Here is a 72089-nt window from a genome sequence, read left to right on the forward strand (position 1 = left end):
CTTGTTCATGTGATGGCGTATTTTCCTTTGTTTGCGTCTGGCCACTCTCAGATCATCAAACGACTTCGTTCGCCTATAACATCGCTCTGCACGACGACGAATCGCTTGGAGTTTCTCGAGTTCAATGTTAATATTACTTCGAGGTGAGCTCACCACAAGCGAACGCGTACTGGACTGCAGGGTACTCTTCATTGCGTCATCAAGGTTGAAGGGTGAACCGCCAACATAGTTTTCTGTGATTAACTTGTATTTTTGCCAATCGGCGCACTGTACGGCTCTGGGGTACTTGAGACTTGGAAAGCCGTCAATCTCCAGGTATGTAGGAAAGTGGTCACTACCCCTTGCTTCCAAATCCAAAAACCAGTGCGCTCTTCTGGCGAACAAGCGTGAGACGATAGTGAGCTCCAGGCAAGTACTATATGCCGATCCACGCAGATAAGTAGGGCTGCTGTCATTCACGAGGGTGAGTTCACATTCAGAAGCGAAAGACGCTTTCTACCTTTATTGTTGACTCTAAAGCTTCCCCATAAGTGGTGGTGGGCATTGAAGTCGCCAGTAATCACCCATGCCTGGAAAGTTTCATTCGAATTTCCGCACAAACACTCGCGCTCTAGACGACTTGACGGAAGAAAGAAGGCTCCGGTGAATGTGAATTCGGTCTTCTTGTTTTTTTTACTGTTAGGAAAACGTACTGATTTTCTTCGTCAGGGGGTACAAGGTGATGAACATGTGTTGCACCGTGTGAACACAACCACCTTAGTGCGCTCTTCATGGGTAGAATACATAAATCACTCATATCCAGACAGTCCTATGTGAGCGGAGAGGTTTGCTTCAAAAATCACAATTATTGAGAACTGGTTCGTGAATATATATTGCCGGAAGTCAGACATACACGCTCTAAGCCATCTGGCATTCTACTGAAGAACAGATGTGTTCTTGACCTCCCCTCGAAAGTATAACGTGTCGTGGGCTATAGTTTTAGCTAAGAGCTGCAAACACCAGACTCAAAGTGACCAGCACCTGCAGGGTGCTCTGCGCTGACAGGGTGTTGGTGTTGCTTAGGAACATGCACATTGCGCTCAAAAGGGTCTGCAACATGTTAATGACCTGGCAATCCTCAAGGGTCTTTGCATCAGTGGTTCGTGAGGGCATCCAGGTTAGCGGGATTCGATGCACCTCTGAATAAGGCTGTGTTCGTAAAAGGGCAGGCCACTCTCCACGAGGTGGGCGTGTTGACCCTGCTTTTGTTTTGGATGTATCCGTCCTTGCAGAGCTTGATTGTGAGTGGCCAGTTGCTTATGCGGCAGATGGCGTGTCTCTATCGGCAGATATCACGTTTCGTTATGATCTTCAGTGGTGATTCCGACGTCGCCTGACAGTAGCAGCAAGTTCTCTGAGTGTTGAATTGTCGCGCACCATGCATTTCAGCACCGCGCACTCATTTTGCACTCGCGGGCAATTTTTAGATGGCGTTTTATAAGCGCCGTGGCAGTTGCAGCATTTGAGCACGGTTGCGTGGCAGGTGTCTTCTGAAATAGGCTCGGCACACCGCAGGAACACAAAATCGCTGGTACATACTCTCTTTAAGTGTCCTATCTTGAAACGTCTGTAGCACTGTAGGGGCTTCGGTATGTATAGACTGACCTGGTGGCGAACGTGGCCAACTTTGACGCGAGGTGGAAGACTGTCTCTCTAAAAAATCTTTAGGGAACGTGACTGACTGACCCTAGCGATGCGCTTGATGAGAATGTCGTCTGTAGTTGACTTTATCAAGATAGGATAATCGTCAGCGCAAATGGAAAGATGGACGTCATAAATTACGCCAGACTGCCCTTACAGTCGGTGGGGATCACTGATTTAACTGTGAATCTGTCGATTTCCGTGATAATCTTTAGGCTTTGCAGTACACCACGGTGTAGAACATCAACCATCAAAACATTATTCTGTGAGTTGATCCTCACGTCCTAAATGTCGTTTGGAGCGAGTCCTTCGATATATGCATAAAGGACTTTCCTGTTAAGCCGCCGTAGGTTGGCTGAAAGGTCCACAGCCATGAAAAGTATAGTGAGTCGCCAACGCTGCGGGGTAGCCTGTGTGGTAGGTAAACTCGCCGTCGACTAAGTTTGTAGCAGTCTCCTTTTTGCGTTGCGGCTCATGATCACTGTGTAGTCGTCATCCGATGACTCGAAGCCGTCTGAGTAGAACTCCATTGCCTCTCTGTCTGTGCCGCTTCAGGTGGACCCACGGTTGCTAGCCACTGCCGCACGTGGCGGTTGTCCACCTCGAAGATCCTGAAAGGCTTCTTCATCCATTCTCACAAGGACGGAGTTGTAGCTCCCAGAATTTGTGGAAAAACGCGAGCTCAGGAAGAAAGTAATGCATGGGACAAGGCTGTACTTGTAAGTACCAGACTTGTTCTCCTACTTTTCCAGCCATGTATTTCGCACTACTTTCTTCTAGCCTTCCGGTTTAAAGCGTGCTGAAATCCCACACTTTACGTCTCATTCGTTACGCAAGTAACATTATATGACACTTGGTGCGTCACGGCTACCACTCAATTTTACATCCCTTGACGTTACTTATCACCCGATCGGGCATCTGTATAGTGACGACATTATTACGCCTCGAAAGCGGTTCACAGCAGTACCGTAACTTGGTATAGGAATACTTGGCTGTAACGCAGAATGTCCGAGTGAGATAACGGCTCATACCTTATTTTTTTGCCACCATTGCCATACTTCGCTGAAGGACAACGCAGCAAATGTTCAAAGACCTTTTTTCGACACGGTCTTTTTGAAGCGTTTGCATCGATATGAGAGCGGCAGAAGAAAGTCACCTCCTTGGTAGAAGCGTTATGCAAGCAACCGGCATCAGTTGAAAGAAAAAAATTTTGACAACGACATGAAGTTAAAATTGCCATCAGAAAAACAGTGCAATTGCGATGAAATGTGTCAGTCACATTGTGTTTCCTAGCTTCGTGTTCCAACTTCTGTACTTAACATGGCGACTTTTCTAAATTAGTTTTTTTCACATTAAGCTGAAGTTGATTACTATGCGTTTTTGATAACTGAGTGAAAATCTGCGCTGTCGAAAGTAGGAAGGCCGGGTCTTCATTTAGTAATACCATCCTAATAGCCTCGCGAGTTTTTCTAAACGGTGAACACAAGCAGTAAGCTTGACTTGTTTATTTAAGCGGTACGAGTAAAAAGGCACTTTGTTTACGCCGAATAATGACTCCCAAAGAAATTGGTAGCGTAAAAAGAGCTTCCAATCAGCTTTTCAGCCGTCATCGCGTGCATGCACACTCCTCTGGCAACTTGCACGGAACTCGACATGAAATAAAGGTATTGTGGGCGCACCGGGCCGTGTTTATGTATCAGCACTTCCAGCAATCTTTATAATTGAAATTTGCGCATCCACATACATTTTGGAAGTTATAATTTCTTTAAGCACTTATCGACCCTCTCTGATTCTCCCGTGTAGGGTATCCAACCAGCTGTCTTTGTGGTTAAACTCTCTGCCTTCTCCATTTTGTTGCTTCCTTCCTTTTTATCGGCCCTCGCCTTCAACGCACAATATATTCACACGCATACCCATTTTATGTACCCTACCGCTTGATGTATATTCGTAAGATGAACACAGTTGTGCACTGATTGATTGATTGATATGTCGGGTTTCATGTCCCAAAACTACTATATGATTATGAGAAACGCCGTAGTGCAGGTCTCCGAAAATTCGACCACCTGGGGTTCTTTGACGTTCACCCAAATCTCAGCACACGGGCCTACAACATTCCGTTTCCATCGGAAATGCAGCCACCACAGCCGGGATTAGATGCCACGACCTGCGGATCAGCAGCCAAATACCTTAGCCACTAGACCAGCGTGGTGGGACACAGTTGTGCACTCGAATATGCAAATAAACTGTAGAGTCCATAAATAATGTTTTAAAAGAGCAGAGCTGAGGTAGCTGGTAAATATTTTTTTAAAAGTGCAGGGATGAGCAAACTTTAACCCAAGTTTGAAGTCTCGACACGAAAGAGTAGGTAGAATGTTAATGTTAAGAAAGTAAGTAGTTCATTGTGGCATACGATGCATCCATTTTTTGTTCCTGCATCTGTATTATGCTAAGTGTATTATGTGTTGCTTGTTTTTTATTCCTGTATTTCTTTTGTTAGCGCTCATGTGGTACATGACATGTTAGAGTTTTTGTTGCTTGTTTGTATCTGCAAAAAAAAAAAAAAAAAAAAAGTGCATCTGTGACGAACTACAGGTGCAGAGGCCTTTGTCAGGCGTATGAAACGCCTTTTGCTTCTGTATCCTTTTTCTTGCCTTTCAAGAAATAAAATAAATTACTACTACTAAACGTGGAGTACCAACTCAAGAGACGCTCAACGACGGAAAAGACTACTACCATGTCTTGTTTCGCTGCCATGAAGAGCGCTCCATGGTGATGTGTACTCGGCTCTAGAAAATGCTGATAGTACTGCGGGTATCAGTGATAAAATATTCTCAGACCACCGATGTTTGTAAATTTTACAAGAAATCACCTTTGAGAAACTCGCCTTTTGTCGTCCACATTAAGATGCAGTTTATACCACGTGGAGTTCCAATTAAAAATCGCGTTAACGCCTCAACTGAAACAATGAATGTAGTTGTCTTTTCGTTGCAAGTTGTATGATTTAAACAAATTTTCAAGGAATGAAATTATTTTTGCAGTGCCCCATCAACGGCCGTCTTCCAATTCGGTTATATTACAGCTTCTTCGTTGAAGTACCTCATTGCCGTCAACAGAGAACTTTTTAGTAGAACTTGTCCCACCTCTCAGCAGAGTCATGTCGATGCTTCAATTACGTCGTTACTACAAAACTCTTAATGGGCTACAACCGGGAACTTGGCGTCCAACTTCTCTAGGACGTTTCCTCTCGTCGCACGTATGACACACTCCTTCCCTAATTTTTAGGTGGCACTCAGGAAAGATAATTCACTGGAATTGTGCCATCTCGTGCTTACTTCTTCAGAAAGATTGAGTTCCAAAACTTACGCGCTGATTACATAGATTCCAGAGGGCCCACATTGTTATCGGCAGCGGAAGAACCGTAACTTATTTGTTAATTTAGATTGCCTAAGTGAAATTCGCCTCAGACTCGTGCTGGCGTTTAGGCACGTAAAGCCGACGAATCAACTTATTCGAGGGAAAGCCTCAGGTCAGTTTTAAAGGAGCTGTGCGCATCCAAATAACAGTGATGAAGGTCGCCCAGTGCTACTCTGGTAGGATTAAGTGTACTGCGACAGAGCGAAGGAAAGGCGTGCGCCTGTCGTAACACGGCGACTTTATACAGCAGGAATATATCGTTTGAAAGTTGTCAGGTTGACATGGCTAGAGCTTACCCGCTGACTGGCTCATGTGGGGATTTCCGGTCTATCTGTTTAACATATATTTGCATTCAAGTCGGTGTTTCTAGAAGTTTAGCGAATGTGCATGTTTCAAACTAAAAATAACTATGAAATAAGCACTGTGCGGCATTCGGATATTCTGTTAGTGACTTAGGAATTTTAATATTAGAAGTTTGAAGTGGGCACCGTAGATGTGCTTAAAGAGTCTCAGCTCCATTGAATTCTTAAAACGGATCTATAGAGTGAGCCACGTGGGAAATCTTAAAGCACCCAACAAGAAGAGGCACGCGCACATTGTTACTGCTTTTGAACATACTTCGCTTTGCAGCATAAATCTCACGCTCATGTAGTTTTTACAGCAACGTGTATTTCTATGAGCGAAAGTAATTAAGCGGCATTTAATAAAAATTATTCTCTATTCTCCTCGAGTCAGCGCTTCCTACTCTGTTCACATTCAACGGGTTGCTGGAGAATGCATTTCGAGGGAGCAGGAAGTGCAACCGCTCTTCGAGCCGACACCGATGTCGAGTGGCTGATTTCGTATTGGAATTAATTTATTGGGTTCAACAGTGTAGTGCTAATGAACTGCGTCTAGAATGAAGTTTGTGAGTGGGCCGCTCTGTTTTTCGAGCAATTACCCATTATAAGCATCACGTTCACTCTTAGTAAAGATTGATTTGAATTGCAGATTATGTTATCCTTATCTACATCTCAATACTTTACCAGTTTATTGTCAATAGTTTTGTTTCATTTAAAAACACCGGAATTTTAACTTGGGAGCCAATGCGTTCATTTCCATGACTAAATTTCACATCATTAGTACAAGAAAACACTGTCTGTAGACTTCAGTCAAGTGGAAAAATTTTGCCCAGCTTAGTTGTACGCCATGTGTAATTGTACTATACGGGACAAGTAAGACCAGGAAGAAAAAAACAAGGGTTTTTTTGAAGAACAATTTCGAAGAAATAATACACACAATGGAAATCATAGAACACAATTTTTATACTATTTGGCAATTGTAAATGCTGAACTAGTCAGGAACTTTATCTGTATGTAAATTTTTTTCGGTCCGAGCACTGAGTGCCGCAGCAAAGCCACAGTTTCATTTTTATAACTATAAAAACCCGCATGTTTGCATTAACACACTGAAAAACAGCAATTTGGTGAAACGGATTAGTATGCTTAGTCGTATTCCTTTTCTGGTATATGGTTTTCTTTCTAGCCTTTGCTTTCAGATGTCGAACAATTTCGGCTGGCAGCGAATGCCACAGTTATTAGAAACAAACGTAGGAAACTTCGTGGAGGCTCACTTAATTGACAGGGCACGCGTAAAATTATTTGCCTGTTTTGAAACGAACGCCACAGTTGTAAACTCAAGGAAAGTTATGTCGAGAATGCAGTGTAGTGCATATAAAAGTGAGAAATAAACTCGTTGCTATAAAATATGGGTGATCCAAAACTGAAGTGTGTTTACAAAACATATATTTCTTGTGGGACGTCCCTTGCCTGTCGATATGTGGGCAAATTGAAACAAAAGAGCTATAAACTTTTTCCCAGGCTTACATATAACCAGCCTCGTATTGAAGGTGACTTCACAAGAACACGTTTATGAGTAACCTCTGTTTATGAGTAGCGCTAGGTGCATAACCACACAACTATGTTAGAATCTGTTGTATATTCTGAATAAAGCTTGTGCATTCACCATTCGGAAGCGATGTTTGTGTTTTAGCACATGCGGCGCACCACATGAGACATATTTTGATTATAGCTAGCACTTGCCACTTGAGGGCACGTAGGCAGAGCAGGCTATTAAGGAGCACGCACTGGTGTGATTGCTGACGAGACCACATTGAAAGGCCTGGTTTCCTAGTGTGATATTCTCATCTCCTGAAATGCTTCCTCTTCACAATCTAAAGAATTCCTTCCTCTCTGCTCCTTATAATAAATGACACAATTGGTATGAGAACTAACAAGTCTCTCAAACAATGCCGCTAACCTTCTCAACATATTCTTATCTTCTAATCTCAGCGTATTTGGCAATATTTTATGAATACCAGTCTTTAAAGATCACCATAGCTTTTCGCTCAACCTAATATTGCCCGCTTTATTACCAACTGTCGACAAAACGTCATTTGGTATTATCAGAAGGTCAACTTTGACAACAATATTACTGAGCTAGCTGGCTTCCTTGATCTCTTTTTAAACCATTTTCATTATCGCACGGTGAAAGAGAACCAGACAGTGTTCTAAAGTATAATAAGTGAGCAGACCCATAAGGTTATTCCCTCTAGCGGAATATCCTGTAATGGTAAGAAGCCCTGATTCAACGCCGATTATAAAGGCTTTCTCACAAAAGCACCAAGAAAGCGAGTCTATCGAACTGCCCAAAAATTTGGTTTGGTTTTGAAATAGTATGCTTACAAGGTGATAAGCACTACCTACATAGAGGTGATAAGAGTTGCCAAAAGGACCTTTCACGTACACTCATTACCAAGAATGCCTGCAAAGGACCCTAAACATTTTTTGTTTTATAGGCCTTTCCGACGACAACTCCATAGAATTGATTCATTCCACTGGTCCGTTGATACCAGTTATTGTATGCCACAAGCCTCTTATTTCTTCTTTTACTAACAACTTTGTCGTATTTTATAAACGTACGTTTTCAAATATTGATTGTTACGATAAACCTACTTAGAGTATTACTATCACTGAACCACTTGAATTGAAATTGTAACTAAAGGTCTCAAGTTACCATTACGCACTGGCTCTGATTGAGTTTATGCAAGTTACTTGAAATGTACTGTTTGTTAATCATGTGTTCTACTTTCAGGAATCTTTCAAGAATCTATTGAAAAATGGTGGTTCCTTAAGATTCGCCTGTAAGACATCAATTCGATACTGCGTAGTGCGTACTGCTGCCTGTTACTGCATGCGTTTTATTTTGTTGTCTAACACGGAAAGATGAAATTGATGATTACTATTATGTAAATGAAGTTGAAAGCCGCTTGTGTCAGTGCAGCTTTCGCAAATGGCGGCATTCCATGTAATAGTTAGCATGGTTGAAATCATAACCTTTTATGAGTGTTAATTGTGTTCGAACCTCTAACGTATACATGGTCATAACTAACGTATGTGCTTGTTTTTTTGGGTGGCCAGCTTTAGAACACCATGTCCCTTTGATAATCACCCGTTGTTTAGATGCCCGACGGCAACTTGCGCTTGTACTAGGCATAATACTGCAGTACCACACGTTGCATTGTGAAACTTTATTGAGAACACCTGGGCTTGTACCGTATGAAAGCTATTTTCACTCCTTTTCCAAGAAGGAAAAGATATGTTCATGCATTTTCAAGCATACGCCTGCATGTATCGTAGAACGCAAGCTTGCCACGCAAATGGCATGGGTTCGGCCCTGACTGGGACTAGGACATTTGCAATATAATTCTATTGGCACTTTTTATAAATTTTAGGCCATAAACAAGATGCTGATTGTCCACTCACAAGGAGCAATGCCGATGCCTCCGCCAACGCTGACGCCAGAATATCTTCAAAACGAACTCTTCAACGCTATTGCACTAACACCCATTAGCTACCTGCTGACAGAGAAAGACAATAAACCATTTATTTGCGACCGAGGAAGGAATGTCGGTGAGTGGGATCCTTAGTCCTGGATCCCATTGGCATGGGCCGCTGTTCTTGCTCGTCTCACGATGGCCTCTTGGGTCTTCGGATTCGAGCTGAACAGAGCTGCCTCCCACACTACGGTGTTGTGCTGTGCTCTGGGCTGTAGAGGTGGATTGTGAGGGCAATCCCATACCATGGTGTACAGGGTGGCTCTTTTAGTGACGCAGAACCTGCACTGTGTGCATATCTTGGACAGAAGTTGTCACAGAGAACAGCCACTGCTTCGAGCTCTGTGAGTTTCCTAATTCTTTTGCCAAGTTTTTTCAATAATCGACACACCTCGAAGGGGCGTTCCCCCTTAGAATGGGGGATCAAAACCCCATCCAGCAACCGGGACCGGGCCGACCACATCATAGTGCGTCTGACGCAAGTTCTCACCCCGGCCCAAGCGGGGCCCACGATGACAATTCTGATGACTCCTCCGTTGAAGATATGGCTTCGGACAGCGACTACGTGGTCGTACCAAGCCGACGCCTGAAGAGGAAAATCAGCCGGACATCGCCCACTAGCCGGCAAGCACAGACAAAGGCGAGTAGCATGCGGTCGTACACCGTTTCGTATGTGCCGACATCGAAGACAGACATCTTGAACTCTCTAAATAGGCAGAGCCTGACAGAGTACTTTGAGCTCATCGCTCCAGGGAAAGTCGTAGAAATACGCATAAATACCCGAAAGAACATACTGTCCGTGGAGGTCACTACGAAGGCCTTAATGGACACGCTGAAAGCAATTGTTCGATTAGGAAATATTACGGTTCGCGCATTCTCCGCGTACGACGAAGAAACGACAACAGGAGTTATATACGATGTGGATGAGGAGATAGCAGACTCGAGTCTCGAGAAACTGCTGTAATCGTCGGCTCCCGTGCTTGGCTTCCACCGCTTTGGACGCACGCGATGTGTTAAAGTAGTGTTTCAGTCGAACACGTTACCCACACATGTAAAAGTTGGGTACGTGAGGCACTCGGTACGTCCTTACGAACCAAAACCTCTGCAATGTCATAAATGCATGAAATTTGGGCACGTTAGTGCAGTTTGCAAGGGTGCAGTAACCTGCAAGCATTGCGGTGGCCCTCATGATGGTGATAACTGCAACGCTGTGGCCAAATGCCCAAACTGCTCAGGTGCCCACGACGCAACATCAAAGGAATGTGCCAAAATGAGGAATGAAATTAGTATCCTGAAGAAGATGGTTCGAGACCACTCCACTCACAGAGAATCTGCAAGGGCTGTACGGCGCCGTAAACATCGTTCGCGACATCGACGCAAACGAAGCAGCAGTGCTCATAGCTTATCGAATTCGACACACAAAACCGTGCCCTCACCACCTCCTAGCCTACTTTTGTCGGCCAGAAAGGAGGATACAGATGCTCAAATGCCAATACAGTCCACGCAAGTGCAATGTAACCAGTCATTGGCTCTCCCCACGTCGGAAACTCAGTGGCCTTCACTACCGTCAAGAGCTACGGTAGCGCCATCACCACATAGTGCCCCTACCTCCAATGAAGAAAACAGGAAGATGGACAACACAGATGTCAAGGCTATGCTTAAAAGTTTGATGGGTTCGATGCGTAAGATTCTCAGCAGCCTAAACACTCCCGCTGCTAAGGTGGCTGTGCAGCTACTTGAGGTTTTGGAGCCTCTTCTACTGGTTCTTCAGTAAGTGAACATGGCACTGATGTTCGAAGAACGCATGCGCCAGTCGCTTGTTATGCAATGGAATGCTCGTGGCCTACGTGGCCGTCTGTCAGACTTCAGACAATGCGTTTTTAAATATAAATTTCCTGTTATCGTTATATGTGAACCGGATATGGTTTCACCTTTTCGTATATCTGGATATATCCAGATTTGGTCCCGGAGTGATCAACATACGAGCAAAGTTCTCGTTTGTATACGCCGTGATTTGACATTCTTGAGACATGAAGTCGCGTCGCATACCAGCAATGATTACGTGAGCCTGACTATAACACATAAAAAGCGAACATTCTCCGTAATAGGAGGATACATACACCCAAGCGCACAGATGGACTGCTTCCACCTGGGGACCATTCTTCAATCAGCACAAAGGCCACACATTGTGATCGGCGATTTCAATGCACATCATCCTCTCTGGGGTAGCACTACAACGAATTATCGCGGAAGGGATTTAGCCAATTTTATATACAATTATGGACTAAGCGTGCTCACCCAGGCAGCACGCCGCCGTTGGACCAATCTTGGACCAACATCGGCCAACATCGGCACCGACGTCGGGCCGACGTCGGAAGTGCAACTTCTTCCAATGTCGGGCCGACGTTCAAGCCAATGATGGGCCGACGTTTTGCCGATGTTTTAGCCAGTATGCAACCAACATTGGGCCGACGAAGGCCCATCGTATTGCCGACAAAGCTGCCAATGTTCGGCCAACATTGGGCCATATTTCAGCCAATCACATGCCATTTTTACGCCGATGTTCGCTGCACGACGAATATTGGCTACGGATGTACGGCCGACATTGGACCAATCCAGGGCCACATTGCAGCCAATGAAAGGCAGTTATTACACCGATGTTTCCTGCACGACGAATATTGGCTACTGATTGGCTTGCCATTATGTAACCATTATTAGTAGAGAATTTTTCTTACCGGAAGATTTAAACAATATGCCTCGATGACCCGCTCTTGTAGTTTTGCAGCCCTGTATACTTGGGGCAACAGAAAATTGAATGCTGAGAACTGAAAACAGTTACTCGATCTATTTCATCTTTTATACGTCATTCCCTTTGCTAACACTAGAAGTGTAGTTTATTTTTTTACCAATTTATTTTTTGCAATAGGGAGTGCTTTATTTGGTACTGGTATTTGGTACAGCAGATCGAAAAAAGTCGTTAGGAAGTAAATGCTGAAAGCGTATGTCCCCCAATTGCAATCCCCACATATGTCCCCCACATGATAATCGAGAATATTCATACAATTCAGAGCATTTTTTTGTAACTAAAACATGGTGATGGTGCTTCCGAATCAGCATAAGCTAGCCGAACAGTGCACCACCGACAGTCTGCAGACCATTTATTATTTGTTTTTTTTTATTTATTTGGTACAACAAAAAATGTATACATTGAAAATTATATATACACAACTAAAAAAGGCCCGCTCTACTGCAGGTCAGGTTGCGTTGGGGGCACAGTGGCAGTGGTGCTGTCAAGGCCCTGGCTGCTGTGGCTGGGCAGGAAGCCAGCTGCCGCGAGCAGCCGATAATCTGCACTCTGAGAGTAGGGATCATCGGGCTGCTCCACAACAAACGCTTCTCTGAAGCGCCGCTTCCTGCCCCCACAGCGATCACCAGACCCTGGCAGCCACCTCTTAATAAAGTTGAGGGCCTCCGCCTGGTCGCACCCTGCTTTTTGGCAGATGACATCTGCATACAAGAACAGAAATACCATAGTACACATGAAGCACTGCAGTACAGAGAATACACATGGGTACACACACATAAAACAATGAACAAGTTAAACCTGTCACTAATCTACAGAGCCTCAGGTTCACAAAGGCCCTTTTCCCTTTTCTGCCATGAAGGCTGTACAGCACTTGCACGTCATGTGCCAATACAGCCTTCATGGCATTCACACCAATTTCTCGGAGGCCACGTCCCCCAATCTGCAGGAGGTGCTTGCGCTGTAAAAAAATGCAAGAAGCGTAGATGGGGTAAACGCAACAGCACATCGAAATGTTTGCATGATAAAAATCTGCAAGAAGAGGACACTGAAAACAACAACTTGAATTTTCGGGCATCACAACATTTCATTGTTTTTTACGCTAACTTCAACTCACTTGACCTAAAATGGTTTCCACATCAGCCCTCTCACACTCAGTGTGAGAACCTTTCAGAGTCCTTCTCTGAATGCAGTTTTGCTGTTATGAAATCAAATACAACACTGTTATAACCCTTAATAAATATTGATTCTAGCTATGAAATAGTATAATTACTTTGTACAGTGCTCAAATTCCAATACACGTTTCTTTGAGGTTACAATGTCTTTGCCTAAATGTTGACCAGGAGTAGCTTCTACAGGTGAAAAACGATAAAGTATTTGGAATTCAAAAATAAGCTAGGACATGTTTTTAATCAATGCATTGTAAGCAGAGCACAACAAGATAAATGAACATGATCAAGGCGTACTAAGAGGCAACCTTAGAGCGACCAAATCTTGGTCATAGATGAAACTGATAGAAAAATAAAGGTCGCACTAGATGGTCGCACCATTTGCTGTTTATATTTTTCTGTGATAGCCAACAAAGAGCCATGTCGCTTTAGAAATCTCATCACAATAAACAAAGGTGCATTTTTCTTCACCCTGCGAAATGGGGTGCATGTTAGATTTTTAAAAAAGTAAGAAATCGGCTAACACAAGGCAGGGTGAACTGTAGCTCAAAGTAGAGAGAGCCGCAGCGGACACGAAATAGGGTCATAAATGAACAAAATTACTGAATGTCTGTTTTAAGCAGGCTATTGCTAGTCACTGCCCATCAAACACACGATGCCGCCTACATCGTCTGCTAGCTTAGGACAGTTCACTCGGACTTCACAGACTATAGTAAATACAGTCGAATCTCATTAATTCCAACACACTTAATTCGAACTGACGCTGTGGTCCTATCAAAGCTATACCGCGCTCCGAAAATGCTCTCAGCACCCCGCCCAATCCTGCGGTGGCACTTCAGACACCTCATCGCTGTGCTTAAAGAAGAAAATGAAGAAAAGGAAAGAAAAGACTGTGGTGGAATGTTTACCAAATGCCAATCTGCGACATTCCTGTGCCACGCTTCGGCTTTTTCCGTCCCTGCCACGTAGAGACCCTTCTCCTCTTAACACTGCGCACGAAGAGAAAGAGGGGAAAAAAAGCTGTCGCAGAGAGTGGGCTCTCTCTCATGCCGATCTGCAACGCGCCGGTGTCACGCTTCCCTGTTTTTAATTCCTGCTATGTAGAGACTCTTCTCCTTTCAACACCGCGCATGAAGAGAAAAAAAAAGCTGTTGCGGAGTGTTTCTCTCTCGAATGCCTATCTGCTTTTCTCCAGGTGAAGACGCTCCTCCTTTCTCATCATGTGCTGGCCACGCTCCGGCTGCAGCGCAGATGGTAACAGTGGAAACACAGTTGTCTTCAAAGAGTGTCAGCACTGGACATTGCCGCGCGCAACTTCTATTGCCAGGAGAATACTGAAGCCGAAGTACAAATGCTTTGCAAACTGCACGCAAAACTTGTTGACTCGTTGCAAGGCCAACGTGTACAGACATGTATTGACTACTTTAATTAATGACGGATGTCCTGTAATTTGTGAATAAAACTTCTCCATGCACATGCATCACTGCATGGTGAGCCCTCCGCTCAATAACCGTATTTACTCTATTCTACCGCGCCCTCGATTGTAATGCGCGCCCGGTTTCCACGACAAAAAAAAAACAAGACATCGGTTGCAACGCGCACCCTTTTTTCACGTTGGCCCGCTTGATCACACCACTCGGGAAAACGACAATTTTTGAGAGCGTCTTCCGTTTAAATATGAAGTACGGGGGAAGCTTATGCCTATCTGACGTGCAACGGAGCATTGCTGTCACTCTAGTTTTACCGTCGCCCGATGTCAGCACAGAAACTTGCTTCGCCCCTTTCTCCTAGACGGTTGTGGTGCCAGGCATGTTGAAGTAAAGAGGCGTGTGATCGGCATTCCCGATTTGCCCAAGCAGGTAGTCGTTGTTGTGCCGCAAGTTTAGGAGGAACCGCTGAAGACTCTGAAGCTTTTCTTCGTACTCCTCCGGCAACTTCCGGCATATGCCCGTTCGCCTTCGGAGGGAAAAGCCTTTTCTCTTCATAAAGTTCGTTAGCCAGCACCTGCTCGCTTTAAAATGGCTCTGCATTAGCCCTTTTTCTAAGGCTAACTGCATAGCCTGCACTTGGAGCAGTTCTGTCGTCACGGGCCGCTGTGCCGCTCACTGCTTAATCACATACTCACCGAGCAGCTCTTCAATTTGTGGAAACCGACCCTGCTGTGGTACACTGAAGCCTTTGCGTGAATCTTTGCTGTCGACAATATCCTGCTTTTGTTTCCGCCAGTCCCGCACGCACGTTTCGGGAACTTCGAATGACCGCGATGCGGCCCGACTTCTGTCCGTTTCGGCACACGCGATGACTTTTCTTTTAGAAGCGGCATTGTGGTGCACTCGTCGAATTTTTGGAGTCGGCCCTACCATGCCGTCGATGCTAATGTACTACAAGATGACGAACTCCTCAGCACACGTATGAAGTACCGCACATGGGAAACACATAGGCAGAAATGACCAACGCGCCATGCCGACGCACGTAGGGGGCGGCCATTTTGTAAGTGGCGATGGCAGTAGAATGACCATATTCATTTTTTTTTTCGTACTCGATTCTAACGCGCATGCGATTCATGAACTCTCTTAACCGGAAAAAAGGTGCGTGTTAGATTCAAGTAATTACGGTAACTTTCATTAATTTGAACTTCTTTTAATTTGAACAAATTTTCTGGCCTCTTTGAGTACGAATTATTCATATTCGACTGTAATACAGTGGCTCATGAGATTACCTGGCTAGCTTGTTTCATGAAACACAGTATCTTAAAGCAGTACTATATTTCTGCATGTTACATAGGCATATTAAAAATCAAGAAATACACACCAAAGCCGCAGCCACAGCTTCACTCTGCACAGCTGCCTCTGCTGCCTCCACGTCTCCAATTGTACCAGCAGGCAGCCGGGGAAGGTCAGAAGGGGGCTGTGCTGGCTGGGCGTGCTGAGGCACGGACAAGAGCCGTACCTCGAGCTTCAGCTGTCGCACCTCCTGCAGAACCTCTCTTTGTTGCTGCCGGATGCCAAGTTCGATCTGCAGGATCCGTAGCAACAGAGCTGAAACATACAAGAGTACATACTATATTTACTCGCACAATTTGCATCCTCACATAATTTGCTCACTAGTATAATTAGCCAGCCTGCTTTACTACAAGAAACTTTTTGCTCGCATACTTTGTCCTCCCCAACCAGCCCGAGCCACCTTGCCAGCACACACACAGACACATTTGACTTCATGATGCTCTGGTCAGGCACATCTCTTGTCGAGCAGGCGAGTGCAGTCTTACACAAAATGGGCTGAGTGCAAGGTTCCTTCTTCCATGAACTTTTATGCTTTCCCTAGAATATCGAACTTGAAAACCGTAACCTGTTTATGTGTAGTCCGAAATGCCTAAAGGTTTGCCTCCTATCTTCCCACCTCTCACTCGGCAAGAATGTATTACCGAGACACAGCACAGATGTTGAACGCGTGCAAGGACCTGTCACATCAACTAGATGAGGCAGGTTTTCGCACTCATTTTCTTTTTTTTTGGTTTCGACATCTGGCCATTGCGTTTTTACCGTTCCTTGTAATAGGCTACAATAATTATATACGAGGCAGATTGCTGTTATAAAGCTTACCGAAGAAAACTGAAACCGTGCTACTGCTAAGCACATCAGCGTGGAGTTCTTCGACATGCAATATTCAGTATGGGAGCCAGCAGAAGAGTGCGTTGAATAAGACTTAGCATAGAAGCTTGGGTGTGTTGGTTAGATATCGGAGGGAACACAACGCAATAGAAGACTGGGACAAGGAATGGGGACACACACACATGAAGGGCGACACACAGAGCACTGTGTTGGCATCGCGCTTCCTTGTCTGCATCTTACTTTGCGTTGGGTTCCCGACAATTATTGGAGAGTGCTTATGTTCTCTGGTATAACCTTGTCGTGGGAACTGGTTTTTGTAAGCAATGTTCGGAAGAACTTCAAGAAAATGGGGGCATTTGAACAGGCTTCGCAAACAAATGACAATCCGCTTTGAGACAGCTGTGACAGCACCTGCAACATATATTCCCATTCCCAGTTGGGCTTTTAGGCCAGCGATTCCTACTAGCTTCGCACATAACCGGATCGACAAAAAAAGTACACATAATACGCGAGTACATACCGCATTTGATTCTGTAGCTTTGATGAACCAGGCAGATACACAAATTTATCCAAAGCTCCATTGATTCTATTGCAAAATTATTCAACAAACAAATTGCGATTTTATCCATGTTACTATACGATTGTGGCACTTTACCATTGCAGCTTTCCAGGAGGCACACATAGTGCAGCGTTAGTTCCCCACTCGCAGTTAATTGTATGCAGTGGGTTGCTCACAGCAACTGACTGCATGCAATGGTGAACATCTTGCATGCTTGCACAGCTGTTTCAGCATGCTGGCTGCTTCCCATACGGCTATCAATTGATGTTCACAAAATTGGGAAGATGAAGAAAGACTACACAGTGCCCTCTGGCCACCCTATACTCCAAACCTCCAGCCAACAAACAAACAAAAGAAACAGAAATATGCAAATGAATATTATTCCTAATGCAGCTGGAATGAAGTGTAGTTTTCACCAACTCTGTGTGTTAAGTCAATATGGAGTGAGTTAACTCCATAAAGTAGCTTTTCTTATAACAGTGTTCACTCTATTGTAACACAAGGAGTGACTTCATAGCATCTAGAAGGAAAAATAGAATCTTCAGTATTTGATAGAAATGTGAGGCTCTACCTTAAAACAACAATAATCTGGAAAAAGAACTCAATACATTCGAAAAAAAAAAAGGTAGCACAGTTGACCCCCTTTACAAGAGACACTGATGTAACAGACAAACGGGGATAAGAGGCACCAGTGTGCAGGCTGACATTTGGCCCATCATGCATCAGGCACTCCGTAGATGCGCCTGTGCAGACGGGAGCCCTGCAGTCAAGCATGCTGAGCAAGACTGTTGACCACTGTACAATGACACATTGCCACAAATTTTCAAAACTTCATTTCACAGACTTCTGCAAAAGCTTCTTACAGTCTTGCATAATTTTTGCACAAGCTTCTCTCATTCTTGCGTGATTTTCGTCAGAACATATAAGTGTTGGAAGTTGTATGTCCCCAAAAACTTGCACAATACAAATAGCATACATTAAAGTCTATCACTTAATACGTGCATAGTGTAACATTGAAAGGAAACTCACGCATGGTTTGCTCCGAACCTTCCCCGTGCGGTGCCTCCTTGAGCCTTGGAGAGCACTGTACAGCTAGAGCAAAGTAGCATCAATCCAGTGTTAATGGCAGGTTAACAAGACAACAAAACTAACCCCCATATTCATAAACGCTCCCCGACTCGACTTTCACCCTTCACTTGACAGAGTTGAGCACTGTGCCGTTGCTCGTTTGAAAGCGACGCTGCGCTACTTGAGAATCACAGCAGATTATTGCTGACATGCAGCGACTTTCTCTGCTTAGAGACGGCGCTCCCACCAGCCATCTCAAGTGAAGGTAAAGCGTTGAGTGGAGGGACGTTCTAGAATACGGGGGTAAGATTGGTTGCAAGAACACTACAATAGACACAATTTTTACACTTCATCTATATTGTACAGCCACACACATTCTGCATCCTTATAATGCAACATTACATACAGGCTTATAAAGTAAACACTGTAGGCTGCTCAAATAACACCTACACAAAAAATTACCCAAACGTGGCCATGCGCAAACTACTTTTATTTGAAACTCACAAAACTTTTGCGGTGATGGAGAATAAGTAAGACAGGTTACGCTTGGAGGCACATGAGACCTTCGCAGCTTTCATAAAGTACAAAAAACAATATGGTGTGTGCGTATGTATGTACACATGAAGCTTCGGCCTTTACATACGGTTTCTTGAAAGTATCTACTATTAATTTTATGGCACCTGTGTCCTTCAGCGCAATTGAAAGCCTGCTGATCAGTGTGTGTAATTGTGGAATAGTTACATGAAAAATGGCGTGAAACACCTAAAATCAAATTTTTCTAGCTAGGAAATATGCAGCTGTGTATACACAACACATGCTGCAAACAGTGGGCGGTGACCACAAGAGTGATTTGAGTGTAAGCGGCAGTATTCCGCATTCATGCACCCCGCCATTTTCAACTGTTGCCCAAAAGCAGCACCACTTCAGCGTGCTTTTTTTTTTACATCATAAACAGCACGGAATACAGCGAGGATGAAAACAACATATGCAATTAAGTTTTGAGCACTATTTATGGTGCGCATGATTGATTGATATGTGGGGTTTAACGTCCCAAAATCACTATATGATTATGAGAGACGCCGTATTGGAGGGCTCCGGAAATTTAGACCACCTAGGGTTCTTTAACGTGCACCTAAATCTGAGCACACGGGCCTACAACATTTCCGCTTCCATTGGAAATGCAGCCGCCGCAGCCGGGATTCGAACCCGCCCCCTGTGGGTCAGCAGCCGAGTACCTTAGCCACTAGACCACCGCGGCGGGGATGGTGCGCATGAAAAAAAAAGGCCTTTGTACAACGACGAATTCATAATTTGCCTTCACGGACCTTCTGTTAGGCTGCACCACATACAGAATTTTTGTGGCTTTCAAAAGAGATTTGAAAAAAATAATTACCGTGTTTACTCTCGTCATGAGCGCACTCACTAAATCACCCTCATTTCAGTCGCCAAAATTTTGAATTTTTTTTTCTTCCACATATTAAACACACATCCTACGTTCATCCGCTGCAGTCCCACGGGCTCCCCCCCCTTGCCGCCTTCGCTCGCTGCCACATGCCATTTTATTTTTGTTTCTACTTGTTCACGGCACGTCCCCTGTCTTTTTTAATTATCTGTTGTAACATATGTGGCATTATCTTGTTCCCGAGGTGCCACAGGTGCTCTGCTATGTAGATTCACCATTAAACTAGTATTTTTGATCAACTGTGCATTTCTGATGTTTACCTTGCAAGTACGTAAAACTGGCATGCTTCTTGATCTACGATACACATGTGGCTTGTCTCACTTTAAAGCAAAAGTTAACATACAATGGTGTAAATGCTTAGAATTTGAAATATTGAGGCAGCAGCACACCGGAGATGATCATATGGTAAAGAAACAAGTGCTGCCTTATTACTGGCAAGCTGTCACTTATATGTACAATTAAATTTTGAGCAAAAAAGTACAAAAGCACAGCGAAGCTATGATGTGGTTCAACCTGTGGATTCGCTTCATTTATCACGCCATATGATGAAGCTTCCTTTGGTAAAACTGCCCAGATAAGGAAAAAAGTTTGCTGTCCAATACAGCAACTATACAAAGTGTGCACGTGCATCTCGCAGCACCTTTTCGTCACTTCCGAAATGCGCCACCACCATGCCCGGGCACCAACCGAATCTATCGCCTACAACTGCCATGTTGTCTCCTCGTGCTTGCACCCGTTTAGTTTTGCCTCACGATGCAAGTTTGAGGAATTATGAGCTGCTAGTGAGGCAAGTTGATTTAGTAGTCCACGCAGAGGGAGCAGAGCTTAGGCTGTTTCTTCGCTGAAAGTTATAACCTAAAATTGAGAACGCACATTCAGATTTTCCTAAAAGTACCAGCGTATTTGGCTGGTGCAGATTAACAAAAGCTACTTGAAGAAACTTTGCAATATTTGCATCTTCAGGTGCAACTTCATTACGGGTAAGTGCCATAGCCAAGTATTTACCTGCAAACAGATATAGCTTACCAAGATACTGTACATACAAACTTGTCTGCAGTTAAAACCATGATGGCGAGGAAGGCGGTTAAAATCGTGATGGCGATCGCGGAGATTTGGTATTGCATTGAAACAAACTATAAAAAATGAGAAACAATATTAGTTCACTTTGAAGTATAGCCGATCGGTTCAAGTTGGGCATCAGGATTTTTTTTAATTAGTCAATTAATTCTATACACGGTCTCTATCATGTTCAGTGACTCCACTGTACAATAGCGTACAACAAAAGCAAAATACAAAGTGAAAAGTGTGTCAAAGCATACGCGAAAAATAAAGTGATGACTGGCATTACCGCGGCACACACCACGCAAAGTCGCTATCTGCCTTGTATAATATTTTCCTCGACTATTTCCACAAATTGCAATCAAAGAGGCTCAAGCTCAACATCAGCATTGTTTAAAACACTTGGGGGGGGGGGCATTGCTACGTTGGTGGCGTAGGCCGTGACAATATATTTATAATATTATATCTCTTGTAAACTTGCCTAGCTCTGCACGACTAGTTTTCGATGGGAGCAGCTGCGCTTCGCACATCCACTCTTAAAATTGCGGCTCGAGAGATTTTGAGCTTTCACTTGTTTTTGGGCCAGGCGATTCGTAGTGAAAGCAAGATAATAGGCCCTCATAGGTTGTGGCGGGCAGCCGGTGTACGCCGTGGCTGGTGTATGTGTTGCACATCATGATTATCTGGTCTTGTATCGAGTGAACGAGCGAGGCCTTCCTAATCCAATGAGCTCGTTAAAGTAAGACAACAAAAAACCACAATGCTTCCACATCGTTCACAGCAACAGATGACGAGCCCCCAACAAACCGCACTGCAGCACGTGAACTGCCGTAGGTACCCAGGGAGTTACTTGGGCATGGCGAGAGAGGGAGACAACGGCAGAAGTGACATCACAAGAACACGATGTACAAAGGGGACATTTAAAGGCTTTTTTCCCATTTTTAAACTTCGTGCACTGTTGTATTTAGAATAGATGTATTTTGAATAGTTGTATTTGAAAATAATAGTTGTATTTTGAAAAGGGCACTAATTCATAAGCCCAATGGTTCAAGGATGGGTGCATTTAGGGGGCCCATTTGACGTTTTACTTATGCACTTCAAGAACTTGCTTACAGGGCCAAAGTCCTGTTTCAGAAAGAACACGCTAGTGCGTGGCCAGCAGTCCGTCAAGCATTAGTGCTGGTGAGATTTGGAAATGCAGCGCATGAGCATCCTCATCTGCTACTTCTCTGCTCATGCTCTCGGAGCTTACTTGCGAGGCACGGTCCTTCGCACTTTTCTTTTTCACACTGTAAATCAACTGGTACCAACTCTGCCTTCCATTATTTATTAAACCAATATTTCATGGTCACGTGGACGAGCTTAAAATGTTTGCTACATCAGACCTGAACAGCATTTTGAGTCATCGAAACTTGCTAGTTGCAGCGAGCATTATGCGAAAAATATGATGTGCTTTACGGTGACAACTTGCAAAACACTGCAGCAACGATTAAAATCATGCATTTTTTGTGCTCACAGGAAATCCCTGAAGCAGGAGGCACTGGGCTAGATAAATTGCGCAGCTAAAATACGGATGCGCTTTCCAATGCTGTCATGCGTACAGGCGGAGAAATGGCAGACAAAACTGGGCGCACCCCGATTCTATGCGCATGCGTCCCATTCACAAGCCTCGCTGCCAGTTAGCACCACATGGCTCACTGTCCATGAGCTCGCTTGTTTCCTGTAATAGTGGACCATACGGTACACCTATTTAAAAACGAGGATAGAATGTAAATAATGCAGCATCTGATGAAGCCATGATGATGTGTTGCTGATGAAATCTGGAACTCTAGTTAGTACCCTTATTGTTAACCAGCCGACCGACTAGCAAAAAGATTTGCGACTGAAATGATGGCATCTACACCTGCCCTTAAATGGACACTGAACAAAGTTTTTGCCGCCGAGATTTTCAGCCAAAGTGAAAGATTGGGCCATGAAATTCATAGACAATAATAATTTCAAGCAGAAACTACGAACCAAATACTGAATTTAATGAGCCTTTTACAAAATGCCGCGTCTAGCTCTTAGACACGGCGTTTTCTAAAAGGTCGCGACATTCATTTTTCGAGTTTTTTTTGTTATTCAAGACAAATCTACGGTGCATTGTTCACAGAAAACAAAATTGCCTCGGTAAGATTTCTTTGCGAGCAGCTTACTAATTTTAAGGCAGGCGCGTTGATTCGTGAACTGAAGGATGCGAGTGATCGATCTTGCCTGCTAGTGGCTAGGCGACAAAGGCTTTACCTCATGTCCTGGTGTAGCTAAGTCACGCAAATGGATTAGAAAATGTGCATTATCATTTATTTCACCTTAATATCACACGTATGTGACCTATTGCCGGTGACAGGTGATCAGGATGAAGTCGACAAGTTGAAAATCTGAACAAGAATTCACTCGAATGAAAAACCAACCTATACTCACGTGCACGGTGAAGTCCAACACGTCGTCCGTCAATGTTGTCGCTGATGCCCGAAGGAAAAGAGAAGAGGACAAGTGACGGGGTCGTCTCTTTCTATAAAGTCGGCGGAACTGCCAGAACGGCCAACACAAAAGGCATCGGGTTGACATTCCTCCATCTGGGCATCAGTCGCTCCACCCGGGCATGCAACTGCTACTGATTCTATCCTCTTCCCGGCATTGCAGTGTTGCTGCCATACTCGCGAACCTTTTTAAAAAAAGCACGCAATCATGTATTATCATGCGCCATACTAAACTTAAAAACAGTGCGCCGGTACATGAGATCACGAAGCGCGGTCCACGCCATTACAAGAACAATTAGAGAAATGAAACAAAGAAAACAAAAATGTATAAAATATTTTGTCTCAATACGATCCGCAATCCAGTTTCCTGCAGCGGCTTTTGGCTCTGTATGAACGGCCAAGCCAGTGCCAAGCCAAGCTGCGCCCCTGATCAGCTGTTTGTTTCCATCGAGAATTCAACAGTGAACTGGCAATTTGTTTAGATGATATTGCTAAAGGGCTTGAAATTGAATATTTCTCTACGTACTACTGCTGTACTTTTCCTCTCCGTTTCCTGATCACAGTGATGAGATTGAGGAGGTTACAATTTAGAAAACAGCTAGTGCAGCTCAAGCATTGCTAGTATCGCTGTTTCGGTAATAAAATGTTACAAAGATTTTGCCCCGCGACCTGCTTGCCGTGTTCAAGCACCCAGTAGAAATTTACGGTGCCGCGTTTGAAAGAGTTGAATAAAATTGCAATATTACGAAAGGAAGGCTCTGAAGCAACATCGCATTTTATCAGGCCTACACCTCCCACACCTAGACGAGTAAAACTCGTCGATATTATCTTTCAAAGCTGTGTATAATATTTAAAACACATTCTTTAGCCCACGATGAATTGTTCTCTCGTGTGACTTCTCCACTTGGTACTGTCATGTTAACTTACAAAGGCAACTTTCCATATTTAGTCTCTTTGGATGTTGCAAAAGCTTGACACGTGGTGTGTATGCCATACTGATAATTCTCGTAGCCTGGGTCTGCCTTTTTAAACAGCGTCGCATTTTATTGTTCGCAATTGTGTTTGTTTTATACTGTAAGCCAGCTGTGTGATTTCATCAATATTCACGAGTGTTCCCTGACTATACAAACACGTGCGTCTTATTTGGTGCGGTGCACGTTTGTATGTAGCAAAAAATGTCATTTCGTCAGCGTGTGTCTGCATACACTTGCATGCCCTGCAGTACGTGTACATAATTATTGCAGTAAGGACTGCAATGCATAGCCTTGCATGGGACATATATTCCATGCACCCTCAGAGAAATGTTGTTTGATATGAGCCTACTGTTTATCATTACGTTTTTTTTCGTTAAAGTTTCATCTCCATATAAAGCAGCTGTATACAGGCACGAGCTTCAGCAGCTTCCTCGTTGTTCCATTTTAAATAAAAACACCAAGCCTACCCGAATCAATGATCTGTTTGCTATCATTACTGTTATGTGTTCTACGATGTAAAGAAGGACAGTAGTATACAAAAAATAGGGAGGGAATTGAATGCCCTGCCTGCATGGCTGCGCCGTTTCACAAGATCAGGCGCTGCGCTGTGAAGTTTCCTACCGGCCTGCAGAAATTCAAGGGAGCGTACGATAGCGTGGTTCAAGAGGACTTGTGGGGAATACTAGACACACTGGGTGTAAAAGATGGAGTCACTAATCGTTTAAAGGAAATCTATAAAACTAACAAGGTATTTAAAAAGTGGGAAAAACAGGTATCCAAGCCCACAGTGGTGAAACGTGGACTTAGGCAGGCGTGCCCACTGTCACCCTTCTTGTTCATGATGTACCTACAAGGATTAGAGGCCAAATTAGAGGCAAGTAAACTTGGCTTCAACCTCTCTTTAGTCAAACAAGGAAAACTCATTGATCAGGCACTACCAGCATTAATCTACGCAGATGATATAGTGCTAATGGCCGACAACAAGGAAGGTTTGCAGAGGTTGATGGACATCTGCGGTAATGAGGGAGATAGGTTTGATTTTCGATTCAGTTAGGAAAAATCAGTAGTCATGATTTTCAATGATAACAAAGGTAGTGAGCTTAGAATACAGGAAGTCACGCTAGAGATAACAGATAAATACAAATAACTGGGCGTGTGGATATGCACTGGGACCGAGTACCTGAGGGAACACGAAATATGCGTGACGACTAAAGGTAACAGGAATGCAGCAGTGATAAAAAATAGGGCACTGTGGAATTACAACAGGTATGATGTTGTGAGAGGAATATGAAAAGGGGTCATGGTTCTTGGGCTGACGTTCGACGATGCGGTCTTGTGCATGAGATCAGAAGTTCAAGCAAGATTAGAAATTAAGCAATGTGGAATAGGTAGGCTTGCTTTAGGAGCTCACGGGAATACACCAAATCAGGGAGTACAAGGTGATATGAGATGAACATCATTTGTGGGCAACGAAGCTAGCAGCAATATAAAACTTGAGAAACGATTGAGAGAAAGGGTGGAGGAGCGTTAGGCTAGGAAGGTTTTCAGCTAGTTGTACATGAAGAATGTCGATACAAAAGGGAGGAAGCGAACCAGGCAATTGACTGGTAAATACTTAGAAAACAGCAGGTGGCCAAACCAGAAAGAACTATCGGTTAAAAAGGAACTGCAGGAAATGGAGACTGACATAGGGAGAATTGGCATGATTAAGAAGTCTGCACTAGAGATCTATCGAACTTTTAAGCAGGAAATTGCCAAAGAAAGGATCTATGATAATACTCAGGGTAGTTCTCTACTGTTTGAGGCCAGGACGGGAGTATTGCGAACCAAGACATATCGGGCCAAATACGAAGGGGTAGACACGGTATGCAGTGCGTGTGAAGAGAAAGAAAAAACTGCCGAACACTTGACAATCCTCTGTAAAGGGCTTCACCTTATAGTTCAAGATGATGGCGCAGAGTTTTTCAAAGCACTGGTGTTTAGGGACAGGGAGGGCAAAATAGACTTTAAGCGGGTAGACTTAACTAGAAGGAGGTTATCTCATTGGTGGCTAAAGTAAAGACACGATTGAAAATTAAACCCTTCACTTCAAAGTACCCATCCAACTTTACTATTTAAAGGGGGAAAATAAATCTAGTGGTTAGTTCACTAAGCATTACGGCTAGGTGGGGTTAGCCGCCGCCCGATCTAAAGGGTACAGCCACATCCATCCATCTATCCAGCCAACAATATGCTCTCTGGCCTCTGGCTTGTTGCTCCAGGCCTAGTCAGGTAGATTTTCTGGCCTCACCGTTGAATTGTTTGCTCGGGTTGTGGCTTGCAAACATTGCGGTTTTGGGCTTCGTATCATCTTGTTCCGTCATCATGTCCTCCAAGTGGAGGACATGTCGCAGTGTGAGGAGGGAGTACGACAAGGCGCTGATAGAATGAGCTATCAGTCTTACCAGGCAGGCGGTTGAGAGCGCACCGAGGCAGCTGACGCACACCAGCACTATCCGCTTCCTGTATAATACAGGCTAGGGAATTATAGAAACACAGAGCAGAAATCAACTCTTGTGCCTCTCTCAGGCACTCACAAGGCGGAACCTGCTTCGAACACTGAGGACCGAGCTAAGCAACACCAGGCGTGACGATAAATCATGGTATCCTATTGCAGTAATGGTTAAGGCACGCGTGCAACTTAAACCATTGTCACGCAAGATGAATTCAAAACACCATCGAAGTGAACGCAAGGCACATGCTGATTATTATGTACGGTACTAGCGCTAAATTCATGCAGACGTTTATTTGGCGCTGCAGTAGGCCTAGTTGAAGGAATGGCCACAGCTACTGCTGTGATGGAGAACGGGCTCATTAACATCTTCATGTAGATTAAAACGGCTTACCCCGAAATGGCTGGGAGTGTCACGCTATCCCTAGCAGTGGCACATGCAGTTGCATATTTAACGATTACAGAAATGGCGTACCGATTTCCAAAGCACCTATCAATACTTCCGTCAAGGCGTAGCACCAAACACTTTATCGCACATTTTGGGAAACATTCCTTTTTCTCCCCATCTGGTGGCTAGGCATGACACGCCCAAGAATAAGCATGTTATTATGTATGTCGGAGGTATTTCCATCTGATCCCTGAAAAATTATTTCCCTAAACCCATGGAAAAAAAGAAAATGGAATTCGCACCTGTCATCACATTGCACCCCATCACAGGAATGGGATCAGATTGGCCTGGCGCTCAATACTCTCTTACGCTTAATCAGAGCTCGGTCTGGCACCAGCTCCAGACAAAACCATTTATAATCTCCTGTCTGGCACATCTGTTCTACTCTGCTCTCTCTCAACCGGAGTGCACCATGTACATGTGGTTCACCACTGGTGGATCTTTTTCACTGTTTGTGAATTGCACACAAAGCCCTTACTCGTAGATCCTATTCCCAATTCTTCACTATTCTCATGGGAGGCCACTCTTTGGGCAGCTTACATCACGACATGTGCGTGTCAGGATGTCAGTGCCGTCTTTTTCGGAGTCGGCGCCATCTTTTCTTTCTCTTTTGCTCCTTCCCTGTCCTGTGTTTCTGGCGTTGCGCTGCAAACAAGTGAAGATGGTAAAGAACACCAGATGTTCAAAATTTGCTTCTCATTAATATATCATGGTTTTGGGAACTAAAACCCCAGATATATTGAAAGAAGATGCATGAAAAGAGAAGGATGATATTGGAAACTGGCAAAAAAGGGATGACAGACTTCTTAAGCTATGCTGCCATTGAGATTTTCAGCTGTTCACGCAATTCTCACACGTGACTTTGATGCAGCTATGCACATATCACACAAGCATGCTGACTGTACAGTTAGTATAACTGCAACCTTCATGTACCCAGCCTTCATGTACCCTCTATGACATTTCAGAACATCTGAGTCAGTGTTAGCATCAAGTTATGTTCTTCATGCTGGGGAACCAGTGTGATGAGTTACCATTTCTACAGAATAAAGCCCTGTCTACCTGGAACAAGCTGCAAGATATATAACTAAACGGCCCTTTTCAGGGCCAGTCAATCTCTGTACGGCTTGGATGCACCAACTGATTTCCTTTATCATCAACCCTCAATAAAACTAGCAAATGTTTGTACATGTGCAAGCAGTGTCATTCAATATCTTAGAAAATGCTTGTGAAGCAATTTCAAGGAGAATCGTTTTTCTGATCTCATAGTGAGGCATTAAGAACACCTTAACCGCACCAAATGCCATTATTCAATGAGAGGAACAAGAGAAATATTTCACTGAGAATTATGAAGTAAACAAAAAAACAAATGTTTTCACATTCTGCGAGATCATTTCATAAAAAAAGCTCACAAGTTGCTATGTGTGGCCACATTTAATCTGTACAAGCATCGTGTGGTTACAAAATTCTGTATCAAACATAGGTTCAGCTTTCTGGAATAGACCGCGCTGCACAAGCTAGCTCAGTGCATGCACTTCTGTACTCTGCCAGAGAATATTTTTACCACTAGTATGTTGTAACGTGAAGTGGAATGGTGATTGCATACTAGGGCGCGTCCTGCAGGACTCCAATAAAGTTGTTTCACTTGATCGGTTTGTGTGCTGTAAGCAGAACATTTCCAAGAAAAATCGTATAGTTTGGAGGAGGACTTAAGCAAGGAAAGGTGTAGATAAAACACTGCATTCACTGGCATTATCCTCACCAAGTATAACATTGTTTTTCTGGTGAAGCTTTGTGTCTGCACAGCGAGCAGGATAAGCTGGTAAAAACATGCAAAATGGGAAGTCTAGCACAGCAATCTGTGCAGTACTGCTCATTTCATGGAGCATTAATTTCACAGGCTTTGCTCATTGTTAGCGTTAAGCCTATATTATGTCCACTGCAGGGAGAAGCCCAATCAATGTTCCCTGTCCTGTATGAGCCAATTTCATATTATGGCTGATAATTTCTCGATCTCATTTGAACTAATCACCTGCCACCCTCTGCTACATTTCATGTGTCCTAATATAAATTAATTGACATTACTGACCTGTCATCCATCTTTTTTTCTCATTCCCAACTAATGCATTGATTTTTTGATAAACTCTGCTTTTTTCCCATGTCTTAATATTATGCTAGCCTTTTTTCATTTTTCTGAAACATTATCTTTGCTCAGAAGCTAAAAGTTATCAGAAAGAACATAACGACATTCTACCTCCTGAGCATATGGCATCATCAATACAAAAATGTAATAAAAGTGAGAAAACATCCTATCTATATAAGAGGCCCTAAAATACTGCAGGAGGCAACAAATAAACTGGTATTTGTATAAAGGCAGTGACAAAAACTTTGACTACTGTCACTTATTCTGATTCTTGGGACATCTTTTTTAGTACATCATAACACATAATTACACATTTACACAATTTACACAGAAGAATTGCTACCACGTGCATTGAGGCCACCCTTCAGAAGTCATGTGAGCACAAGGATGAGGTAAGCCTTAAAAACCAGATTAAAAGACTAAAGGATGCTGGATATCCCAACAGCACCACCACACCCGTGTGCTAAACCCTCCTGCAGAAAGTCAAGTGAAACAAAACAGGACCAAAATAAAAACAGAATGACCAAATATCTTTGCATGCTATACCATACGTACATAAGGTGTTTCACAATATAAAGAAAATAGCGAGCCGATATGATTTTATCTTGTTATTTGCCATCCCTTGCAAGTTTTCAAAAGTGTGTGTACTAAAAAGCAACAGGAATAGCCATTATTTCACCATTCGTCACGAGAATAGGTATACTGAATGCCAATATAATGTTGTGTATGAGATACTTTTGACATGTGGAAACGTAAACATAAGACAAACTGGGCAGTGCCCCAATGTTTGAGCAAGACAGCATGCTTAAAATGTTAAGAATGGCTATGCTAGTCGCATGGCCATACACTGTAAAGAATGTAAGTGCAGTTCTATGTTTCATAAAACACTGTTTTTGAAAAAAGCAAGAACAAGAAATGAAAGAGAGACTGTGAAAGCTTTTTCTTGTCAGGACGGCCATGAATCAGTGCATCAGTATACCTTCACTCATCCATTCGGAGAGAGAGTATTCTTTTCTGAGTTAAGATTATATTATCATGGTCTCACATGTGTCGTTGTGCATGAGCACTGTTCTTGTACTCTGTATAAAAGTGGGCGTAGTACCTTCAATAAAATTTAGTTGGCAGTCAGCGCTCTTTCCTGTCCTTTTTGTCTCTTCCTGAACTTCTCTCACTGTTACTAGAACACAACCACGATGAACCAACTTGCCCAGATTATGCTATTGTTGATGAAAAGTCAGAGCACGAAAATACTTCAGGGGCTCAGAACCTCCTCACTACCCGTCTAGTTACGGCCCTGGTCTATGTGTTCCGAGAGTGAAGCAATAGTGGAGCTATCTAACTACATAACGGTGAGGAGGGTTTGTGTATACTCGAGCTTGTTTCATGACATGGTGAGAGGTGGCAGGTTGTTGAAATAATATGCTGTGTGGGAGGTCAAGATTTTGATTGAGAACGCTGAGTATGAGCCAGTGACATTAGGCGTTCAAGATTTTTTGCGATATTCACTCTAGCATAGGACCTTGGTTTGTGGTTGACGTGTGCATTTGATTACATTGTAGTCTTCCATCATAATTTTTTGCCACTTGGCGTCGGCGCTCTTGAGTTGTACCAAAGTAATTAAGCATTCAGGTACAAGTATCTTCTGTCAGTGTTTCAATGAAGAGCTGAATACGAGTAATAGCTTCTATCGATACTTCTGGCATTGGTGTATGCACATTTCTTTTGAAGTTCTCTTGCAAAAAAGGCATTAAAGGTATGTTTTTGTGACTTTTTAGTGTTGGCCAGAACTGCTGGTGTGTCCGAACGGCTCTTCGTATGGTTGTGGTGTTGTCTTGTTCAGGGCCACAGAGCTTTAAGTCTTTTTTTTATATTTGCCTTCACAGGAATGCTCTTTGCATGCTTCTTCAGTACTTTGTATTATTCCTAAAGCATTGACTTCCAGATATTGATTGTGGTGCTTTAATCTAGTGTTCATCTTCACGCTAGCTTCATTTGCACGCAAAGCAAGAACTCAGGAGTATGGTAACTTTTGCTATGGGCTTTCTCTTCTTCAGTCTACTGTATTTTTGCCTGTGTTGTCTAAGCACTGAGAGCCTCGTGCGACAGCTTTTTTTTTTGTGCACTTATTGTGTGCCAATGACTTATTTGCCTCCTCAGCTAAAGACTTTTTGTATTATAAGAGAAAACTCTGTCTCTATTGGTTTTGTCATTTGCTGATGGTGTATCTTCAGTATCTTTTCTCAGTGTACACTATACTTGAATAGAAGAGCAGCATGACTACCTTCAGCTGTTAGCAGGCTTTTAGATGCTGTAATACTGATTGATGCTCCTTTCTCGGGCATTCTATTTTGGATGGTTGGCATGTCATTGCTTCTTTTAAACTTTAAAACTGCAGGTGCGCCTTTTTATGGTTACACCTGGTATATTTTTCCAGTGGGGATGTGCTCCATATATATATATATATATATATATATATATATATAATGCTAACTTGAGAAACAAGGCCTCTTTACGTTAGGTGCACATCAGGTGGGAAGAGTACTTCTATTACTTGTAAAGATTGTGGCCCCTTATGGTGGGAATCATAATGCACTGTTGATGTGTCAAATTCACATAGCATAATTCCAAGGCACTCGATCAATATCCAAGGAAGAAAATTATGGTCTTTTGCGTGAGTTTCAGCAACTCATAGTAATTTGTATGTAAATGAATACTTCATCATTCTTGGCTGTCATGTTTTATGGAAGCACATGTGCTTCGTTAATAACAAAAAAACACGCACGCTGACGCCACTGCAGTGGCGTGAGCGTGCGTGTTTTTTTTTTGTTATTAACGATTTGCCCTATGCATTCACGTTTCTTCTTTTTTTGTGTGCCGTACTGCTCGTATCGCGCAGCCTACCGTTTTGGGCACACGTAAAAAAAGTACATAAAAAAGAAGCGTTCCACGCCGAAATTCACGTTCGCAACGAGCTGGCTACGACGCCCACACACTCCGCAACACCTTACCAACCGTTCGCTGCGATGTTGTTGGGAATTCGTGTGGTCGTTGCATGAATATAGCGCGTGCGTGCGCGCACACGCGCGCCTGTGTGTTAGATCACGGCAACTGCATATGTTGTATGATTCAGTCACCATAACGCAACTGACGACCCCCGCTCTTCCCACACGTCAAGCAGCAGCAAGTGCCGTTAACACGTACTGTGCTGTGAACGCAAAACAGATTCGAATAGGTCGCGTAGATAGCTAGCCCGACACATGATACGATAAGATTTGCGTCAGATATTCGATGTCTACATGCACGCGTAAGACAGCGGTATCCGCAGCAGCTTCGTCATACGTACGGATATCACCGCATCGTACGTCACGTCTGACAGAGAAACTTGATCGGTAATTTTTTCTCACTTAAAAAGTCTACCTTGCACAACTTCAACCAACGATTATGCATTTCAACGAACTGTGCATGGTTTATTGATTGATTTATTGATATGTGGGGTTTAACGTCCCAATACCACCATATGATTATGAGAGACGCCGTAGTGGAGGGCTCCGGAAATTTCGACCACCTGGGGTTCTTTAACGTGCACCCAAATCTGAGCACACGGGCCTACAACATTTCCGCCTCCATCGGAAATGCAGCCGCCGCAGCCGTGATTTGAACCCGCGACCTGCGGGTCCGCAGCCGAGTACTTTAGCCACTAGACCGCCGTGGCGGGGCATGGTTTAATGACGAAAAGATAGTTCTAATATTGTGCCCGGCACATATATTACTCTCTCTCTAACTTGAAAAATCGGTGCGTGAATTGGGGCCAAAACAGCGCCAAAAAGCAGCAGCCGCAGAAATTGGCTCATATTCTAATATTATGACATCGTGATGTTGACTTTTCAGCTGACGCCGGCAATAACGGTCAAACGGCGGGCCAATAATGCCGGTCTTTTTGGATGGCTCCGCCCATATTGGCTGCTACTTGTACAACCTGGCCCGATATGTCCGTTCTAATCAGCCGGCACAGCCTATATGGGCAGAAAGCTCTGAAAGCTGGCCCAATATAACCAATCTAATAGACTGGCACAGCCATCATTGGCGGAATGTTGTTAATGCTGGTCCAACATAGCCGTTCTATTCGGCTGGCAGAACCAATATTGGGGGTACGTTGTGAACGCTGGTCCAATGTCGTCGTTCTATTTGGCTGGCACAGCCAATCTTGGCGGTACGTTGTGAAAACTGGGCCGTTCATGGGCCAGGCTATGCCGATCTATCCCCAATATTGGGCCAACCTTCTGTGCTGCCTGGGCAACGACGGATCACCTACATTTGTTCGTGGCACGTCCTACAGCAGCTGCCTCGACCTCTGTTTCGTTTCCAGAAACCTTCTGTCTTCCGCATGTTGGTGCACAGATTTGGACACTCGCGGCAGTGACCACCTTCCAACCTATGTTCAGTTCAGGTGGTTTCGCCGCACGCACACACGCTACATCCGTCAAACCGACTGGACACTGTTCAAGGCATCTGTCAAGTCTGGCTGTGAACACACGACTGATCCATCCGAGGTAGAAGACATCATTGCTTCTTCACTGCGTGACACAACCAAACAGGTTAACCTACCGATGCAGAGATCAGCAGTTGACTCCCAATACGAGGCCCTTCGTGCAATCCGTCGCCGTGCCGAACGACGATACAGACGAACGAAGTCACCTTCAGACCTTTCCGCCTGTCGTCGAGCTCAACGACATGTTCTTCGGCATCTTGACAAGATTGACAGGCAACGTTGGAGAAATTTCTGTGGATCTCTGGACCCCAGGCAACCTCTATCTAAGATCTGGCGGGTGGTACGAAGTTTGCAGACAACTCCCCAACAACATCAACCATTTCAAGCCGTTGCTCTACATCAGGGACGGACAGAAGTTGAGATAGCCAGCGACTACTGTAGCCTCATCGTGGACACCACTGATGATCTTGCCACTAATTAGCTTCTTACTACCATTGTGCCTCCATCGTCTGACGAGCGCCTTGATGTACGTTTTACAATACATGAGCTTGACGCTGCGATATCTGCCTCCCGCCGATCATCGGCACCAGGACCTGACGGAATCACGCATGCTGCACTCAACCATCTTGATACAGAAGCACGACATATCCTGTTATCTCATTATAACACCCCATGGGAGTCAAGAGAAGTCCCAGCTAACTGGAAATGCAGTCGCATTATTGCACTGCTCAAGCCGGGAAAGTGTCTTTATGCACTTTCTTCCTACAGACCAATCGCGTTAGCCAGCTGCGTCGGAAAAGTGATGGAAAGAATGGTACTGGCTCGATTAGAGTGGCTTCTAGAGAGCAACAACTCCTTTCCTGCATTTATGAACGGCTTCAGAAAAGGCCGATCTGCCATTGATGGTGTGGTCGACTTTATCACCAGCGTTGAAGAGGAAAGAAGCCGACGCAGACTAGTGGTGGCGGTCTTCTTAGACATTAAGGGTGTCTACGATAATGTGCTGCATTATGCGATCCTTGACGCACTGGAAGATTTCGACATCGGTGGACGACTGTACGCTTGGATTTTTAGCTACCTTAGGGACCCCACCATTTACATGACGACAAGTAACGGAGACACCGATCGATATAAGGTTCATCGTGGTGTTCCCCAAGGAGGAGTTCTCAGCCCGATCCTATTCAATGTCACAATGATCGGCCTAGCAGCAGAACTTCCCAGCACGGTGAAGATCACTGCATACGCTGATGACATATGCATATGGGCATCCGGAACTACTCGTCCGCAATTGCGAGCTCGACTACAGCGTGCAGTGACGATCACATACAAATATCTACGACGTCAGGGGCTTACTCTTTCAATCGACAAATGTGCAGTGCTTGCGTTCACGCGCAAGCATATGTCGCAATACCCGATATTTATTAATGGGACAGCGATACCTGCTGTAACGCACCACAAGTTCCTTGGGGTTGTCGTACACAGAGATCTATCGTGGACGAGGCATGTCGCCGTACTTAAATCTAAATTGAAGAGCTTTGCTCTCATTCTTCGCCACGTAGCAGGAGCAAGATGGGGCCCATCAGAATCATCGCTACTTCAATTATACAATGCTCTATTTGTGGGATACATTCGATACAGCATGCCGGTGCTTTCCAATATGGGACCTAGTTGTGTGAAGACACTCGAGAGTGTTCAAGCTCAATGCTTACGAAAATGCTTGGGTCTACCACGCTGCACTTCAACAAATGGGACAATCGCAGAGGCTCGGGCTTGTCCCATCAGTGTATACATGCTCTGCGAGCCACTTAGAGTTCACCTACGATTACTGAGCAGACACAGACAGCACCCACTGTCAGTACTACCCGCCACTCACCCAGATTGCAGTTTCTCAAAAGTAATATTGCGGCATGAAAATATTATACCACCAAGGTTTTCTCCACCAAATGCCCCTGCAGTGGCACCATGGATTCTGCCTAAACCACCTATCTCTTTTACGATACCTGGAATTACGAAGAAGTCGCTCATTTCTTCTGTTGGCCTCAGACAACTAACACTATATCACATTTATACAACGTACAGTGATTCTCTGCACGTGTACACCGACGGATCCACCACGCTAAACACCTCCGCCGCAGCCTTTGTCATCCCAGACATGGATATCGCTCGTCGATTTAAAGTGGACCATAAAACCACATCAACTGCCGCAGAGCTTGTCGCTATCCGAGATGCAATAAGGTTTATTTCGGGAGAGCGACCTCGAGCCTGGACGATTTTCTGTGATGCCAAACCCGCTTTGCAAACCATTAATTGCATCATGAAGCAAGGTCCATATTACTGCTTGGCAATAGAAATCACAGAACTTATTCAGCTTGCTTCAACAAATGGCCATCTTATAACTTTTCAGTGGATTCCCGCTCATTGCGGCGTGGTGGGAAACGAAGAGGCAGACGCTCATGCTAAAAATGCCTTAAGCAGTGCCCCTGAAGTACGCATTGCGTTTTCACGAGCTGACACGAACGCCCTGCTTCGCTGCGTGATGCGCAGCTACACACTTCAGCACTGGACCAAACCGGAACGGCGACACCAGCGACTTCACAAATGGGACCCGGAAATGAGGTTCCGCATGCCTCCTAAATTGAAACGGCAACTCACAAGTATGATCCACCGCATTCGTCTTGGTGTAGCGTACACTAGACGTTACGCACATATCATCGGTCGCAGTGACACCGGTCCTAGTTGTGAACACTGTGATGTGCCAGAAACACTTGAGCACATATTTTGTGTCTGCCCAGCATACGCACGTGAACGACAAACACTGATTTTTTCTACTGAACAATATCGCAGTAGGTCATTAACTGATGAGACCATGTTGGGCCCTTGGCCAGACACCAACAGTGCAACTGCGGTCACAAGAGCAGTTATTACCTTTTTAGAAACAACTGGTCTATGTGCGCGGCTCTAAAATGTGTCTCCGCTAGAAAGAACACTACATACTCACCTCTCTATCTCACCATCGTCATCCATTAATCTTTCTTTTCCCCTTTCCCTTCCCCCAGTGTAGAGTAGCAGGCTAGAGCAAACTATCACTCAGGCCGACCTCTCTGCCTTTCTGTAAATAAACATACTTCCTTCCTTCCTTGGACAGTATTTATAGATTTAGGTAAGACAAGGTCTGCAGGCGACGTGACGCTACATGAGATTTAATGAGCTTCACTCCCGGGGGCAGAAGTTTCCGCCTTTCGAGTCTTTGATGTTCTAGAATATCGGTCCATGTTAGGAGTGGGTCCATACGCATAGTCGAGGGTGGGTGCGATATGCTGCGGTTGGAGGTCCACAAGAGTAATTCTCGGGCCGAGGTATGGGCGAGCTCATTGCCTCTAAATACGCAGTGCCGGGTCTCCATATCAGCTGTTTCCATTCGCCCTCTGAGCGTGTGGATGAGAATTGTGTAAGAATTCGATGTGCAATAGGGCGAAAGTAGCCTTTACAAAAAATTCAGTAGGCTGCTCTGGAATCTGTTAGAACGAATGTGGACCTTAGGTTTTGTAGGGCGAGGGCGATTCCTGCTTCTTCCATACTAGTTATGTCTGTGTCCGGGGTTTATATACAATCAACCTGCTATCCACAATGAATGACACTTGCTGTATATTTGCCGTTGACTGGTCCAGCTGCATGGACAAAGAAGGCGCCCTCAGTAACTGAGTAGTTCTCGTACAGTTTTGCCCGTGCTTGACTTCAATGTTTGTGGAAATGACGATGCATGTTGCGTGGTAGTGGTTTGATGACAAAGTCATGCCTCCAATGACGTGGGACACGTTGTTTTCCCCTTATCTCATTGATAGCTTCGATGCCAAGTTCTGATAGTGTTGTCTGTCCCTTTTTAGTGATGGCGAGGCACTTGACTTGATTCGTGTGGTGTGCATGAAATATTTCTGATATGGTATTGTGGAGCCCCATTTGAAGTTGACGTTCTATGAGGGTCCACGGTGGAACGTTCAGAGCCTTCTTGAGACCCAAACGCATGACTGTCGATTTTGTGCTCGTCTGCTTTCAAGACCCTCAGGTAAGGAAAGCTATAGGTTATGCAACTGATAACAAATGCCTGAATGAGTCGCATTATGTCTTGTTCTTTCATTCCTCGACAAGAAGGTTGGGAAGGTGGGCTTAATTCGCATGTCCAGCAGCAGAAATTTACGCCTCAACAACTTTTCCAACCATTTTATCAGCATTCCCTGCAAAGTTCTTTTACATATTCTATACGCACACTTAGGAAAAACTGCAATACAGTAGTTACCTTTCCACAAATCCACACCATGTCCCTAAGAGTTTAGCTTGTGAAACAAACCTTCTTTTTTTACTTTTAGCCTTTATCACATTCTTGACAATAGTTGTTTGTCCGCCTATGTCTTTTTGAACATTACCAAGGCTTTTGACAATATATGTCACGAGTTTCTTACATATAAACGTAAAATGGAGTACTTATTGAAGCAAAACCTGCCCTAATGGTGGTTTTCGAATATAGATGTGGGACTCATAGCCTAATAACCCCGAGAAGTTGGAGTGGCGCCACCTAGCGGGAGGCTTGCATGACGTCATGGCATGGACTATTCGAATCATGCTGCGGCGCGCGTATGCATCACACACGCTCGCTTCGAACGCAGTTGCGCTGCCAGCGTTCACTTTTTGCTTGTCTCACGCCTAAAATAAATGACGAAAGCAGCATCAAAGATGTTCCTGGTAAGATCATGCAAAACCTAACATTTTTATTTCGGTAGAATTGCCAACGGTGCCTTTGTTTCAGCGTACAGGCTTCAATAAGATTTGTTATGGTGTCTCGCTGCGTACCTCGAAGATGGCTTCGATTCTCGACCTCATCAGCCCAGCCGCGATATGACGGGGATGAACAGCATGATGACGCATGTGCAGCAAAATAAAAAATTGCACGGTGACCACAATTACTCTGCAGCGTGCCTCGCAATCATGTCGCGCTTCTGAAACGTATACGACAGCATACTTGAATTTCAGGTCGCGTTGTTCACAACAAATCCCTTTAAAAAGATGTAATTGTTTTGCTTCCACAATTTGTATATGCATCGGACGCAACCGAGTAACTCCTGGCCGCTTTTTTTGTGCTCTCCCGAGAATACCACCGCGCGTTAGACTTTCTTGTATGTAGTTGCTCAGCTTTGATCACGTCATTTAGCTTCATGTTTTTTGTAATAATTTTGGTGCTCTTTTTCGCTAGAAAACCAAGCAGAGGTAAATTGCAGAAAATGCTACAGATTCCACATAGTTCACTGCATGCAACATATCCTAGCAACTATGCCGTCAAGCTTGTGAGTACCAGTTCAAAAAGCCACCTGATGAATAAATGTTTTTTACGCGTGATTACTCCAAAACAGCATCGATCTGTATATTAACTTAATGTGCGAGACTAATCGTTGCCTTATTGAGGCAAAGGACGTTTGATTGTCACGTGGGCCACAAAGGGGAGTCCGTCGATGAAATAGTTAATTTCGACTTTCTGGCATTTGCTTCGCAAACGATTGCTATCAGCAGTGCTCCTACGGGAAGTGAACACTAGCGTTTATGACGTGGTTCCCGTAAGTCAGGTTGTGCGACTATGCACTCCTGACGACTGATAAGGAGAAATATGTCCGCGAGGTCCGAGTATACCGACGTTTCAGATTTTGCGAAAAAAATCTGTGCTTTACAGGGTTACCATATTTTTCACTGCAATAAGTGATTGTGTAATATATACATATCCAAATAAAGACAGTCTCCTGCATCCCAAAGCGGAATTCATTTTATTGAGCTACAATAACTGCAGAGGCAGACATAACTTACACGGTAAATAGCAATGCTGTTAGTAAACTGAAAACTTCCAAATTTTAGTTGCAATACTTCGACTCAAATGTCTACTCGCGTAGTCTAAGCCAAGTTTTAATGAATTCAGAACAATTTAGCACGAATATTTTCTTATAAATAATTTCGTGGAGTACGTGCATGGTGAAAACAACTAATATCTCGCTGTTCTGCACCTTTTTTTCAAAATGGATTCTAGTTTTTGCAGCCTAGTTAACTTTTAACAGCAAGAAATACTTTCACTTTGTACCCTTAGGGACATGCCACTCGTTATTGTGACGAAATAATCAGCGTATCGCTGAAGAGTGGGTGCACGGCGATCATCGCCATGCGTCGGTGGCGGAGCAGGCGAGTCCTTGCCGTTGCGTCACTTCGCCATGACTGCAGGGACGCCAGTGTTCGTTCTCGGGGCTAATTCCTACTTCACTGAAGTTCCTCACGTAAAGCGCGCTCAGCCGCGAAATTCAGAACTATGCGGGGTAGCCAGCCTTTCAATATAAGCATTGTGTGTTTTTGTACACCTCGCAAGGGAGCAGCATCCCACTGTGAGTAGACTGATTGAGTGCACTGGTGAAAACGTGCCGATTCCTTAAATAAACTGATCAAACGCAAAAAAGGACTGTAGGCGTGAGCACGAGTTATGGAAAACGTCATCACGCAATGACGCCACCACTCGGTGACACCAGTAGCTAAGATTCAGAACGCAACTACTACGCCACATATTTATTACGTCATCACGTGCTGTCATCGCTAGGAGAAATGTTTCCGGTAACGAAAGTCAGTGCAAAACCGGGTAACGTGCCAAAAGCTAGCAATGCCTCCTATCGTGGTGGCAGCTAGTGCAAAGTAAACTTCGGAGAAGTAAGAGCGAGGAGAAAGAAGAATAAAGAAAGGCATGAAGATCAACTAGACAGGCTACCGGTTTGCAACCCTACGCTTGGACGGTAGGGGCTAAGAGGGTGAAAAAAGAGTTCGAAAAGAGGGAAGAGTTGAAGCTCAGAACCGAAAGCTTTCACATGGGGTCGGAGATGGCCATTACAAGAGCTGTAAAAAAATAACAAGAATAAGGTTTTCACCTTTGATTCATATTAGGTGAACGCATAGAGAACCCTGTAAGTTTTACCACGCAACGATGCTACGATGAGAATATTCGCACAAATAGATGGTAGAAAACGCAACAAGGGCTGATGTGCCACGGAAGTGCTTATTATGACGAAGGAAGAGCATAGCAATGCCATCCGTGCCACTCCTATGGAACCCATAGTGAATAATTTGTTACTGCAATTTAGCACACCTAAAAACAGCCATGCCTGAGAGTAGTTCATTTCATTTGATTGAACTAAGCCTCATTTATTGACAAAACATTTCGCAAATGAAGCGAGTATTTAAAAAAAAACAAGACACACACAACTGTGACTAACAATGGTGATTCAGAACAAAAAGGAGCACTGTATCTTCCTTCTTCTTCGTCTAACTTGTTTTGAATTATGAGTGCTGGCATATGGGCGGACGGCATGTGATGCGTATTTATAATAGCAAGAATGTAAATACGCATGGACAAGCTGGAATTGGGATTTAGTTAAAATAAACATTATAAACATTAGTGAGCTTTTGTTATTTAATGTAGAGCTCAGATCATGAAATCACAAGAGTGTGGCCATTATTGTCCACTTTAAATTCAGCGTTAGCTTTTAACGGTATGCAGCTCCATCTCATCTTATCACCATATTGTCTCTAACACAATCATTTTACGTGTATTTTTTCATTTTCCTCTATGTAAGGAAACAAACTGATATAGCACAGCCGAGCGGGTGTTGCAGACGTTCTCCTTAAAAAGGCGAAATTCTTCTCAAACATTTAAGACGTAGGAAAGCTCAGGAAAGGACCTATTGTACCCCAATGCATCGCAAAAAATTTGGCGCAAGTGACGTCCCGTTTATGGGGCAAACAAACCGGTACAGGGCAGACAAAACATCAAATACCCAGTCATGTGCTCTCCACGCTGGCTCGCTTCTGCTCATAGTTGTTGTGCCGGCGTAAACTTGGTACGTTGGCATGCAGTAAAATATGGCAAGCACACGGTTTCCAGGCTTTTCGTGCGCGACAGGGCCGAGTGCTGCGTGCTGAACTTGTTCGTGGAGCGTTGTTGCGCAACAGTGCAAACAGTCCCGGTACGAGCCGGTACGCACCCTGCAGCGACTCTCGCGTTCTGCTGGGTTTAAGGCTTTTCTGTTTCTTTGTCGTACTCCGATTTCCTGATATGCTGAGCGACTACATAGTCCGATATGCTGTTAACCACATAGTCCGGAAAAAAAGAAAAAAACGTTTGTTGGGTTTTCGTGTGAACGACACAGCCGCTAAAAATGATACTATGCAGTCGGCGCATGTTATGTACGGCGCGTCAGACGCCAAAGACAAAAGTTCCCGTGTGTTTTGAGTTGACAGAAAGGGTAAGAAACAACAGAGCGCACATTCCAAAGCGCTTCGCATGCGAATGCCATGCCTTTGTGATCATATTGTGCGTACACCTCGGCCACGTCTGTGTAGTGCACACGAGCAGATGGTTTTTGCTCTGCGGGGTGAAACCTTGAGGCAGTATTGAGCTCTGACGTGGTTAGACTGACAACCAGGCCACGCAGGCTCCTGATACATGACTTGAAAGGCTGCACCTGCCTCAGGGTTTCCCCCTGGAGAGCGAAACCTGTCTGCTCGCGCACTCTACCCAAACGTGGCCGTGGCTGCACGTATGCAAAGTTGCACCAAATAATTTCTGCGCACGCGCGATTTCCACCAAGTATACGCAGCAGCTGGGCAGTGTGTTGCGTTTGCGAAATTCTTATATAAGAAGCAGCATGCACGTAATAACTGCGCCGCTTTCACAGCGAAAAAAAAAGTATGCGAGAAAGTTTTGCGACTCACCAAGCACAAGCCACAAATGACGAAATATGTAGCTGCTTTGACATAGAAATCATCGTGAGAGCGCAACTAAACACGGCTCACAGTAAGAGACTGACGAGGATCGTCGTGAGAGCGCAACTTTGCAAGACACACACAGGAAGAGGCTGTCTGGCTGTTCCTGCGTGCCGTGTTTAGTAGCGCACTCACGATGATTTTTATGTCAAACCACCATCTCACCCAACAGTCAACTCTTTTAAAGTTTAGCTGCTTTTTCGCTAGACGATGGTGCGAGTGTTTTCGAGGTAGAAGCTTCATGAACTTGACACGTATTCCTTCCGCCATGTCTGACATGAGGATTGAAAACAGACTTTCGGGATTCTCTCGCATACTTTGTGTATGGATACCATTATTTTTTTTACCTGTTTGTTTTACCTTTCCAAAAGATATTTGTGCTTGCCAAGAATAGCGCGCAGCAACCGCATGTGCTGAAACGATCCACCAAACGTGTGCGCGCTGAATACCAGAAAACGCAGACATATTCCTAAGCCTGAGCGTGAAGTACGAGCGGACGGGAAACGAAATAGCGCCGCCGTGTTTATCAATGCGGCCAATCTTCTGTCGTCTCGACAATTGTGTTCTCAACTCAACCTCACATTGTGGGCGCGCCTTCAACGTATATCTCCTTGCAATACCTGCTATGCAACTATTGAAACAATATCAGTGGCTTAACGTGCTAAAACCACAGTATTACTATAAGGCATGCTGTAGTGAAGAGCTCTGAAAACATTCGACCATCTAGTGTTCTTCAACGTGCACAGACATGGCAGAGTACATGGGCCTCTGGCATTTCACCTTGATCAAAATTCCCCCACCACGGCCTGAATATGACCGGGCCAGCTGCATCGAACTAGCGTAGCATTTCTTTTAGGAGAATCTGCGACGTGGAATTCACCGAAATCCAAGTGTCCACGAGTTATCATAGAACATCCATGGATTCCACTTCGGGCTTTTTTTACACGCATCTGAAAAAAAATGCGCGTGTTCTTGAGCGTTATCTTGGGTTGTGGGCTGAGTTCCTTCTTGTGCGAAATCAGGAATCAGCTGCACCGCTTTTTTGTTAAATTTGTGCCTCTTGTGAGATGACGAGAACAATACCCTCACCTCCAGCGACCGTGCATTCCTGTGCTTGTCTGCCTGCTGCTCTGCAGAAATACTTCTCGCGGCTTTGTTCTACCGAATCAACGACACATGTCGTCAACACCAGAGTGCATTGATTCCAATTGTATTTCCACTTAAGTTCATTATAAAAGTAATCCCGGCTTATTCAATCATGCGCATTCTGCAACACGTCACACATCGGGAAATTTGTGCACACTGTTGTATAAGGTGACAGTGTATAAGGCTGAAAAACGCACATATGATCGGCATGCATGCTTTGAAAAGCGAGACTGCCCTTAGTCGATCATTCCGTTTTTGGGGGACGTCACAGATCACAGGTCGCAGTGCTATTTCGTCACAGAAAGTGGGTACTAAATCCCACTGCACATATGTACCACTCCTTCTACTACCTCTCACAACTCCTCACAATGCCCACGACTGCTCCCACTATTCTTCCCACTAGATTCCCACATAGTTCAAACCCAGTGCACGCCACCAAGCAGCTTCACTGTGTCATCGGTGTCCGCCAACTGGAACTGTCAAAGTTTTTTCTCATATTTTATATGTTGCACGCAATTAGAGGCACTTATTAGCGAGTGTTTTGTTTTCCATATTTTATTTTGTTTTCGCTTCTACACTTGCCAGTGTGTGCAACGGGGATTCCGAACTCTGGAACAGTCCAGCCGCAAACCTCCTGTGTAATGCAATACTTTGGTTGTGCTCACTTCATAGACCGTGATTGTAAAGGAATGGCCCTTATCTAATTGTCTAATTGCATTTGGCCACACTTTGGTCATAAGTTACCCGATTTTACAGTGATTTGCCGAAATAGATTTCGTACGTACAAAAAGTTGATGCCCCATATCATTTATTTTATTTATTTATTTATTTATTTTTTTGTATTCATACTGTCAGCCCAGGGGCCAAGACAGGAGTTGGGGTTACATATCTGGCATGTACAAAGAACATATGCGGAAATAAGCTTCACACTGTACGCTCAAGACGCACATTATATGGAAATAACAAAACAAAAACGCAAAACTATATCAGAGAACATCCCGCATAGGTCACGGATAAAAGGTCATGGATTTATAGATGACGGATTAAGTCACGGATTTATAGATGTAAAAAACAAAAAAATGAATAAATCTGAAGTGACTAGAACTCTACGTTTCAGGAAATTACATACGAAGGTACGTTAGGCCGACGCACCGCAGCATACGGTGTGCGAGCTGCAGTACAGACTATTTGACAGATGGGTTTCGGTACCACCGTATCAAGCTGTTAGCTTTGCCGTTTCAGATCTTTAGAAGCTACTACACGAGTACTGCAATACCTGGTGCGAGTAAATGTGTTCAGGTTAGTACATTCTAAGCTTAACAACTCTACTAATCCAAACGGTGCTTTTGAAAATCACAAAACATTCTTTTAACAGCCCAATGTGGCGGCGCCCACGTGCCTCACGTAATATCGTCAATAGCAGCAGTATCAAGAATGCGGTTCGAGGATATGTCATTAGCGGCCCGAAGCGCACTTGATGGTTGTCTTCCCTTATTGCTTTCTCAATAAGTTTGTGAAATGAATAGAAGCGTCTGGTCACAATTACTCTTTTTAAGCTCATCCTGCAGTGGGCATGCTGTAAGCATAATATGGAACAAGAATTCTGTATTTCAAAATGGGTGTCAGCACTGCAGTCATTCTAGAGATCAGCAACAATGTGTTTCTTGCAACTTTGCATGAAGCCACCTTGAGACGGGACCCGTATATCACATATGGGGAATGCGAAATACCTTCTATGGGCACCTACATGACATTTCGTCCCGATTTCTCACACTTCCCACACCCAACGCTCCAGCTCGAACTTTTTCCCCAATCCCGGCCCTATAGCTTTTAAGCCTTATGAATCTATTTTTGAAACATCACAAAAACTTTATATACTGCGGCCTAAACTAGATAGCCACCTCATTATTATAGTCTCGGTGCAATTGAACGGTTCACTGTGTTTATACATCAATGGTTAGAAGTTGCTGGGGCTACATGTGCCAAAATTACGATAGTATCTTGAAGCACGCCGTAATGCGTGTTTCATAATACTATCGTGATTTTAACCGGATTATGTTTAACCATCTGGTTTATTTTAAACTGCCTCTCTTGTTACCTCGTTGTAATATATACTAAATTTGTTATAATTGTCTAGTTCAACTCGTGCAGTGATTGCTTGTGGACCTCTACGGTCTATTTATCCGATTTGATAAATGCGGAATTATGCTTACTTATCTCAGCTGCATAATTTAAAATATATATTTTTCGTTTATTGACGGATTTCTAATGCGTCATTTTAGATGCGAAGCATCTTTTTGACTAGCCTGTATAACGCTGTCCCTCCGTATAAACGCACCGCAGGTGTTGGCCCGAAACCAAGTAGGTCACGCCACTGCTGTGCGTTCCCGTCACGCTCCTTTCGCAGTGCGCACTGACGCCACTAGAGAGCTTTAGTGCTGGGTACGCAAACTCTTGGGACGTTGCGGGCTTGGGGGCGCGCGGCGTTGCATACCCAACCCATGCCCAACTGGAATGCCTTATAGAGGCGCTCACGCAAACGCTAGCAGCACGAAGGTCATACGCGCTCGCAGTGCCATAGCGTCTTAATCGTCACGTAAGTTATATTGTAGTATGTTTACGATTTAAAATATTAAATTAAACTTACATAGTGACAGGAAGTAAACTAATTTCAATAAATTATTTTTAAATATTATGACAGTCAGCAACACGGAACAAAAAAAAAAACTTTTGCGTATGCGCCACACTTGCGACCGAAGCCGCCACCGTTGATGCCAAGTAATTCAGACGGCCGGACGCAGTCCGACAAACGTGACGACAGAACAACAGTGTAACTTGTAACTCTGTGTAACTTTTAGCTTGTATGTATACTTTATTATGTTAACCTGTTATCGGGTACCAGTTTGCGTTTACCGTCCTACCGGAATGTGCCTCTACCAATGTTTTGAGCTCATCATGCGTAAACATGTACGTCTTTGCGTTTTCGCAAACCATAAATGGTTATGCTAACTGAATTTAAACTGGATTTAACTTATATAGGAATGAATCACCGTTGCGGCAAAATCACGAGACTTTTTTATCGCAAAAAGTGAAAAATACAAGGTTCCTGTAACGATAGTGTCGGCATCTTGTGACACTGCGTGCAACCACAGCCATGAACATTTTGGCTTACGCGTAATGTTTTAGAGGTCAAACTGAATAAAAATGCTACTAATTTGTATAACGCCGCTGCGTGGTTTTCGCACCAGACGTACAATGCACAGTGTTTCTGAAAAAAATATATAGTGATTGTCTGGTTCACTACGGCCATGCTAGATGGCGCCACCTATTCAGCTGATTGGAGGGCTTGCATATTTTTAGTTTTTATGTTCCAGGCGATTCTAGCCTTGTCAATATGGCTGAAACAATGTAATCGCTATTGGTGCTCGCACTTTGTCTTATTTTAACTAGACGGCTGGAGTATCCGCAGTGCGGATACCGTGAGTTCCTGCGAAGGTGGACCTTAGAAAGCGGCCTATCCATGCTGTCCGAGATTTGGTGCATTTGTGCCAAGATATTTGTATAGTGACTCACCACTATAATATTTGTGCTCAAAACTTATAAGTGAAAGTGGTGGCACGGGCTAGCCTAGGCTTTGCTCGCCGTGAAGGTGAGTGACATCACGGGTAACATGATGCACCAGGGCAGCTCATCTCCGCTAGGAGGCCAGTGGTGGCAGCGTTGTTTATGGCCGCGCAGACGCATCGCCCCATCGCCCCCGCGATCTTGCGACGCATCTGTTTGGGGATTCGCGCATGCGCAATACCGCCGCCCATACGTCCTGGGTACGCAAGCCACTTAGGTACCCAGCACTAAAACGCTCAACTCTCTCGTCTGCCGCGTGCTCGCTGCGGTGCCCGCAGCTACCGCCTCGTCCTTTCACCGGCAAGATTTTTCAATACCGGCGCTTGCTATAACGCCGACTCGTTGGATCGCGCGCATTAAACATGACGCGCGCCTAACGCACGCATAGAAACATATTTGTACGGGTCACCTATAACGCCAGCGCCAGCCATCACTTCAAACGAATATTACAGCGCTCACCGCAGCACCCCCGGCACCGCCGTTCAACCCTTGACGCAACCCGTGCGCTACGTTGCTGCGCTACGTTCTCATCCCATAAGGCTTCACTTCGGGCAGACGACGGTCATTGTTTTTTTTTATTTAGTGATGTTATGTGGAGACGACCATTCCACTTATAAATTTATATAATACGTATTACCGGTAAATATATACTTGATAGCTCATGGCCGGGTAGCCAAAAGGTAGTAACGGTGGAAGAAAGACAGTGACCACTGCAGTTACTACCTATTTTATAGCAGTTACTAGGTGTACACTAAAGTCGGTAGTAAACTGGCAGCAAAACGTTAGTAACGCTTGAAGCTAGTCTGCTAACGTAGTTGGTAAATCGCTTGCAAAAAGTTAGCAAAGCTCCAGCCCACTTTGTCTTTGGTGCTGGGTTTGGCTAAGTTAATAAAAGTTCAAGAAAAGCAGAATGCGTAGAAATTACTATTTGCTTGCAGTTGCTACATTTTACTAACTTTTAAATGTGAAGCACTTCTTAGCGAACTTCGGTGACTTTGAGCGTATCTATCTATCTATCTATCTATCTATCTATCTATCTATCTATCTATCTATCTATCTATCTATCTAAGCTAACTTCACATGTACCAAACACGGTATTACGTGACGCGAACGGACGACATAGGTTAATGACACATCCACACATGATGATCACGACAAACGCGTCATGAAACGACATCACTAATGCCACACTGATAATGCGCTCGCGGCCGTTTTGCTAGCTTCAAATATGCCAAATTTGGTATTACGCGACGCCGATGGATGACGATTGTTTGTGACTGGTGCAAACATGATAATCATGAGATTCGTGTTATGTGAGAACACTACTAAAACCCACAGTAAAGGCGCCAATACAAATCGGCATGACCCGGAGCACGTGCTCACCGGCGTTCATTTCGTGGGGTCACCCGGCGTCGGCACGCAAGGCACCGGTCCTGCCATATACTCGCAGGCGCGCGCCGCTTTGCGTTACTTTGACGCATGTGCATTTCAGTGCGTCCGGCGTCCCTCCATCACGAAAGGAGGGAGACACAGTGTTGTATGAGTAACGCGTCGGCGCGAAATGCAGCTTGTCGCATTTCGCACCGGTTGCCGTCGGGCCAACGTTGGCGGACGCTGGTCACGCCTGGCGTCACACTGAAGAGTACTTGCGTTTCGCTAACGTTGCATCGCTGTGTACAGCCTGCGCGCACCTCAACGCTACATTGGAGTATATTGGGCCCTTCATGATGTGCTCGCGGCTGTTTTTCTAGCTCCACATTTACAGAATTTGGTGTTACGTGACGTGAATGGATGACGAAATATATGACTGGTCCAAACATGATAATCCTGACACGCGTGTCATGTAAGAACATGACAACATACCACGCACATAGCGCGCATGCGGCCGTTTCGCTAGCTCAACGTATACTAAACTTGCTATCACGTGACGTGAATAGATGACGAAGTAAACGACGCATACAAACATGATCATCATGACACGGAAGTCATGTACGGCATCATCGACCTACACGTCGTAACGTTGTGCCAATTTCAAAGTGACATATCAACATTTCTTATACGTGCTTCGCATATCATCGATTCTCACTGTACGTGGGATCTGCTATTTTTTTAAGAGTGTAGATCAGCAACAAGTGTTTCAGGAATAGTAATAATATTTTTATTTTTATCATTATTACTATATCATAATATTTTCAATAAAATAGTAGATGTAGTAGCATACAAATATAAACCCAATGAAAATATTGAAAGATGAAGTGTGCAGTATTGCAGTATATTAGGAGGCGTTCTCCTCTTTGTGAAATTATCGCTTTCTGAGCGATTGAGCTTGTTTTGAATGCACTCGTTTCATTTTTTAAACACGTGGTCTGCTCTGACGCACTCCTCCTCCTCCTTCTACGTCGGGTTCATAACCTCGTCCGAGAAAACTTACTCTAGCCAGTGTTAATTCTACCGCTAAACAAGTAGCCATTAACGTACGTCTACACGATTTCGCAACAGTGTTTAATTTTCTGGTGGCTCGTAGAACTCGTATATACACTGCGAAAAACTCTAACGACCTGAGGTTGCTAAGCGCCTTCCGAAAATATATCGCTCACTTCGTGCTTTGAAGTCGTTGGCCCTCATTTATTGCGGCGGGAAAGCGATCGCGGTAGTTAGGGCGAGCGCGCGTTGGTCCAGAACGCTGTTATCGGCCCATTAAATGGAAGCCTGTACTGCCGTATTCAGATCCAATTAGGCGCCAACGTAGAAAGACCGCCAATACCAAAAACGCTGTCAGAGTTTTAGTACACAATCATTAAGAACAAGTTCCAGTTGACCTGATCATTAATGAATACAAACACAGCAGGGATGGATTGGGTGACGAAGCTTCAGTATTCATTTTTCCAGAGAGTTTTCACCTGTTTGAACACCGGCGAAAGGATCGTCAGCTAGGTCGCGGCTCTCACTCCTGCTTTTCTCTATTCATTGAACGCGCAACTTTGAACGCCTTTAGCAACATCTTTACGGCCACGTGCACGCTTAATCACGTCCATTCATTGTAGTGAAATAAAATCAAACGTTTCTACCAGCATGTTTATAAGTTAGGCTTCTAAAAACCTACACAGAGCGCGATTAGTGATTTAGGGAAAGCTGATACTCGTAGGGAGGGAAACAACACTTGACAAAGCAATGACCTTACATAGAATCTATCTATCTATCTATCTATCTGTCTATCTATCTATCTATCTGTATCGCGTCAGGTATTCCACGCATACTATAATACAGTGGAACCCAAGAGATGACTTAGGCAAGGCGCCAAGCAAGTGGACACCGATATTTTCTAAGAGAAAAGTTAGTGGTTTAACTGGCTTCAAGGCATCCGCTGAAGGCATCGTTGGTTGTTTGTGACACTGGCAAATGGCACAGCTGTCAACGTACCGTTTCGTTCTTTTCTTGAGCTTGGGCCAGTAGAAACGCTGACGCACTCAGTGCAGCGTCCGAGTAAAGTCAAGGTGACCTGGTGTTATGTCATCATGCATGGCGCGGAGGATTTAGTATCCAAGATTCTGGCGCACGACGAGAAGTAGAGTGCTTTCAGCGGTGTAGTTTTTCTTGTAAAACAAACCTGCGGATATGGTGAAAGGTGAACTTCCTGGTGCTGATCGAGTGACCTCAAGAAAAGCCCTTAGTGAAGAGTATTCCTCCTGCCCATGCTTGAAGGCCACCGCATCATGATACTCAGCGGATATCGCGAAAAGATATTTTTTCAAGTCGTCGTCCCGTTCTCTAGTGCTCATTGATGGAAGTCTTGATAAACAATCAGCCTTGGTGTAACCACGACTATTTTTGTAGGTGACTGAAAAGTCGTATTCCTGTAGCCGTAATGACCAACGAACCAAGCGACAGGTTGGGTCAAGTAATCTGACCAACCAGCAAAGCTAATGGTGGTCAGCGACTATGCTGAAGTGACGGCCGTACATGTATGGCCGAAACTTCTGAATGGCAAACACGATAGCGAGGCATTCTATTTCGGTGACGGTGTAATTGCGTTCTAATGTTGGGAGTTTGCGGCTTGCTTAGGCGATCACTCCTTCGCGTCCTTCCTCTATCTGTACAAGGATTGCTCCAACACCCACGCCCCTAGCATCGTTGTGAAGCTCACTTGGCACTTCAGGGTCGAATTGGCGTAAAAATAGAGCAGAGATAAGGAAAAATTATAGCTCACTGAACGCAGACTCGTACTCAGAAGTACACATGAAAGGTGTGTCCTTGTGAAGCAACGAAGTGAGTGAATGAGCTAGGCGTAGAAAGTCTTTCATGAAAGGCTGAAATACGAGCACAACTCAAGGAAGCACCGGAGGTCTTTCATGGGTTGTGGACATGCCGGCTGTGGACATGCATGCTCATCGCCTCATTGATCTCAACACCCGCCTCTCCATCAACGGTGTACTCTGTACTTCCTCGCCAACGGGACTGCGAGCTCTCAAACCTGCTTCGCCGTATGCAAAAATACTCGCCGACTTTCCCAGCATCACGAATCCGCACACCAGAGAGTCACCGGTGAAGCATTCCATCACTCACCACATTGTGACCACTGGACCTCCCGTTTATATACGACCCCGTCAACTATCTGGAGAACGCCTCGCCATCGCCCGCCGTGAGTTTGAGCACATGCTTGAACTCGGCATTGCGCGGCCTTCCTCCAGCAACTGGGCGTTGCCACTCCACGTGGTGCCGAAGAAAGATCCTGGTGACTGGAGACCATGTGGGGATTACCGCGCTCTCAATTCCCACACCTTACCAGAGTGCTATCCACTTCCTCACATAAAGGATTTCACATCAAGTTTGGCTGGGTGCACAATCTTCTCTAGGATTGACTTTGCGAAGGCTTACCATCAGATTCCTGTAGAACCCACCGACATTCCGAAGACAGCCATCACCACCCCTTTCGGTCTGTTTGAATATGTGAAGATGCCTTTTGGATTGCGCAACTCTGCACAGACCTTTGAGCGCACTATCAACGAGGTCACGCGAGGCCTCGATTTCGTATTTGCCTACCTTGATGACCTCCTTGTAGCAAGCTCATCCGGCCCTGAGCATGAAGCCCACCTGCGCACCCTGTTCCACCACCTGGATGATTACGGCCTCGTAATTAATCCCAATAAGTGCCTCTTCGGCGTCACTACAATAGAGTTCCTAGGCCACCTTGTCACTTCAAAGGTATCCAACCACTCGCCAGCAAAGTGAAGGCTATTCAAGGCTTTCCACCCCTGGTTTCACTGAAGAGACTCCGAGAATTTCTGGGCCTACTTAACTTTCATCGCCGCTTCCAAAGTGCGCCACATTCCTAAAGCCCTTGACCGACCTATTGGCTAAAAAACGACCCGGCTGCGCCACTGGAGTGGCCCAAGGGCGCTGCATCTGCCTTCGGAACTGCCAAGAAGGCTCTGGCAGACGCTAACATGCTCATACATCCCGTCCCTAATGCCCCAATTCGTGTCATCACAGATGCATCAAGCGTGGCAGTTGGCGCCGTTCTCGAGCAGCACGTATCCGGTTGGCAGCCCTTTGGGTTTTTTTTTTGCAAAAACTGAAGCCACCAGAGTCAAAATACAGTAAGTTTGCTGGAGAACTCCTCGCGGTATACCTCGCCATCAAACATTTTCGTCATTTATTGGAAGGCCGGGACTTTTACGTCGTTACAGACCACAAGCCCCTGACGTTTGCCTTCCATCGCAATCACAGCAATTATACTGCACGGGATATCCGTCAACTGTGCTTTATTTCCGAGTTCTCTGTGGATCTCAGACACGTACATGGGCCGCAAAATGCTGCTGCTGATGCACTATCCCGCATCGATGCCTTGTCAACCCAGCCACCACTAGACATGGAAGAGCTAGCAGCGGCCCAAAGCAATGATCCTAAGCTGCATCGTCTTCGCTCTTCATCCACGTCTCTATCGTTCACGAAGTGCCCGCTTCCATTTTCTACCTCATTATTAACGTGCGAAACGTCTACTTGTGTTGCTCGGCCCTTCGTGCCTTCCGCATTTCGTCGTGCAATTTTTGATCAATTGCATAGCATGAGCCATCCTGGTATTCGTGCGACCCAGAGGCTAGTCACATCTTGTTTCCTTTGGCCAAGCATCAATGCTGATGTCCGACGCTGGGCGCGAACCTGCCTCGAGTGCCAGCGCGTTAATGTTCACCGTCACACTGTCACGGCAACATCCCCGTTTCGGCTACTGAACGCAAGGTTTTCTCACGTCCATCTCGACATCGTCGGTCCTTGTCTGTCATCGCAAGGAGCCTGTTACCTGCTGACATGTGTGGATCGCTTCACCAGATGGCCGGAAGCGTTTCCCATTTCCGACATTATATCACCAACAGTTGCCAAGGCTTTCACAAACGGCTGGGTGTCGCTCTTTGAATGCCCTTCTGTCGTCACCACTGATCGCGGTCGTCAGTTCAATCGGCCCTTTTCACCGCACTTGCCCATATCCTGGGCATTCGACACATCCACACAACTGCCTACCATCCTTCCGCCAATGGCATGTTCGACCGGCTTCATGGACAATTGAAAGTTGCCCTCACTGCTCACAAGCCAAGGGAACGTTGGCTCGACCACCTCCCCTTCGTACTTCTGGGCATCCGATCAGCATTGAAAGTGGATATTGGCTGCTCATCAGCCGAACTAGTCTATGGCGTTTCCCTGCGTCTTCTAGGAGAATTCTTCGAGCCATCATCGCCACCTTCCACTCACGATGCCTCCACGTACATTCGAGAGCTGCGCACCACGTTTCGGGACCTTGATCCTGTGATTCCTGCCGACCGACACCCCCAGTCTGTCTTCGTCAGTCAGGGTCTGCATGACTGCAGTCACGTCTTAGTTCGGCGTGACCGAATACGGCCACCACTAACACCAGCCTATGATGGCCCATTCCGCGTACTCTATCGTACACATAAGACGTTCACGCTGGACATCAATGGCCGTGAAGACTTCGTGACTGCTGATCGACTAAAACCTGCGTATATCGCCGCTCTCGCAGCCACGGGGTTTCAGTTTAAAGTATGGATGCCAACATCCAAGCATGTCCACTGGGCGACTCCTTTGGTGATTCCTACGGCTCCCGCTCTACGGGGGGGGGGGCCCTGTAGCGCCTCAATGCGCCGCTCGTCAAGGAAGAATAAGTTATCATTGGGGCCACGTGCGGGTGCAGCGCGATTAAAAAAATCAGTTAGAAAACCGAACACTGTCAGGGCTGGATCTTTCCCGTGTTTGCTTCGACAAGTGGGCCGAAGCGTCTGTCAGTCCTTCCGTGCTTCCGTATGTCCGTTAATTCTTGCTTTCGTTTATCCGTGCGTCCATCAGCCCATGCGTCTATTTGTTCATATGTACAGGTGCTCCCAAAATAATTCGGAGCTCCGGAGTGGTGTGCGCTCGTTGGCGGAGCGCATCGGTGAAAAAGTAGTGCCAGTGCCAGCGCATGCGCGGTTTCCTTAGCATGCGCACCTCGTTCCCCAAAGCATCTAAATAGGTGTTCGTTTGCTCCAGAACAATAGAGCTGGGTGCTTTTTGGCGTTTTGGATGCGGATGCAATCTCAACGTTCTGTGCGCACATAGCACGCCGCGTAGCATGCGTGCGCATGTATGCACGTTAATGGGCATCAATGCTTTTGAAAGTCAATGTGCCTTTGAAAGCCAATAGTGTATTGGTTCATTAGTTGCGGATTGTGCCCATCCCACTGCTCATTTTCGACAAAACCTGTGGTAGCGAAAATGAGAAAGCGGCATACAGCACCTCAATTGTTCAATAAAGCACGTAAAAGTGTATTAGGCACCAAGTAACTTCGAATAATTCAAAAGTTCAAAGGCTAAGCTTAAGTATTTAGTGTATTTAGGAAAACCACAACACAGACACTACACAAAAAATTTATTACAGCTAGCTAATATGTTTTACTAGGCAAGTAAACGTAATTATAATAAATGATTCTGACACGTGCACGCTAATACAATAAATTAAGCATACATTGCAGCTTTGTGAATACTGGGCCTGCCAAATTAAGAAATATTACGAGTTCCACTGATTACAATCAATTCGAGGCTCCGCAACAGGGAGTCAGTAAATTCAACGATATGATGGTCAATAAATAGTTACAACTAACTAACCAGAATGAAGCAATTGGAAACAAATTCACAATGGCGCGTAACAATTTTTCGTCAAAGTAGTTTTGAGAATTCCTATGAGGGCTATATAGCTTTCTTTCTTATTTTTTGGTGATGGCACATCTGCTTTTTCAGATACGCCTGCATGATACCATAATATAATTTTACCCTGCGTGACTGTGTATAGCGTGGCAAAATGCGCACTTTCATCCGACGTATTTGTGAGCAGTTTGCGTGCCTGACTTATACGAAGACATGAAGAATAAAAGCCATCAAACTGTCACAAAATTTAGCCCTTTTTTTGTTGAGGCAGTAGCCGAAGAGAGTTCGAATCCACGACCGGAGAAGGTTAGTTGAAAAGGCGCTTCTTAACGCGAGATAGGCTGCCTAACACGGAGCTCTATGAGCACCGTGAACAGAATTATTAAGGCCTACAGATCTGAAGTTGGCCGACTGAAAGATGCTGCTTAAGCAAGACGCATGCGATGCACATTGAAAGAGCCCGACCACCTCATCCTTGCTGCAGCAGTTGCCGACATCTTTCAGAGTGCCCAGCAAATTAAGACCGCTCTCGACCTTGAAGTCGGTGCAGAAACAATAAAAATGCGCCTGCAAGAAGCCGGACTTCACGGGTTTATCACCGCCCAAAAACCACACCTGACGGAGTGGCAAATACATCAGCGCCTCGAATTTGCTTGAGCGCATGAGCATTAGACGTTAGAAGATCGGGAGGAGGTGATCTTTTCAGATGAGAGCACATTTTGTTCAATGTGGGACCAGGAGCTCCACGTTTGGAGCTCCGTACAAGTGCACGTGTGTGTCGTTTGACTGTGTGGCCATATTTCTTCCAGACGTTTCCTACGTAACGGTGCGTGCGCCTTTTAGATGCGGAAGCATCTTATACTCGCGCCTTGTAGTGCGCCGTCCGCACCGCTTCTCGAACATTCGACAGCTGACGCGCGCGCATGCGCCGTCGCGCCGTCGCCCACCATCTGTGCCGCGCGCGCTTCTCCTTCGAGAACATTCGACAGCTGACAGCGCATGCGCCGTCGCGCCGTCGCCATCTGTGCCGCGCGCGCGCTTCTCCTTCGAGAACATTCGACAGCTGACAGTGCATGCGCCGTCGCGCTGTATATATACTCAAGGTCGGCGCTCGCTCGCTCAGTTGCCGCTCGTCGGTTGGTTTGTACGGCGCGTCGACGTCCAAGGACGCGGTGAAATGAATTCCAACGAATCCACAAACACAATGATCGACGTCCCTTCGACCAGCGCCGTCCTGTCGCATACGTGTGTACGTGTTCACTCATTTAACACCCCCTCCTACAACCACGTTAACCAATTTAGCCATCGACCCAAGTAAGTCGCAATATAACACCCCATTTCACAACCACGTTAACCAATTTAGCCATCGACCCAAGTAAGTCGCACTTTAACACCCCGTTAACCAATTATATGCTCCGCATCCTCCTCAGTGTTCCCCCCGAGGGAAGCTGCGGGCAATTTTTTTTTCCTTTTCTTTGTGCATATATGACCCTGGATATATTTCTGAGGTCCACAGCAGCAGCCACTATGTTGTAAACGTCTGGAGAGCAGTAGGCAAAGATGGCCTCGGCCCGCTAGTGTGGTGGTCACGATCTTTCAGAGCTGGGTCCTATTGCGAAATCTTCGACAATTATCTGCTTCCGTATGCCCTAGACGGGCCATTTAAAGACGGGTGCTTGTGGTTTCATCAAGCCCTCAGCACAGTGCACACCGCCAGAGCTGTTTGGAATCTCCTTGTGGAACGTGCTCTTCACACACTTCCGTGGTCTCCAAAAGGCGCTGACTTCAACATAAACAAGAACGTGTGGGGACAACTAAAGTGCACCATGTCCTGCAGGAATCTAGGAGACGCCAGTGCTGACAAACTGTGGTTTGCCATAGCTGGCTATTGTAAGCGCCTCGGCGAGAAATATACTTTATAGAGTCACTCTACGAGTCAATTCCACGCCGTATGGAAGCTGCGATTCACGTGGATGGTGCATGCAGGTGATATTGATGTTGTCACGCAACGTTCCTATATTTGTCTGTGGTGCAAGCATGGTAATAAACTTCATAGATGAGCCACAATATTGCCACGCGCAGGACTTTTTGGTTTGTTCTTTATGTATTTAATTGCCAGCATCCGACAGCACCCGTTTGCCTAATCAACGTTCAAAGCAAAGTCAGTGTTTCCAACTCTCCTAATAGCCGCGCAAGAAATCTGATTTGATAGAGAGAGTGCTTCGCACTTTCTTTACTAAAGACTTGTTATTGGCACAATTATATGGTGTCAAAAAGAATACCGCCGAGGCATAAAAGCCCACAAGAAAAGCTCCGTGGTCATCTTCCTCCCGCCGACGCTTGCCTACGCACGCCGCTCTGTCCCCTTCTTCACCGCTTATTTTTGTCATCATCGGTGTACTTCAGAGCACAAGTCTGTTTAAAGGGCCCCTGACGAGTCTATATTCAATGACGAGACAGTTTCCTCCTCGTCTCCGCTACCCTTTTTATACGTGATATATCCCCTCGCCGCATTTTCTTTTAGTAGCACGAAAAACATGTCAGCCCTAAGCGGTCGATCTCCGTTCTTTTGCTGCACTAAATATGTAAAAGGGGACGACATGAGAACACAGAAGTGCGAACTGTTGTGTTCTAGTGTCATCCCCTGTAACAATTTTAGCGCAGCAAAAGAACGATGCCATACCAACTAGCCACCATTGAATCCTTATTCAGTTGATATTATCAGGATTCCGCGCTGCTCGCAACACACTGTTATTGCAGATTGCGCAGTGAGAAACACACAAACTGAAGTGAAGTCAGTTGATCGCACATGATAGTCATGCGTGACAAGGAAGAACGGATGGGCGGCTGCATGGGATGTGTTCTCACAGCCCTAACAGGGACAAACGTTATGCTTTTAACGCAAGGCAACGCCTATTGTTACGAAGACGTGACGCCAACACTTTCCCGAAGGCGACACTACTCGGAACTCCACCGACACGGTCACCAGCCGCTTGGTAGTGTAGGTTTCTCAGCTAGCGACTGCTTCTGCGCCGAGCGGATAGGCGAGCAGACGAGACGACGGTGAGTCAAAGCAAGATTTATGTGCAGCATATAGAAATAGAGGCGTTACAAATTTGGGACTGGGGCCGACAGTTTAGGGACTTGAAGAGTCTACATGTCTTCTCTCGCACGCTGTTACGAGGCGCACCACCGACGAGTTTACGATGGACCCCACGAAAGTCGCCGCTGCGAAGGGCACCGGGCGCGCAGACTGCGAAGGGGCTCGAAGCGACGAAAGGCTTCTCTGACACATAAGTCAGCTGCTGGCGACGCGCAGTAGGCTTTTTTTTTATAGGCACCGGGTGGATCCTTTGAGTAACCAAATGTCCAACCAAAAGCGTCGCTGGTCGTCATGTCGGAATCCTCCAGTGGGGCCTGCCGCTGCGCGTGGTTGCACCAAGGACGAGGGATGTTGCCACGCATTGCGTAAGACTCACCAGACTCGAAGGCGCCGATTTCTGCGCGTGGTTGCAGTCAAGGATGAGTGACGTTCCCACGTATTGCGTAATACTCACCAGACCCGAAGGCGCCGGCAACTTCAACGGGCTCGTGGGCTTAGGGAGCTCCCGGTGCATTGCGTGACAGGCCGGCGCCGCCGCTTGATGACGTCGTTGAGTTGATCACGTCAGGTGGGCTCGATCGCTGGCCTTGACGCAGATTGCCTTTTTCAAAGGCATTGACGTTTAGTGTGAACTCGCAGGCATAACACTATATACATAAACTAGGGAACGAATTTCGCTTGCTATGGACTCCAGGCATGCGTAGACCATGGCTGTATATTTCCGCGCGTGTGCTCCGCCGACGAGCTGCCACCGCTCCAGCACTCCGAATTATTGTGGGAGCCCCTGTACGTTCATTCGTCTATCTGTGCATCCGTCCACTCGTGCAATCTTCTATGTGTCCATCCGTCCATCCGCTCATGCGGCCATGCGTGCGTCCAATTTTATGTCCGCCCATCTGTCCGTGCGTCCATCCCTGCGTCTGTGCGTCCATCCGTCCGTGCATCATTCCGTCTTTCCATCAGGCCGTCCGCCCACTTCACGAAACTCGTCATAATTCGCCTCGTGGATATGCTGTCATTTTGTTTTCATAAAACAGAGCCATTGTTAGGCGGTAGAGGCAGGTTGTTTTACCTAGAGCCCCAGAATTCGAGGGGGAAGCTCCTTAAGCCGTGCGTCGTGCGTCCTCATTGTTTGTAGTTGTAGTACGTAGCCACCTGTCGTTTAGTCCTTGCAATTTCGGCTGGATGGTGGTACTTGTATATTATGAATATACAAGAACCGTGATGATGAATATGATGAATATACAATTAAGTGCGGACTGGCGTGTTTTGCGAGGGCTCCCGATTGAATGCGCAGAGAAGTGTTTTGCATGTTTCGAGGCTGCTTTTATAATTAATAAGGCAGCAGTGCAAACATTTCTAGCACTTATTACATTGTATAGCATAAGGGGGGGGTCAGTCACTTAGTATTTACTTGTTGTGTGTGGGTTTGTGTTTTTATTTTATCTCCTGCCACCACGTGGTGAGCGTGCACGCACACCGAACACGTAAATTTTTGTAGTAGAGCTTACCCTAATGCAAAAATCAGCGCCACTCGGTACCAGCGTCCAGCGCCATGCCTGAATATGGGCCCAGTATGGCGCTGGTACCAGTGCCTCCCAGCGCAGGTACTGGGACGCTGGAGCGGCAGCATTCCTGTACCGTACGCAAAATAGCTTCACAGGGTTAAAACGGGGGTGTTGATTCGCCATAAATAAATAAATAAATAAATAAATAAATATAATGAAAATGAAAAACCACGCATTCACAATGAAAATGAAAAGAATAAAATATATAGAACACTGCCTGACGGGATTTGAACTCGCCACTTTTTGATTTTCAATAGAGTACGCTACCCACTATGCCACGCCAGATTTTTTTTCTTTATTGATATGCCACGCCAGAACATGTACATGTTGTTGTAAAATGACTATTTATCCGAAAAACACGCCGTTCAACTTTATGTTTAGAACTTGTACAGTCAAGGCTGACACGAGATTCTTTTCCCAATAACAAATTCGTCTCAATTCGACAGTGACGAACGGCTTCCGGGCACCGAATGACGTGTGGATATTAGCAAGAGAGCGAAGTTTTTTGAAGGATCCACATCTTAACTCTGAAAAATGTCAAATTGACTGGAAGAGCAGCCACGGATTGTCAGCTGTTGCTGCCGATAGTCAATCGTTTTTTTTTTGATAGTAGGCTGTCACACTTGCTACTGGTCAACATGTATAGATGATTTAAATGTCTTGCTCGGTGGATATCTGCTTACACGAGTGAATATTGAGTTTTTTTGCGCAAGGGATGATGAAGCTGTACACAACCGGCGTGCCAGATTCCATATTTGCAGTTATATCAATGCCTGTAACTAAAAAAACGCCAAAGAAATGACTAATGCAATCCGCTGAAGAAGTATGCCAATATGTTAGTTCACTAACGCGTACCAAATTCCAAACTCGAAATTGTGTGTTATTACATACGAGTCCGAGAAGTACCAGCTCCTGTGCTCAGAAGGAAATTTTTGGTAACAGCCTATGTTGCTGAAAGTACGACACATCGATCGTCACCGCTCCTAGTGCGAGCACCACACACACGGATAAATTGTTGATTTAGGCTCAGGGATGTCTAAACTGTACTTTACAGTCATTCCTATACTTAAGAATTGTGCCTACGTAAAGTAAAAAGCACCGGCAGCATGTACACTGACGCGACCGACATGATAGACCTCGCTGGGACGGGGCACTGGGTAAGGCTGCTCTCGATGATGTTTGATGTTTTATGGCGCAAGGGCCGTTTCACGGCCAAAGAGCGCCAGTTCATCTTAATAAAAAAAGGACAATGATTGCGATAAGCGGCCGTATGAGGGCCATAAAATTCCTCGCGGTAAGGCGGGTAAAAACATACAAGTAATAAAATCATGACCATGCCGTGAAAGGTGTGTGTGGTGTGAATAGATGACAAAAGTTGGTGATAAGAAAAGACGATGGTGGATATGTATGGCATTAGCACAAATGCCTCACTCGTTAATACCCTTGCGTCCAAGGGCCGTGAGGCATGTGCTTTCTTGTGTAGCCACCGCAGCAAAAACCTCTCTGGAGAGGTCATGCTACGGCATGCCCGGGTATATGACATGAAAGCTATGAATTTCTTTTGAAAACGTTAACAATGATTTATAACTAAAAAGCGGTTCCCTACCGACAAACATTGCAGGGTGTAAAGGTATATGTTGTCGGTAGGGTAATGGAAAGTGTTGTTTTCTTACAGTGTCCAATTGTTTGCACTCAATTAAAATGTGAAGGACTGTCAATGCTTCACCACATCTGTCACACAATGGTGGATCGCCACCGGACAAAAGGTGTGTGTGTGTCGTGTATGTGTGTCCTATCCTGAGTCTCGTTAGTATTACCTCTGTATGACGCGATTTCGATACAGGCAGCCAATGACCAAGGTGTGGCTTAATAACGTGTAGTTTGTTTTGTGTGTGTGTATCCCACTTGCTCTGCCAGTAGTCCCGGAGGTTTCGTTTGAGAGACGGCTTAAGATCAAGGGCCGGGATTGATATGGATGTAATGGCGGTGCTCTCATGGACGGATGCAGCGAGCTGATCCGCCCTCACGTTGCCTTGGATCTCACGGTGCCCTGGCACCCAGCACACTACAACATGTTGTTTGAGTGTGTAGAGTGTGCACAAAATGGAGTAAAGTGAGACAAGGACCGAGTTTTTTTGTTTTTTAAGACTGTGCAGAGCCGTTACCACACTGAGAGAGTCTGTATAAATTACTGCTTTTTGTATTTGTGATTGTTTGACGTGTTTAGCTTCCACAAGTATCGCGTAAGCTTCCGCTTTGAAGATACTTGTGCCTGGATGTAGAGGGCCAGCATCCGAAAAAGATGGGCCGACAGCAGCGTAGGACACAGAGGAGTTAGTCTTGGAGGCATCTGTGAAGAACTCAGGACGTGTGTATTTGTGTTGAAGTTCCAAAAAGTATGTTCGGATATGGGCAATAGGTGCATGTTTTGTAACTTCTAGAAAAGACACATCGCAGTCTACTGTCTGCCATTGCCACGGTGGCGGGTATGCTACAGGAGCCATTAAACTGTGTTCTAGTGAGACTCCAGTTTCCTCACCTAGACTCTTCAGGCGAACTGAGAAGGGCTGCCTCATCGAAGGCCTGTTTTGAAACAGAGTTGAGCTCGACAAATCATTAATTGTAGAGTATGAGGGGTGCTCCTTGTCTGCTTTCACCTTAAGGAAATAAACAAAGGACATGTAAGTTCTCTGCAGGTGAAGCGACCACTCATTTGACTCAACATAAAGGCTTTCTACGGGGCTGGTGCGAAAAGCACCCGTAGAAAGGCGGATGCCCAAATGGTGCACGGGGTCTAGCATCTTCAAGGCACTTTGAGTAGCAGACTGATAGACAACGGCCCCATAATCTAAGCGGGTGCGAATGAGGCTTCTATAGAGGTTCATGAGGCATTGCCTATCACTACCCCACCTAGTACGTGACAACACTTTTAAAATATTCATGGCTTTTAAACATTTTGTTTTTAGATACTTGATGTGCGGTACGAAGGTCAACTTGTTGTCCAAGATTAATCCTAAGAATTTATGCTCCGCATTGAGAGACAGACGTTGCCCGTTCAGTCGAATGTCAGGTTCTGAGTGCATGCCTCTCTTTCTGGAGAACAGGACACACGTGCTTTTTTGTGGGTTCAGTAAGAATCCGTTTTCCTCTGCCCATTCGGAGAGCTTGTTTAAACCTAACTGAACCTGCCGCTCACACAATGCCAGATTGCAAGACCTAAAGCCAAGCTGGACGTCATCGACATATGTACAATAAAACATATTGCGAGGGATGGTCAAGCGCAAGGAATTCATTTTTATGAGAAAGAGTGTGCAGCTAAGTACACCACCTTGTGGCACGCCTGTTTCCTGAACAAATGTTTGGGAAAGAACCGTGCCCACTCGGACACGGAATGTCCGGTTTGACAGGTAACTTTCGATTATGTGAAACATTCTTCCGCGCACGCCAAGGTGGGAAAGGTCTCTTAGAATTCCGAAACGCCATGTTGTATCATAAGCCTTTTCGATATCGAGGAACACAGAGAGAAAATATTGTTTATAGACGAAGGCGTCTCTGATCTGTGCCTCGATACGAACAAGGTGGTCTGTGGTGGATCTACCTTCTCGAAACCAGCACTGAAATGGGTCGAACAAATTATTTGTTTCGAGGAAATGTACAAGTCGGCAGTTTATCATTTTTTCGAAGACTTTGCACAAGCAGCTTGTTAGTGCTATAGGCCTATAACTCGAAGCTAAAGAAGGGTCCTTGCCCTCTTTCGAAATGGGAATAACAATCGCCTCTTTCCAAGAGGTAGGAATAGTGCCAGAAAACCAAATAGCATTGTACAAACAAATTAAGGTTTTTCGGGTTTCGTTTGGTAGGTTTTTTAACATTTCATACATCACACGGTCAGAACCTGGGGCAGAAGTACTGCAGGAGTTTAGAGATGTTTGGAGCTCAGCTAGACTGAAAGCTTGGTTATATGCCTCGTATCTAGTGGATTTGTGTTCGAGTTTCTGCTTTTCTATTCTTGTTCTGTATTTTGGAAAGGGTCGGTATAGTGGCACGAGCTGGATACCTTTTCGAAGTGTGCACCGAGGAAGTTTGCCTGATCTTCCAAGGTATCACCCTGAGTGTTTACGAGTGGAAGTGTGTGTACTTGTTTTCCTGCTATCCTACGGACCATGTCCCAGACTTTAGCCTCCTGTGTGTATGAATTAACCCCTGATAAAAACTTCTGCCAGCTTTCTCTTCTGGCCTGCCGACGCGTTCTCCTGCCTTGAGACTTTATTTTCTTGAAGGTTTCAAGATTTTCGGCTGTCGGTGAGTTCCGAAGCAGCCTCCGAGCTCTGTTTTGCTGTTTGCGCGCGTTTCGGCATTCAGAGTTCCACCATGGCACACGTCGTTTTCCAGGGTGTCCATTTGTTTGTGGGATGCATTTTGTTGCAGCATCAATCAAAAACGCTGTGAAGTAGTTCGCATCAACATCAATGTTGAAAGTACAGATGTCATTCCAACCTAGACGAGTGATAGTATAAAACTGTTCCCAGTCGGCTCTGTTTATTAGCCACTTGGGAACACGTGGTGGGCACTCGGTTACTGTAGTTGTGCTCAAAACTACGGGGAAGTGGTCACTTCCGTACAGATTACTGACGACATTCCACTGGAGTAGAGGCACAAGAGATGGAGATGCTATGCTTAGGTCTATGGAGGAGTAGGTGTTATTAGCGAGATTATAATAGGTTGGTTCTTTTCGATTCAGGAGGCACGCGCTCGACGAGAGAAGGAACTGTTCAATCAGTCGACCTCGCGCGTCATACCGAGAGTCACCCCATAGCCTGCTATGCGCATTAAAGTCTCCAAGGAGAACATAAGGCTCCGGAAGTTCATCAATTAGAGAGTGTAAGTCACGTTTTTGCAGCTGATAGCTAGGAGGAATGTAAATAGTGCAGATTGTGATCAGTTTATCAAAAAGAACTGCTCGAACAGCCACTGCCTCAAGGGATGTTTGGAGTTGTATGTGTGTGCATGCAATTCCTTGATTCACTATGATGGCAACACCTCCGGATGATGTCATGGCATCAACACGGTCCTTTCGGAAAATACCGTATTTACGAAGAAAATTTGTGTGTTTTGAATTAAGGTGTGTTTCTTGTACACACAGCACTTTTGGTGAGTGTTCGTGTAAGAGTTCTTGGATGTCGTCAAAGTTTCTGAGAAGGCCCCTAACGTTCCATTGTATAATTTGAGTGTTCATAATGAATGTAAAATAGGGCTGTGTGTACGAAAAGCGAGTGGCTGTTTAGACAGGGAATTTGAGTTCACTTAACAGGGCCGTCACCAGGCCCTGTTATCTGCTTTTTTGTTTTCTTGGCGCGCTCCAAGGAGCCACGCCGCTCTTTCGGCACCAAGGGTACCGATGTATCCATTGCCTCCTCAGAGGCACTGGATGCCCGCACAAGCGGGCTGTTAGTATGAATTTCGGGCCTCGCCTGGTGAGGTGAGGCCTTGAGACCCGAGGACTCTGGAGTCTCTGGTCTCTGTTTTGGAGTAGGCGGTGTAGCCTGGGCTACAGCCACCTTGGGGGCAGGTGCCACAACCACCGGCTCGGTATGCGCGGGCCGAAGGTGTGGCGAGGGCTGGTGCGGCGGTGCCCCCTGACGCGCCGCATCAGCGTATGTAGGTCCATAAAATGGAGCGACTCTTCGCCGTGCTTCCTTAAATGTAATGTTCTCCTTCACCTTCAATGTAATTATTTCTTTTTCTTTTTTCCAGTATGTGCAGGAGCGTGAATATGCGGCATGGTTCCCTTCGCAGTTTACACAGTGTGGCGGTTGTTTGCAGTTCTCAGACACGTGGCCTAGGACTCCACATTGTGCACAAGTCTGGCGACCACGACAGGTTTTAGAGCCATGGCCATACCTCTGGCATTGGAAGCAACGACGAGGGTTTGGTATGTACGGCCTTACAGATGTCTTCGTGTACCCTGTTTGAATAGATTCCGATAGTTTACTGGTTGCAAACGTGAGTATTAAGTGTTTTGTCGGTGTTTCCTTATTGTCTCTTCTGATGATGATTCTCTGTACATTAGTGACATTTTGGCTCTTCCACCCCTCCAAAAGTTCAGTCTCAGTCAAGTCAATTAAGTCCATGTCAGATACCACTCCGCGAGTTGTGTTCATTGACCTATGTGGTGTTATGGTTATTGGTATGCCACCGAAATCTGAAAGACGGTCTAGCTTTTCAAATTGTTCTTTGTCGCGGATTTCGAGGAGAAGGTCTCCACTAGCCATTTTGGTTACCTTGTATCCTGTGCCAAGAGTTTCGGTGAGACATCTAGAAACTAGGAAAGGAGAGACGGTCCTGGCTTGCTTTTCAGTTTTTTCACAATGGATAACATGAAAGTGAGGATATGTTTCTTTTGGCTGGTTGAAAAAATTTATAGCATCGGTGCGTACCCGCTTTAAGCCGGTACGATCAGTCATTAGGGGGGATGCTCCATGCATGCCTTTCTTTTTTTTGTTCAGCAGCGTTGGCGGCCACACACCACGGAGCCCAACGAGTGGACGCTACAAGTTTACAGGTGCTGAAAACTGCAGACGCCAGCCGTACAACGCTACTATAACCCAATGAGCCTAGACCTAGGTAGGCTATTTGCACAGGGTTAACCCTAGCCGCCAGGAAGTTTGGAAGTAAACGGAAGAGAGTAGAAGACAGGACAGATAAATAGTAAGAGATAAAGACGAAGATGTAGGGAGAGAGAGAGATAGGAAAAGGCGACTGCCGATTTCCCCTGGGTGGGTCAGCCCAGGGGTGCCGTCTACGTGAAGCCGGGGCCAAAGGGGTGTGTTGCCTCTGCCGGGGGGCCTTAAAGGTCCAATCACCCAGCGTCAGCTCAACCCCCAGGATCCCCTTTTCCCCGGACAAGGCAAAGCCACGCACGGCTAGGCGTGGGAGGGAGTAGAAACTCCCCCGTTAGCTCGGGTCCGTGGTGTCGCTACACACCAAACGCCTGCTTTAACAGGCGCCCCTGCGGGGAAGGCTGCTCTCGAAGCAGTTGAGCTGCGATGCTTCAAGTTTCTGCATTCGAGCTTTGCAACATTTCTAACTGTTACCTAAACTGTAAATGAAGTAAGTTAAAGGTTAATGAATGCCAGAAATGCATTTACGGCGTGGTGATGCCGATCGACAGCCGCTTTTCTGGCCTTCGCTGGCAGTATACAGCGGGCGTGCCATTGTACAGATATATGCAGTAATATCTAAACCAACAATTAAGAAAAACACACATAAAAATACCAATGCATTCCGTTGAAAACGTATGCCGGGGAGTCAGTTCATGAAGGCGTACCAAAAACACACTTAAAATTGCGTGTTGTTACATATCAGTCAAAGAAGTACCGGTTAAGTGCGGCCGGGAGCTTTCGGTGCCAGCCTGCGTAGCTGAAAGTGCGACGTTCGATCGTCAGCGCTCCTCGCACGAACATCGACACAAGACAAAATAGTTGATTCATATTCATGGATGTCTAAACTATACTTTACAGTTATTCTCAAATTTTGAAGTTGCGTGTACACGAAGCAAGAAGGGCTGGTAACATATATACCAACGCGGCCGGAAAGACAGGTTTAATGCTCGCTTTGTCGGGCACTGGGTAAGACCGCTCTCGACGCGTTGAGTTGGGATGGTTGGAGATTCTGCATTTGAGCTTCAAAGCATTTCTAACTCTTACCTGAAGTAAGTAGAATGATAAGCATGGCCAGACATGTATTTATGGGATGTGGCGGAATCTAACGACAGCTTTGTTTCACGCCTCTGCTGGGAAACCTTGCGAAGCGATCTAGAGAGCTCATTTACGTTTCGCCAACTTTGCAGCAAAAACAATTTCCTGTTTCTGTCAAGAGTGGCGTGCAGCTCCAGGCTTACAAACACTGCAACTTGGAATCGTTACAGGAATCCCTACTGAAACGTTCCGTAAGATGCGGAGACCTCAAGTACGGAATTATTGGAATATGGAAGACGTATGATGCGGACTCCGCATAAGACGTATGATGCGGACTCCCAATCTTATGGAAAGACGTATCATGCGGAAATTACTGAAATGTGTGCATGTTACGTCTGAATCTAGTGCAAAGCAATATTATGTGTAAATTGAATAGACGTCCACATCTTGAGTACATGCAATACTGCGTACAAATCACAATATTTCTTAAATGTGCATGATGAGGGATTGAATCATCGGCATCTTTCTAATTGTCTTGATGCGGAAGCAAAATTACCTTTTAAATAAAATACATTACAAAACTACTCAATTAACATGCTAGCGATCATAAATGGTGGTTACATTGCAACACATTAATGCAGTGTTCTATGCAAGACTTGAAGAACTTATAAAGGTATTATTATCAATAGAGAAGCATTAATATACACATCAGCCCTGCTACAATCAATATATTTTTTGTCTGTATGCTCCAGCTGTGAATAGTGACATTGCAGTGTTGATCATACACAAATAAGGTGACTGCACCGTAATTTCACGAGCTCCACCTAAGCCACAGGATGGTGGCATAAAACACAATGTAACAGCAATTTTAGAACAAAATGTTTAAACATAAATATTAATCATAGCACTGTGATAGTGTGGCGCTGTGTTTATCTCATGAATGCCTTGTGGAGATCGGCGAAATGCTGCTTGAGGCTCCTGCACCACTGTAAATTTCGAAGGTCACTGCCATAAAACTTCTGTGTCCTTCATAGGCACCTGGAAATGAAAATAATTGGCACAAATAATGTCGGAGACACATGTTAGTATAATAGTTCATATGCACAAGAAATATAACACACAGAATGAAACTGAAAATGTAAGGCATACAATCCTTCATATTATGCATATGAGAATAATAGAAGGAATGAGTGTATAAATTAGTTCTGCCACATCAAAAAAACAGCATGCTTATCACAGTGAAAATAACTAGGTTGTCACGATTTTCAATGGTAGAGATAATCAATTAATATGTCCTTATAAAATTATGATTTAAATGCTTCCTGCACAGTAAAACTTTAGGAACTGCAAGTGAAAGCTCTCAATGTACATTTAATAGTGTGTACATGTACATCTGCTGCCTTTATACTATACAGTTTGTGCACAAAATTGGCATCTTGAACAATTTTGAGAGTTAAACCTATGCAACTTATGAAGGTTAAAATCACCATGAAAGCAAGCAGGACCAGGCAGGTGCCATTAAATCTGTGCAAGCCAGATAACTATAACCGAACTGCACACATATAGGGGAGCAAGAGTAACAGAAATTCTGCTGCTGACCCGCATGTCGCGGTATCAAACCCCGGCTCCATTTCCGATGGAGGCAGAAATGCTGTAGGCACGTGTGCTCAGATTTGGGTGTAAGTTTCCAGTGCCCTCCACTACGGCGTCTCTCATAATTATATAGTGGTTTTCGGACGTGAAACACCGCATATAAATCAAGAATAACAGAAATAAACTGCCAACAGAAAAGTTGGGTGCATGTGCTATCTGTAAGTGCTTACACCTTACTACATACAGCATGCTCATTCCATTTTAAATACCGATATTGAAAATAACTGCTCTATTAGGAATGTAAAAGGTAAGGTAGAACTGAACGACTCAACAAGAAGTGACCCTATTATGACATCACGTTTTCTTATAACAAAATTGGCTAAGACTCTCAAATATCATTATGCAAGGAAAAAATCTTCAAAAGAACAATCAAGTTTGAAGTCATAATTTTTAATATGGCTACTATGACTATAACCAAGAAATCGACCTCAACATGGCTAGTGTTAGTTTTTAAGGCCTATGTTCACTAGACAATGAACTATACCACAAAAAGCACAGCGTTCAGGCAAAGCACCACACAAAAAAAGAAAGCAGTCCTTTTTGTTATTACCTACAATGCCTTTAAAATGGTATTTTTATCTCTACTTTCCGCTTTTTATCTAAGTAACAGGTGTGCAACAAGTTAGCTGAAAATGCACTGTGCCTCCAAAACCTGTTGGTTGAATCTGAATTCTTTAAAAATAGTGAAGCTTGCACTAAATTAGGCTCCACAAGCCTTGGAACAGCGAGACTACATGACTCTTAAGACTACTTTGGTTACTTGTGTTTTGTTTCTGGGCCTAAGCATAAAGACAAGGGCTTAACTGAATTGCTGCTAACAAACAAATGCTTTCGAAATTGCCCGAGCGTCAAAGGATGCTCAGCCATTTGTTGTTTTTCGCACTGGGCTATTCTACACCAAACATACAAACCATACTGCCTGGCGACCATCACAGATGTATAGTTAAAAAAATGATGGTAATTTACTCTTCTGAAAATAGTTATTTGCAGAAATGTTTTGAAGAGAAACAAGTAGTGGTCACCTGGGTACCTTCAGAATTTCGCAGAATGTCGTGCGGGTGTTAGTTGTGAGAAAAATTTCAAAGTACCGCTTTTTCTTGCCATATCAAATTTGATCTACATATTAAGTAAAGGTGCTTCTTAAAGTATTTGAAGCCGAGTAACATTAGTGCAATTTTTCCGCTACATAGGCTTTGAAGAATTCAGCCAAACTGTTTATTGTTTGCATTTTTTGTATGGCAATACTGCATTTTGTATGAATATTTGAGCCACAAATACTCACTGCACAGAAGTTACATTTCACCAAAAAAATTATGTTAGGTCCAGAATACAAATATCACTATATAATCGTTTTTGTCCACATTGAAATGCAATTTGAGCTGTGTGTCTAATTGAAAATTACTTTTATGTGTAAGTTGAAAGCAAATAAACAGTTCTTGTTACATGACAAGTGTTATCATTACAATTTTTGTTTAAATGAGGAAAATGATTTTTGAAGTCTCCTATTGAGAGCCATGGGGAACTTCGGAACAGAAGCTGTCGTATATCAAATGCAGAAAACAGCCATCATAAAAAAAACAAAAATTCATTTCTACTTTAAAACAAAGTGTAATCATATAGCTTGCCATATAAAGAGAACTGCTTCCTTGCTTTTGATGTGGCGAAAAAATTGCACTAATATTACTGAGCTTCATGCACTACACACAATCACCTTTACCTAATACCTAGACCGAATTTGGTGTAGAAGAGGCAGTATTTTTGAAAAACTTCTTACTTTTTACAAACAACACCCAGACGACATCCTGGGAAGTCCAGAAGGCACCAACTTGGCCTAATATTTTGTTCTCTGCGATATACTTTAGCATTTTGCTGTTTTCAGAAAAATACAGTAACTGAGCACAATATTTTTTTTTTTTCAAAACACATTTAGGACGGTTGGGCAAATGGCTGGGATGTTTGATGCATAATTGCCTCACTGCCAGCATTTATTCTTCCGAAGCTCAAGCTATCACCTCTCTGTTACTGCCTCCCTCACATACAATGCCTGCATAGGAAAGAAAAAGAAAGGCAGGTCCGACAAAGTTCAAAAGGTAAGATATTTTCATGTTGGATAAATTCATTACCATAAACAGCAGCAAAATAACATTCATTTTGAGTAGTCCAAGACACAAGCTATATACCAGCATACTAAGAGCCAAGCACAAACTTTTCATTTGAACATGTGTGGTGATAGACAGGAAGCACTTATTGCAAGACTGATCAGTCTGTAATTAACTGAATGAAGTACAATGCACTGTTCAATCCAACAGCAAATAGGCATCTTTGCTATAGCAAAGCCATGTGTCATTGATTCATGCACTATATGGGACAATGCAAATGTAACAAAAAGGTGAAAAAAGAAAACAAGAGAAAAAAAGAAGAAAAGGGGGGATGCAAAGTAGGAGCAGTGTAGCCCTACTTTTACTTTGCATTCCCCTTTTCTTTCTTCTTTTTTCTTCTTTTCTATCATTTAT

General features: G+C 44.8%; 1 protein-coding gene across 1 annotated transcript; it reads right to left on the minus strand.

Annotated features, from left to right (window-relative positions):
• Positions 1 to 12146: 12146 nt before the first annotated feature.
• Positions 12147 to 47493, minus strand: LOC142803064 (uncharacterized). Its single transcript, XM_075888175.1, has 3 exons — positions 47421 to 47493; positions 15752 to 15978; positions 12147 to 12475 (listed from the first exon to the last, which is right to left on the minus strand). The coding sequence occupies exons 1-3, from the start codon at positions 47491 to 47493 to the stop codon at positions 12197 to 12199; spliced, it is 579 nt and encodes a 192-aa protein (XP_075744290.1). The 3' UTR covers positions 12147 to 12196.
• Between the last annotated feature and the right edge of the window lie 24596 nt (positions 47494 to 72089).

Source organism: Rhipicephalus microplus, chromosome 3 (assembly GCF_043290135.1).
Source record: "Rhipicephalus microplus isolate Deutch F79 chromosome 3, USDA_Rmic, whole genome shotgun sequence".
Classification (NCBI taxonomy): Eukaryota; Metazoa; Arthropoda; class Arachnida; order Ixodida; family Ixodidae; genus Rhipicephalus; species Rhipicephalus microplus.

Excerpts from the sequence above, each read along its gene's own strand:
- LOC142803064 (XM_075888175.1), bottom strand. The coding sequence starts at position 47,493 with ATGGGGCGATGCGTCTGCGCGGCCATAAACAACGCTGCCACCACTGGC. Across the intron at positions 15,979-47,420 it reads AGCGGAGATGAGCTGCCCTG|CTCTGTTGCTACGGATCCTG; the intron begins GTGCATCATGTT and ends TGTATGTTTCAG. Across the intron at positions 12,476-15,751 it reads AAGCTGTGGCTGCGGCTTTG|ATGTCATCTGCCAAAAAGCA; the intron begins GTGTGTATTTCT and ends TCTTGTATGCAG.